The following is a 64,066-nucleotide window of genomic DNA, read 5'->3' on the forward strand; positions in this document are numbered from 1 at the left end:
AGAGCAACTAAGATTTCTGGTGTCTTTTTGATCTGACTATAAGTTGGAAGCTAAAGATAGTTTAATTATGGTTCTACTTTGGAAAATATCATTTGCTGTTTCTAGTAGAAACCACACATTACCCATCTGTGTCCTGAGAGACAGTATAACCTCGTGGGTGAGAACATGGGCTGTGCATGTTCTGGTGGTGCCCGCTGGGTACATAGCTTTCTCATCTGTAAAGTGGGCGCCATAAAATCACGTGCCTTTTAGAGTTTTTGTAAGACAAAATAAACCGGTGCACATGCACATAGTAAGCAGTTAATATATAAATGTTAGCATTTTTTAAATTCGTAATAGTTGGTACGTACTCTTTTTTAGAGGGAGAGTTTATTTCATATGTGACTCAGTCAACAAATAGCTAAATCTTGTTTCCATGTTAAGATAGCCAAAATAACTAGTTCAGTTGTGCCATAGTCTGGTTATTGCTGGTAGCTTAGTGGCCAAATTGGATTGATTGTATAAAAATATGATATTACTACAAACTGTTTGCAAAACATATATGATGAATTAGCTCATATATTCCTAGCTAACATGATTTCCTTCACCCTTTATTTATTTGTGTATGAGTGCATGTGGTCATTCAAAAAACATCAAACACTTACTAGGGGGGACAAAGACTCATAAGATCTGGTCTGGGAAAGTCCTTGACTAGGAAAAAGGTAACACACTTGTGAGAAGGGCCAGTGTGCCTCAGGTGCTGAAGGAGCCCCTTCCAGTGGGAGTAGATGAGTTGAGGCTTATTAGAGAAGGCGGGAAATAGCCAGGAAAGGAAGAGCGTTTCCAATGGAGGGAGAAGCAGGCACTACCAGTATGGAAACAGAGTCTGGATGGGCAAGGAGCTTAGGATGGCTGCAGCAGGGTATGTGCAGGGTAGAGGGGCAGGGAATGGCTGCCAGGCTCCAGCTCCTGCAAGGCCTCCTATGTCCTGAAGAGTTTGGACTTTCTCCTCTAGGTCAGAGAGTTTGGGAGTGGGGGAGAAGGGGAGGTTGGCAGGAAGGGGAGAAGAAGCTAACTCAGAATGTACTAGAAGCCTTCCCAAGCCCCCTTCAAACTCACAACATACCGGGGCAAGAGGGAGGCAGGGCAGTTATTGCAGAAATGGTGCAGAGTATAAAAGTTTCCTGGGGAGTGGCACCTGGTTGGCTCAGATGGTTAAACATCCGACTCTTGATTTCAGCTCAGGTCATGATCTCCAGTTCATTGATTTGAGTCCTGCATTGGGCTCTGCACTGCCAATGTGGAGCCTGCTTGGGATTCTCTCTCCCTCACTCTCTTTGCCCCTCCCCTGCTCATACTCTGTCTCTCTCTCTCTCTCAAAATAAATAAATAAACATGGAAAAATATTGTTAAAAATTTCCTGGGGAGATCTGGGTAAATTCTTTTCCATCCATCCATCCCTTGACCCTTGAGAACCACCTTTCCCTGCTAAGGCAGACATGGGAGGGTTTCAGCAGGCCCGGGGCTCACTCAGAGGTGTGTTCAGGGTATCATCAGGGTTGCAGTGTGGATGATGGACTGACATATAGATTAGGGACAGATTAGCATGTGATTGCACAAATTCAGGCAGAGGGGCTCACGGATGAACTAAATAAGGAAGCATTTAGAAAATGGTTACTCTTGGGCGCCTGGGTGGCTCAGTTGGTTAAGCGTCTGACTTCGGCTCAGGTCATGATCTCACGGTTCGTGGGTGCGAGCCCTGCATCCGGCTCTGTGCTGACAGCTCAGAGCCTGGAGCCTGCTTTGAATTCTGTCTCTCCCTCTCTCTCTGACCCTCCCCTGCTCGCACTGTCTCTCTCTGACTCTCAAAAATAAATTTAAAAAATTAAAAAAAAGAAGAAGAAAGTGGTTACTCTTTATGGTCCCTCAGACATGGCATGTGGGAAGAGGAGGTTCCTTCTAACAAAGGAAGAACTACAGGAGAGGAAGCAGATTACTTTTTATTTGGAGATTCCAGTAAGACTTCCCCATGGAGACATTTTGATATCTGTTAAAAGAAATAAGTATATAGTTAAGGAGAGAGTTCTGTTTTCAAATTAGAAGCTTTATTTTGTAATGCTAACTAACCTATCAGAATATCAGAGATGACATCATTAAAAAAAAATCTGTCCTGTAACTCTTTCTTTAGCATTTATAAGACTGATGATGTATAGGGCAGGATGAATAGATTTTCCTTTCCGATATAGAGCATATTTTATGTCTTTTCATACCTTGTAAATTGAATATTTCCCTCCACATATCAGACTACTCTTCTTGAGCCTACTCCTTTCTCTTTCAAATTCATCTTGTTCACATTCTGGAAGTTGACTTTGTTCAGTTTTACCAGTGAGGGATTCATGGGTAAAGAGAGCTCAAGAAAATAAGGACTTTGTGGAAGTAGATGACAAGATTAAATGTGGGTAGAGGGAAGAGAAAAAGATAATAATTAGCAATCCAAATTAAATTAAACATAAAATAGAGACTCCCAGGCCAAGAAGGGTCTTGGGAAAGGGGAAGAGAAGAGAGACTAAGTGTGTTCGTGTTGATGTGCTTTGCTTGTATAAATTTTAAATCATATTTGGCTTTGGATTTCTGGCAATGCAGACTCTGCAGAATGAGCTGGAAAATGGAGACTTCTTGCTTGCTACTTTTAGCTCTCGTCATTCTGCTGGTTCAGACTACTTCTCACTGGGTTCAGTGTATGGCAATGAAATGCAAATCATAAACCATGAGAGCTGGCCTCCGGGGAAAAGGGGGCTCTGGATGCGGTCCAAGGTCTGTAACACAGAGAAAAGACATATTTCTTTGTCACACACAGTAGATTCTCCCCGAGGGTTTCAGCGATGGGAATAAAATGATTGGGAGGGGGTGGGTGAGCGGTAGTGGAAATCTTTACAACGTTCTTCTCTCATATGAAAAACCAAACAAAAACAAACCCTGTGTGAGTGGGAACACAGACAAGCCTGAGGCCTCGCCGCCTGTCTTCACGGCACACTCCATATACCATAGTTATTACTCTGGGCGGCAGAGCTGTGAACGTCTCTGTGACCATGCACGGTACCTATATACAGACATTTATTACTTGGCTTGACCTGGTGTGGGGAAGCTGTCAAGTAAGTCTGAGATTATTTTTCAGACATTTTGGGTTCAGGAAAATTCAGAATACGTTTTCCCAAGCACTTTCCTCTGAGTATTGAAGCCCATGTGTATTCTGAGGGAAATCTAATACACATGTTTCTGATTCATTTACACTTAATTCATCAAATTGTTGTTTCGTAAGAGTCATTTGATGTCCATGGAGCTTTATGAGGGTTTTATTATTTTTTTAAATAAACCTTCTTATTTGAAACAGGATGTTCCTCATGCCAACACCAGCCTAACAGAATCAGAAGAATGTCAGTCTGAATCTGGCCTTGGCAACCTGACAGGTTTAAGGTGGTGGGAGATGAGGGCAGGCGGAGGGCTCAAGAAGGATGTCGAACTGGCAGAACGTAAGGAACGTTCTCTCTTCTTTAACTGGAATGCCAGGGATGGAGTCTTTTCAGTTGACTTCCCAAAGAAAAATAAGTACAAAGAGCACCTTTTCATGGGGAGTCCTGGCTATCTACTTGGGATTCCCAGTGGAGCCTGTTTTGTTTTTTTTGTTTTTATTTTTTTATTGTCTAAGTATGAGGCTTTAGTGCTTCAGCTTGTCTTCAGGAGAATCAGCCCTTGGCAGGAAGATTATAGTTGATTTTTGAAAAACCAGCTTGAAGTACGGGGGCCAAACAAGAATGATTTTTAACAATGCCTATCATCTTTAATGCCTACCAGGCTGGTATCATGTGTACATTAGATGCTGGCCTCCCAGCAGTCCAAGGGCGAGGACTTAGATTTCTCTGGTGATCTGGACCTTGTGACGTGGAAATTAAGCATTGCCTTAAGGACCAGATTGCCTTGACTCTGTACAACCAGTCCAAGAACTGATTCTTACTTGTCCTTTCAGGGAAGAAGGCCAAGTCTAGGCAACTTCTCTAAGATAAGTTTCTTGGAATTAGACTCCATCCTATTTTTGATCCCCAGACACACTCCTCCCCCTGACCCGCCCCCCGTCCCTGGCATTGGTGTCACTGTTTTAGTTTTGGACAGGGTGAGCTTTCAATGAGACAGACTGTCAGAGGAATTAAGCAAGAACATAAGGTGCAAAGGGTGGTGACCACAGCCTAGAGAAAGTCTTCCCCTTTAACATAAAACCTTGGGATCCTGACAATTGTCACTAATTTTGGTAAAGGAAAAAAAGAAAGACTTTATCCTCAAACACATTTATAAATAAGATAAAGGTAATTTCTTGGTTGGTTAACTTTAAAGAAGAGATTTTTACACTGTATAAAATCTGATCCATGTTGCTGAATCATTTATATTTAATACGTACATTTTACACATAAGTATAAGTTGGCTTAGATGTTTTTAGAAAACAGTGCTTTAAGCCCAGGATAGCACTTTGATTGAGACTTGCCATAGTCGAAAATAAAATAATTACAGAGTAAATTCAGTGTTCTGGCTTTGAGTTCATGCTTGTAACTCCCATCCAGGTTCTCCAATCACCGTGCAATATTCATTTCACTGTGATGACCTTGGTTGATTGTGTCTGAACCAGTGCAGTGGAGTTATAAGAAATCAGCCAAGAAGTGTCCCCATGGAGAAGTTATGGAGAATTTTGTTTGTATTTTTACTGCCAGTACAGGGCTTAAGTGGAAACTAAGAATATGAAGCACTTGTGCTTTGCTTTCTGATGGTTAATTTGTACTCCAGACTTTTGAAACCCTGGTTTCCAAGCCTTGCACTGATATGAGGTGTGTGAGTGCTTTGGGAAAAGTGGATTCAATTACTTTTGTCCTTCAACATCCCTATTGGTAAAATGGACTTGTGTTAATGTTATTCACTTTCTTGAGGAAATGGAAGAGCAGATCAAGAAAATGGTTAAAGACAGAAACCTGCCATAGACTAGGATAGGGCACCTTGGGAAAAAATAAAGAGGAGTCTTAAAATAAAATAAAAGAGAAGTTTGGCTCCATTGGAAGTTATTTCATAGAAGGGTTTACATTAGAGCATAAGCTCCATGAAGATGGGATTTTTGCTTATGTTGCTCACTGTAATCTCCCAAGTCCCTGAAATCATGCCTAGCATCCAGAAGGCATTCAATACATACTTAACTGAATGATAGAATGGGTGGAAAAACATGAGTCCACCTCAGCACAGCAGAGGAGAGATGGCCTTAGGCAAAACAGTAGACTGACATGTGGGGAACATGCCAGATGGGCAGACACCCATAGAGTGGGTATCCTGCAGTAGTACAGAATTCCGGATCCTGGTGCCCTGGTGCCATGCTTCCACCATATGTCTGGGAATGCTGCTGGCTGAGAGGCACGTCACCATTCCCTAAGGACAAAATGGAGGGGCCTTGGTATGGACTGGGCATTTCCCTGTCCCTCGGCCTGTGGCCAAGTCTCCAGGGCTGGGATATAAGAAAGAGTTCTGGGCCCATCAAATCTTTTACCCCTGAAATTGCTGTGAGGATAGAGGAAAGAAATGAGATGATGATAGGAGATTTCAGAAATTTTGCTTCAATCCTTAAACTCTGGAATAATAAAAACAAGTTGCCCTGATTTAGTTGATGAATAAAAATGGGAATTATTTTAGGGGTTTCACAGTGTTGGTTTTAGGGAATGTGTTACTCTGCTTAGGGCTGCCATAACAAAGTGCCACCGACTGGGTGGCTGAAACTACAGGAATTTATACTCTTGCAGTTCTGGAGGCTGAAGTCCAAAACCAAGGTGTTGGCTGGGCTGATTTCCCCTGAGGCCTCCCTTCCTGACTTGCAGAGGGCTACCTAGCTGTGTCCAGAGAAAGACCTCTCCCGCTTCTTCCTCTTTAAAGAACACTAGTTCTATCGGATTAGGGCTCCATCCTAATAGACCTCATTTAACCCTGATTACCTCTCTAAAGGACCTATTTCAAATACAGTCACATTAGAAGGTAGGGTTTCAATGTATGAATTTCAGGGGGACAGGCTTTAGTCCATAACAGGGGCCAAAACAGTCCACTCTCAAAGCAAAGATGCCAGCATCCAGGGCCATTTCTGAGGCCCAAACAGGGGGGCATTTTCTGAAGCAGGGGCATTAAAAATTAAGGATTTTCTCATGTGTTAAGGTGGTGGCAATGTAAGGCATGTCTGATCTCCGGCTTCTGTTTAAAGCACTGTTATTACTATTGAACTGTGGCCGTCAGTTATGCCACAAGACATGTATAAAACCTAAGGCCTGCTTTATGGTTGGAAAGCCTAGACAACAGGCATGTTAATTAGGAAGAGGGCCCAACCATTTTCTTTATTCATTTATTTTTAAAGCCAAGTTATATACTGGAAACCTGGTACTTAGACTTTCAAATTCTTATATAAAGTAACAAAAATGCAAATTATTTACCGGGAATGTCAGCATTCTTGGGGAAATTCCTATTCCTTTCAGTGTTGAAAATCTCATTCTAGAAATTTAAAGCTAGAAGGACCCTCAGAGAAATCTGTATCCTCATGTTATTACTAAGGTACTGCAGACCCAGAGAAAAGTATTTTTTTAAACATTTGTTTTTTAGTTTATTTTTGAGAGACAGAGAGACAGCGGCACGAGCCGGGGAGGGTCAGAGAGACAGGGAGACATGGAATCTGAAGCAGGCTCCAGGCTCTGAGCTAGCTGTCAGCACAGAGCCTGTCGCAGGGCTTGAACCCACAAACCCTGAGATCATAACCTGAGCTGAAGTCAGACGCTTAACTGACTGAGCCACCCAGGCACCCCCAAGAGAAAAGTCTAACTGAATGTTTGCAGCCAGCTGGAGGTAGAGGCAAAAGTGCCTGGGTTCCAGTGTGGTCTTATAAATGCCTGGAGCCTTCTCACTGGCTGACTTTGACAGCTGCCTGAAGGCCATGGAGGGCTTCTCGCCAGTTGCCATACACATTTGTTCTGGGGCCTCATTTAATCAATCAGTGAACAAGTGTTCAGCGAATCTGTGCTTTATGTTAACAACAATAGAGATAAGCTTAACATTCTGTCTCGAGATGTCACTCTGGTTTTGGATGGCAGGCTAAAGTTCAAGAACAAACCACAATATCACAGAAGTAGCTAACGTCCTAGTGGGCTTTTAAAGACTGCTTGGTTTTCTTGGAATCTTTCAAGGAGCTTTGGGGTTGGATATAGATGAGCTCAACTGTGTTACTAACTGGGTGACCATGATCCATGATGGGGTTCACTGAACCTCAGTTTCCCTGCTTGTAAGGGAGAAACTGCAGGGGTGGGGACAGAGACATCGGAGCTGTTGGGGTGGTCGTTGTGTTGTTATTGCCACCTGACTCTGACCCCAGCTGCTATTACTATACCTGCCACTGATATTCCCATCATGTCCAGTGCCAGATTTTTTTAAATGTTTACTTATTATGAGGGAAAGAGAGATAGAATGTGAGCAGGGGAGGGGCAGAGAGAGAGAGGGAGACACAGAATCCGAAACAAGCTCCAGCACAGAGCCTGATGCAGGACTCGAACTCATGAACCATGAGATCATGATCTGAGCCAAAGTCAGATGCTTAACTGACTGAGCCACCCAGGCGCCCTACCATCATCTCCAGTTCTAGAATGGAAGGTTTAATCAGAGATTAGCCTCCAGCTGGCACTGCAGATAGCCCCTGGAGGCTGCTTCATTTTTATGAATAAATAACATTTCTAATATTTTTTATAGTGCTCTTTTTTTTCCCCTAGAAACTGACAGGTGGCTTTTTGTGAGACCTCTTTGTAGTGCTTCTGTGATCCTCTTTACATTGTACCATAGATATCTAAGTCTTCCCTCTCCTCCTTGGTGAATTGGAGAAAAATTCATACTTTGTTTTTCTACTTCTATTGCTGTGAACCTTTTCCATGTTTGAATAGACATATGAGCATACTATAATATAGGAACTAAGAGAATTTGGGGTACAAATAGTCTGAGCTCTGCATCCACCTGTTGTGTGTGAACTTGAGCAAGTTATTTAACTTCCATGTGCCTTGATTGCCTGATTTGTAAAATGGAGATAATCATATATTCATATAATATGTCTGTGATAATTGAACAAGGTAGTCTGGTAAGAATACCAGTGTGGTATTAGTGTGGAGCCTGGCACATAGTAGGCATTCAATAAATATTAGTTACTATTATCATTACTAGTATTATCAAGACTTTTAAGATTACTCTGTGTAATTTCATGAGGGGAAAAAAATTACGTTGAATACTGAAAGGACGCTAGGGACTCCTGGGTGGCTCAGTCAGTTGGGCATCCGACTTCAGCTCAGGTCATGATCTCAGGGCTCGTGAGTTCAAGACCCGTATTGGGCCCTGTGCTGACAGCTCAGAACCTGGAGCCTGTTTCAGATTCCATGTCTCCTCCATCTCTGTCCCTCCCCCACTCATGCTCTGTCTCTCAAAAATAAATAAACATCAAAAAATTATTTAAAAAAAGAAAAAAGAAAGGACGTTAAATAAAGAAGGAAATCCCAGAACAAATTCACCAGGCAAGGACCCATCAGCTTCCAGGTACCGTAAGTCCTTTGAGACCTTGGAAGAGCCAGTAGGGAAACAGGAAAAAATACACACTGATGTGGTAAGTGGAGAGAAGTACCCATAAAGGTCCAGAAACAGAGGGAGCAGTGTCTAAATCTTCCTAGGGGAAGTTAAGGAAGGAAGAGTCTTCAGAGAGGAGAGAGCTGACTTGAGACTTGAAAGAATGGTTAGGAGCTGGCCAGGTGGAAAAGGAAGTCCAAAGATGCTCCAGGCAGAAGGACGGGCATTTTTAAAGACATGCAGGCATGAGAGAACAAGATGAAGTCAGGAAACAGGAAATAGTTGGGTTCATGGCCAGGCACGTGGAGGGGACTGAGGGAAATGAAGTTGGAGTTGGTGCCCAAGTATTGGTTTATGAAAGGTGTATGTGCTGAACTGAAGAGCCTAGATTTTATCTGGAAAGCCAGTGCTCCCTAAACTGCATTTCCTGGATTCCTTGATATGTTAGTAGATAATCTGTTAATAAAATTCTGTGGCCCAGTTAGTTTGAGAAATGTTTGGTACAAGAAAATTAAATAGTTTTTCTTACCGTAGGAGTTTTTTTTTAGAGCTGTTAGTATACCAAGAGGAGGATATAAAATGAAACTTTCTCTAAACTAATTTTAGAATACTTTTTATATTGAGCATCTATTAATTTTCAGTTCCAGAGAATAATGAATAATTTTAAGGAGAGGAGTGATATATTATTGTATTTTATTTAGTTAGGGTGAACTTCTATGAAGGAAACATGTTTTTAAAGGAATATAATAATTTGTTCTATAAGTGTAATATTATTATGGGATTGGGCAATGAAAATGTCACATAATCAAAAGGGATTATTAATGAAAAACTAAAATATCAAATTAGTTCTTATTTACAAAACATGGTGGTGCTTTGAAGGTTAGTGCTACTTCTTACAGGGAATTTATCAACAAATTGGGTGAATATTTAATTCTTTGGTTATTCAGCATAGCACATTTCTCTTTCCCTCTCCTCTCTCATCCTTTCAGATAGATAGATAGATAGATAGATAGATAGATAGATAGATAGATAGAGAGGGTGACTTTGAGAAGCAGAGCTATGTCAACTCCAGAGATGTATAAGGTAGGATGAACACAGGGTCTATTCAACCTACAACTGCATGACCATGCACAAGGTATTTAATCATTTTAATTCCAAGGCCATTCCTGCCTCCAGGGGTTGTTGGGTTGATAGAATGGCATTAAAGTACTTTGTGAACCAGATAGAATTACCAAAATGAGTACTCCTTAAACACTGAGTACCAGGAGGACCCTGGTATGGCGTGGGCACTCAGTAACATTTGCTGAACCATTCAGTAAAAGCAGGCCTTGGTGCTGTCTTCTAGCAACAGGGAAATGGGTGTTTCCTCAGTCTGTGAAATTGGACTTTCAAAATCTTGTGTGGTCACTAGTGACCTCTCCCCAGGGCTGTCAGTTCCCTGTCAGATGAATCTGAGCTGTCCTTTACGAGGTCCCTTCAGCAACTGACCCACACGCTTTCCTCACCGAAGAGAGTTTCTGGAAGTTCCATAAAAGGCACTGCCTTTGAGGTGGCAAGGTGAGCAGATGGCTCTTTGTTTCCAGGACTTTCTCCCTTGCAGCTCTTGGAGTTCAGCTCAACAGCAGTTCACCCCAGGAAACAGGAAGGGAGTCGGGATGAGGGCATGGCATGGAGGGTCCTCGTAGTGTTCTAACCCTTCGTAGGGCTCCGTCTCCAGCCCTGAGCACCGCGCTCCCTTCCAGGCAACTCTGTCTGGGTGCTCAGTTAAGGGGAAAAGGTATGGGCAGAAAATAAGGTGATTCAGATGTGTTGTGACTTCTCTGAGCATGGTAATTTAGCTTGAGTTCTCTCTCTAGCTTTTGGTAGTGTAGCTGGCTACAGTCGAATTATCAACCATCAAAACCTTTTGCAGAGTTTTCTCTTTTCCATGTCTTGCTCTATTTCAAAAGCTCCCAACCACCCCAGTTACCACAGCCGCTGCCTTTGTTTTTCTTATCCTTTCATTTGGGTGATTCTCTGCCAGTTCATAATAATGGGCTGAGTAACAAGAATAAGATAAACCAAATTGTCTCGAAACGCAATAATGTTTCTCTGAAGTTATAATTCTTCTGAGTTTAGGTGTCAAGTTTAGAACTAAAAAAGATGAAAAAATTAAAATTAATTCCCCAGTTATATACAGTGAGTCTTTTCACTTTCCCAAATGTAGCTCTTTGGAGGTAATGTGGCCTCTTCCCAGCAGGGGGCAGTGTTCATCTTTAAATGACATGAATCTGCCTGGCCCAACTTGGAGCCTGCAGGCGCCTGCCAGTGTCCAAGAAACCCAGACCCTCCAGAGCAAACATTCGAGGTTCTTCCTAAACACGAATTTCCTGAATACAAATCTATGGGGTGGTAAGTCTAGATTTGCTCTAAGTTGTGACATTAAAACAAAGCACTTTCATAAAACAGAACATTGGTGGCTTTATGGCAACATGCAGTCTTATCATCGTGACTAATGTTTTAATAGTTCGGCGTTATTGGGATGATCACAGAGTAAGTGAAAGTCACTGTGGTATTATCATAGCAACTGGCTTTTTTGTTTGGGTTTGATTTTGCTTTTTGTAGTCTCTCTAAGGCTGTCCAAACAAGCGAGAGGCAAAAGAGAGACAACTGGGTTATCATTCAATCAAACGAAGCTTTTTTATTCTTTCAAATGAGCACTCTGTAGCCTCCCAGAACAGAAGTGAGTCGGTCACAAGTGCTGAGTTGGGTTTTGAGTGAAAGGACTAGATTCAGGATCTGTCGCAAGTCAGCTTGTAACCAACTGTGTAATGCACGACGGACTCAATATCCTCGAAGTCTGGTCCATGAGCCTTTTCTGAAACGAAAGACATGGCAGCCTGCACGTGTGCATCTGCGCAGCTCCGGCCCCCTGTTGCTAACCAGGCTCCCCCTGCACAGCAGCAGGGGTGGGGGGAAGAGGGAGGGTTATCTGCTCTTCAGTGGCCTTGAGGAACCAGCATTTGTTGGGGATTAAAGGAGCCACAACTGCTTCAAACCTTGAAATCTGACTTAAAACACACGGTCTTTATTTTTATTAAAAATGAGAAACACACATTTTAGGGAAACATTTAGGATTATTTTTCTAAGTTCTTCAAGAATTTAGCTTTTTTCTTCCTTCTAAGACATGGTTTCTAGTAATTTTCCCATACAATTTGTGCTTCCTGTGACTGATAGTTTATTGCATGCTTGACACATTTTATGGTGCTATTACAAAATTTAAACTGAAATATATGAGAATGGTGTGTTTACAAAGATTGTGCAATCCTCTAAGTTAATAGAAACAAAGTTCCTTTGGAAGAATTAAGTGGGTCTTAAGCTGTAGTGCCCAAAGAGAGCGCGAGAGAGCAAGAACATGGCCTTTAAATTCTTCACTTTTGCTTTTTTCAATTGCCATCATTTATAGTTGAATTCAGTGTTCACACTATGGCAGCTGTGTGTTGAAACTGACTTCGATAAGAATTGAGGAATTTAAAGCCCTAGATTTTGGACTTTGAGAAACACAAAATGAATCATTTGACCTTGACTTGTATATCACAGCCCCCCTGTTTCAGCATAAAAGCTGCATATGTACATGTTTAATGAATAAGACCCCTAAGGTTTGCAAAAAAACACAACACCCTAGATTTATATATTCCATTAAACATGATCTTCACAGGCTAATTAGTTAGTAATTTCACCCTTGCTTGTAATATAAACCATTTTATGCTCAATAATAATAAAATCTATGTAAACCAGGCTCTTTATTAATAAACATTATGTGCTTCTGGCTTTCAAATAAAACAATGCTTTGCGTGCTTTTCTCTCTGTCATGCCTAGACTAATCACATAGTAAAAATCAAACAACTAAAACAGCAGTTTGTCTCATGCTGTAGAAAAACAATCCAGAGATCATGTCAGGAGTTGAAGAATGATATGTGAACTAAGGAAGGCTGGATGAAGGACAGAGAATCGAAATCTTTATTCTGGTGTTTGGTATGAGACACCTTTAGGTTCTTGAGAGTATTCAACATACATTTTTGAATAATGAACTGACCCGAGTGGAATCACACATGAGGGAAATGACTCCAAATCAGTCCTGCTCATCAGCATCCCTGGTCTGAGAACCCAGCGAAGTGCTTCATGGAGACACACTGTGGCCCTGTCTGGTGAGGCTGTAATGAGAGGCCATCATGGTCATCTGAAGTAGCTCCTTTGCAGATAATACCCACAGGAAAACTTATATTTCAGCTACAAGTGTCATACCAGCTGAGCTAATCAATATTTTATTAAAATCTTCTAACAGAAAGGCTGTGATCTGTGGAGGTACATCTCTAGAATCTTAGTTGTCAATAATAGGTCACACCCAATGATTTGCAGGGCTTTTTGTTCAAAAGTTATTAAGAATCTCAAGATGAGAACAGCAGCACTTTACACCAAGTGCAGGGACTTCTTAGTGTGCCACGCCATGAAACCTTACAGGCTGCACTGAAGTCACCTCTGCACCTAGGACACAATGGCCCCAGCCCTCTACTCAACATGTATTTTTCCCACATATTTCACCTTCCTAAAAGATGATACGTTTTAGTGAGTACAAGAAGATTTCTGGTTGTCTTGGAGCCGATATGGAAGTTTTCCACAGGAAAATTCCAAGAAACCTTTCGGTTGGTATTATACCTAGTATAAACTACGAGTACCTAAAGAAGTCTGGAAAAATAAGATAATTACTGACAAATGAAAATGTCTTTGCTGGGAGATATATTATTTCAAGTTTAGAAGCATCCAAGTCACTGGGAAATTCTAGTCATACAATGAAGGCTCCGTCTGATCTGAAGTTTCTTTCTGTTAAATAATAAGAACAAAAACAATGGCAAACTTACTAAGTGCTTTATGTTGCCTCATTGACCCATCAAGCCTTTGACCCACCCCAACCCTTTAAGATAAAGTCATATTATGTTCAGATTATAGGTTGGAAGCAGAGACCGGTTATGTATGTGCAGGTCACAAAGGTACTGAGTGACCGAGCTGGGATTTCACCCCAGGCAGTCTTGATTCCAGAGTTTATACTCTTTCCCTGTACATCACGCCCCTTGCAGAGGTTACTGGTTTGGAAGTTTATTCCGTGACCGTTCGGGTACTCTGGCCAAGCAGTCTGGCAGCCCGTCACCTTCTGCCAGACAGTCCTATATTTCTCTCTGTCCTCTGTGGTCAGCACTCACTCCACCATGAGGCAGGTATGGGCAACACGGGGGCCCCAGGATGACTGCTTTGAACTGAATTAATCAGTTCAGTCAAACAACCGTTCAACTCAGTTAAATCGCCAGTTTTCCTGACTGCTTATTTGACTTGGCTGATTGATTGGTTGTCTGAACTGAGGGAATGGGCATCTGGATCTTTTGCAGCAGTGTAGACACAGCCTTCAATTGAAGTGATGTGCCACCACTGTGATGCTAAGTGACATTAGCCCAATTTTTCTTTATCAGAATCAAGATCATCAGGCTTGACTCTGTGGGAAGGGCATTTGCTTCTTCCCTAGCTGAATCTAAGCAAGTTTAAATGTTGTTATTCCTCTGTGAAGGCAGCTAAATTGTTTAAATAATGGACTGAATTTGTAATAGAGTGGTAAAGACAAAATAAAGGACAAAGGCATACTGTTATTTCTGCGTTTAAGGGGAGAATGCTGCTGACAGTACTTGAGAAGATTTTCCTCTACCCAGAAAGTCAAGGTTAGCGCCCATATTTGTGAGTTCTAAAGCCAATAAGCCAGTCAGGTATCCTCCATGGTTCTGGAAGAACAAGCTGGAGGCCAGAGGACAAGCCAGTATTTATTTAAGGTTGGTTAAGGCAGGTCAATGGTCCAAGGAGGCTCATAGAAGCACTGAAAAGCAGCAGACTCAAAACCCGAGGAATGTGTTTAAGAGTCAGGTGGGCAGTCTCTTTGCTCTGTAAAGATCAGCAGGACGATTCCACATATCTCTTTATCACTGTTAAATATTTACAGATCAATGTTTAAGGGCCTCGGGGCTTGGGGAGCTTTACTTTATCAGAAAGCACTTTTTAAAGGCAGTTGCCGCTGTAGCTGGTTGACTGATAAAAATGCCCTCTGTCCCACTTGCTTCCCAATAGTCTCGAAGCTATTCAGGGTTGGCACTGGCTCTTCTAACAACTTCACTGGGCAGGAAATCTTGGAACATTCTGAATGAATTCAGTGCCGTGAAAGGAAAGGCTATTAGAAGATCGTATACATACTCAGATGATGGCTTTGTCCACTGTCATATGTGAGTCTCTGAGAGAAAAATAGATGCGAATTATTCTGGGTCTGCTTTATTCATTCATAAATATTCAACAGATAGTTACTGACTGCCTTCTTTCTGCCTAGGGCTATGCTAAGAGTGACAGTAGAGCGGTGAAAGGGGCAGATGAGAATGCCGCCTTCAAAAAGCTACAATTTTCAGTGAGAGAGGAACCCGCAAATAGGGTATCTGGATACATACACTTGCACTACCAAACATGAGAAGACAAACAAGAACTCTTCTGTTTCCTTTGCCCATTTCTGCAAAAGAAGCTCTTACCTGAGGGGCAGATACAAATGCTTCCTGCCCATCCCTAAAGATATGTCTAGGGAAAAACCAAGGAAGCATGGAATAGGACCTGATAATAATTTAAGCTGTAAACTTTAATTTGTTAGACACATGTAAAAAAACCCTAATACAACAGAGTAGTATTCACTGTTGGGTAAATCAAACCAACCGTTTCCTCTGTAAAATACTTTATGCGCAGTGGATCTCATAAAGCCGAACACTTAGTCTGTGTCGCCGGTGTTGGGGTACTTGTACGGAGGGACAGCGTCAGTGGTGTGGCACGTAGCTGTCCTCCATACCTTGACCAAAATCTGATTAGTTCCAGAGTCAAAATTAGGATTAGGTTATTCAGCCCTACCGTCAATTTCCCTTTAAAAAATCAAGTCTCAGAGTTTCTGTGTTGCTAATCATTAGGCTAATTTCATATTTAGGACCAATTTCCCTGAAAAATGATGTTTTCCTAAAGTTGATGGGGTTTGTTTGCCTAGTGAATTAGCTTAAGAACATTCTAGTCTCCTGTAGCCTAAGACACCTTTGTGGTTAGTGCCTAGAGGGAAGGAATGACCAGCCAGAGATTTTGTATTGGCCTCATTTCTCCAACTGTCTGTCAAACATTTGGGGTTTGGCATATTTAGCACATTTGCCAGGCACTTTCGGTAATTTTTAAAAAACCATGTGTGTTTCAAAAGAAATTTAATCTACATATCCCTAGTTCATTTACACTTAGCTCATCAGAATGTTATTTTGCTGGAATTCTTTCATTGTCTAGGAGCTTGGTGAATCCTTCAGCAAGCTATCCTTTTTCTGTCACTGTTTCTGAGAGTAAACAAAATTTGAACTTTACGATCCTATATTTTCAGGAACCAGTCATTCTTGTGCTATTTGAAATACCAATGTGTTCACAGCCTTTGATGATGGTGTGTCATTTAAATTTGTTGGACACAGAGCAAAAATAAGAAAAATAATTTGATTTAAAGATAGCCTTTAAGTTAAATATTAATGCTAAGAGATTTCCCGAAAATGGGATATTTGGAGAAGTTTGATCATCTCCAAATGTCCCACCTACTATATAATCATTAGTAATTCATTAAAATATTTTTTGATACCTGACTAGCTATTTGAGATTCATTTGAAATCCTTGAGTTAAACGAAAAGTAAAAAAGTGGAAACTTTTTGCCTCTATCCAATGGTATCTTAAATTTGCTTCTGAGAACCCTGCAGTGCAAGGTGCACGTTTTATAAAGCAAAATGGTTCATTTGTCTTCTAAAAAGCAATTTTGGTCTATACCATACTGGAGATTCTGGAAACCTGGAATACTGGAAATTCTTTGGCTCATAGTTGAAACTCAGCTTTCTAGACCTGCTCCCCACCCCTCCCCAAACTGCCCCCCCTGCATTTTTGTGTGATTTCATGATAATTTATAAAACCTGTCCAAGACTGGGCCTTTCCTTATGTAAAATTGGAGAAAACAGGCATGTAGTACTTATTTGAATATATTTTTCAGAATAAAATGAAGTAACAAAAAGAACTATAAAATCTTTAAGTGTGAAGCATATCTATAATGATACTTCTCAAGCTATTTTTGGTGAATGAGTTTTTTTCCCCTTCAATCTTTTGTGGGTTGAAACTTTTATAGGATACAACAATGAATTGCCAGAATAATGAAATTTAAAATGAATACAAAAGTATAAGTGCAATTTTAAGAATTATTAGAGCCAATAAGCAAAATTAATCCATTAAATTGGTATAAAAGTTTCCAAGTACTTTCTCTTAATTTCAATTCTTATAGCCTTACACAAGGCTAGCAAATAGTTCACGGACATGCACTGGTCCACGGACTACACTTTGAATAGCTGTGCTTTGGCAGACAGAGCAGAAAGAGACAACAACTTATTATCCTACAGATGTTCTGTTTCCAGCTCCCGACAGTGATGGTTTCTAACTTTTGTCATGTGTGGTTTTCAACTGCCATCTTTCTGCTTTCCTAGATAGAGTAGCTCCATTTATACATATTTCTGAATATTTCACATTTAAATGTTCAGTGATGCTCTTTTGGGCTTCCTGCCTTGGCATCATCTTAGATTCTGCCATTTCCCTTACCGAGATCCCATAACTTGTACTCCTCAGGGAACTCTCTTCTCTCTCTCCTGTTGCTGCATTTCTGAGGGTACTCTTGCTTGGCCACTCCAGCCTCAGTTCAGTCGAGGCCCCTCCCACTGCCGCAGAATTAACATTCCTCAGCTGTACCCCTAATTAGATCACCCCTTGCTCACAGACTTCCTAAGGTTCCCTGCTGTCTGTCAAATTAAGCACTGCCTGCCTTCCTCTTTACTGTCCATTAGCTTCTTCTCCTGCTGTCCTTTTAGCTTAAAATGCCCCTCAGCTCCAGTATCCTGACATTTGTCTCCTCATCTTTCAAGCTTATGTCTCGCACCATCTTCCCAGAGACGTCATTGTTGGGTGATGTGCTCTGGCCTTTCTATAACAAACTGGACTCCTCACCTGCCCCAGATACTTATTCTGCCCAGCGTAGCTTTGTGGATTAGATTGAACAGCTTTCCTCTGCTTTTCCTCGCCACTGCCGCAACTTAATTATGGCCAATTTGAAGTGAAGGGCTGTGACTTTAACTAATCCTTTAAATAAAAGTTATTAATTACTGAGTAAATACGTAAATTCCCTTGGTCGTAAAAAACAATCAAGCAACATGGAGAAAGATGATTTTCTCTTGATCACTTCTCCTAATCTCAGTCTCCTGGGTAACCATAATTATGTGTTTGGTTGTTTGGGATACATTTTTTGAGACCTTTTCCTTTTTTTATGTATTTACATGTATGACTGTTGACGTAGTATTGGTTTTTCTGTGCACACTCCAAGACCTGTATTAGCATTAACTATTATTACTTTCGTTTCTGCAATTTATCTATGTTATTCAGCAATCTGTCTTGGAAACATGATCATACCAATACTCCTAGATCTGCCTCACTTTGTAACTGGCCCACAGCATTCCAAGAATGGAGGCAGCAGAAGTCACTTAACCGTTGCATATGAGGATTGTTTTTGCTTTTGAGTTATTACAAATACCTGTTTCTCCCTTATCTCAAACCTAGCACAGTGCCTTGCGCATATGAATACTTGATAAATGTGGAATTTACTAAGCCAAGGATTTCCCAAGTTCTTCTGACTTTTTAACTTTTTGTTTAGGACATAAGTAATGTGAACCACTTGTGGTGGCCTGAAGAAATTTCCTGGAAGACGACTCATATTTGGTATTCACAGTTAGGGTGAAACATGAAAACATAACTGGGGATTCAAGGAGGCTAAAAAGATTAGAGAAGTAAAAAATAGGGGCTAGGCAGAAAGACTACAATGGAGCTGAAAGTGAACATGATAATATTCTAACTGTGACAATCACTGTTGTCTGTTTACAGAGAGAAGTGTGAACGTAAGAGGAGTCAGCATGAGAATTGTTCCATCCAGGACAACTACGAATCCCCCTTTTGAGACTTCTAAGAGCAAATTTGTTTCTCCTCTCTAAGAGTGTAACTGTGCTCTTATCAAAGGAGCTGACATAGATGACTTCTCAGGGATGTTTCCTGGTGGAGAACTTATTAGCTTGCAATTATCCGTAAGCCTTTAGCTTATGCTATTGTAACTGATTCAGCAAACTCAAAATTCCTAGGGGCACTATTTTTATGTTAACGAATGGGTGAAATGTGAGAGTCCATATCATCTATTTAATTGCATTGTTCTTCTTTTTCTTCATCCTTTAAAAAAATTATTTTTATTTTGTATATATGTATTTTTAAAGTTTATGTATTTTTTTTGAGAGAGAGAAAGAGATCACAACCAGAAAAGGGACAGAGAGGGAGAGAGAGAGAATCCCAAGAGAGATCATGACAGACGCTTAACTGATTGAGCCACCCAGGTTCCCCTCTCTTCATCTTTTAACTATGGTTCTCTGGACATAAATTCTTTCAGGTAGATTGGCTGTTGAAGTCTGCCATTTCATTCCTTAATCTCCATTTAGGCTACAATTCCACCAGCATCAAATGAGCTATGAACTGAGCAATGGATGGACCTTGATACTACCCTTGATCTTAGCCAAAAGGCTGAGAAGTGATTGGATGGAATTTGAAATCATGCCTAATCCCAGAAATAGACATTCACGTTTCAGACCTGTGCCTCTAAAAGGATTATTTAAGTTATCGTTTCTATACATTCCGGTTTTTATTTTCCAAACATGAGCTGTTCTATCATTTCATCCCAAAGTAGTTGACTGAGGAAGTGAAGGTTCTTTTCTTGATGGCCTTGACTGTTTGCCTTGGCCCTCAGTATTGTATGTCTATCCACATTTTTGGCAACAGCTACTTCTTCACACTCTTCTCTTTTTAGTCCCTCTCTCTGGGTGTCTGGAGGGACAAATCCATGCTGGGGTTTGCACTTTTAGCACTTGGTAGTCTAGGGCTGTAGGAAACCTGGAAAATCAGCACATATTAATCAATCATGTCCTGCTGCTCATTTATTGTCACTCTGAGTATTGCCGCTCATAAGCTTTGGTAGAGACTCACATTTCTCTGAAGAAAGGAAGAAAGCGACCTGTGGCTTCATATTGTTAAATGAGGGAATCAGTACAGCCTCATTGTGATTAAATTGTAGATCAGATTCGATAAGATGATGGCGGCAACTCCTCTAGTCATTAATACAGACTCTTCTTTTTTTATTGTCTAAATAGAAGCCCTGGAATAAATTTTATAATTAAAGGTAGTAAGGTTACTTCATAATTTTCCTGTGGAAACAGTGTTAGCACAGAGGTTTTGATCTTGAAGATCTTTTCTTTCTCGTTTTAATATAGCTTACTGTCAAATTGGCTTACATACAACAGCCAGTGCTCATCCCAACAAGTGCCCTCCTCAATGCCCATATTGAAGATCTTTTCTAATAAATATTGAATGATTTGTAGTAGGCAGGGAAGAGAGGATTAGAATCTTGATAGCTTATACCAGAATTCTTCTCAGGTTGAGACTGTTCCTAAAAGGAAACTAATTTAATAAGATTCCAGAGTAAAAGGTAAGCCTCTAAGGGCAAGTCCTACCGACAGGGAAAGAAGGTAGATAATGAAGCTGCCCTACTAAGAAATAAATAGGAAAGAGAAAGTAGGAAAGAAAGAGGAGAGGGATGATGGCTGAACGAAATGTGGCTGAAGAATTTAAGAACAGGAATTTCTTATATTCAAGTTAAAGGGACTTGCCTTTCTGTGTTCAACCCCCTATTATTTATAATCCACTAAAACCTGTTATTTATGTAAGAGCCTTGTGAGAATGCCTGTTTTTAATTGAAGAACTAGATCAAATTTTGTTTTTGTGTCTACAAGGTGAGGGAAAGAAATAATAGACATGGAGACAATTCATAAACTGAATGAATTCATGGAGGTTATTGCCCATCTCTCTCACTGAATTCTAGGAATTTGCAGAAGCCCCAGAAGGGGTTAGGCTTCCCCAGGGCATGGAATTGGGATTCTAGCAAATTATGTCTATATCTTAAAGAACAGGAAGACCTCAACTAGCATCCAGTACAAAGCTTTCCAAAGTGGATACAGTCTAATTAAAAGAATTACATAGTACAGTGGGTTGAATGGTGGCCCCCCAAAGACCTGTCTGTCTGGAACTATGGATATCACCTTATTTGGATCAAGGATCTTTGCAGAGATATAATTTAAGTTAAGGATCTCAGGATGAAATCATCTTAGTTGAGATCAGATTTTAAATACAATGGCAAATGTCCTTAGATGAGAAGAGAATGGGAAAGGGTACATAGAGGAAGACCATGTGAAGACAGAAAGAGAGATTAGAGTTATACCACTGCAAGTCAACCAACACCTGGAGCCACTAGAAGCTGGAAGAGGCAAAGGAGGACTCTCCCCTAGAGACTTGGAAGGGGTTGCAGCCCTCCAGCACCTTGGCTTTGGACGTCAGCCCTCCAGAACAATGCTGTTTTAAGCTGTTTATTACCAGTTTGTGGCAATTTTTGAGGGCAGCTCTAGGAAACTAATGTGCATAGTAACTTACCAGCCAAATCCAATTTTATATTATGCTATGAAGTTCTTCTCTTCATCATTCTTGCCCAATTTTTATTGCAGGAAATTAAGAGCTCCAAGGAGAGCTTCACTGGCATCATACAATTCAAAAGTTCTTTGGAAACATTTAGTTAGGCCATTTTTGCAGGAGACTTAGAGAGTGTTTTGAGCAGTGAATCCAGGGATGATGATATTGCTACAGCCTTTGCCACTGGCCTATTTCCCATGGCTGGCAGAGTAGCAAGATAGAGGAGTCTGTTGTAGATTGCCTGGCCACGCCTGTAATCAGGATTTTGTTCTTTGAAAACGACCGGGCAGGGATGCTCAGGCACTGCGGACGTGATGAAGCGGGTTCGTTTGTCCCCGCCCCGGAAGTAAGCTTTGCTCCTTGAAGTGCTCTGCGGTCCTGCCCCCGCTCACCTCCTGACTGCACACAAGCCAGCTTGTGCGAATCCATCGTGTGGCTCACCACTGAAATGTTTCCTGTTAGTAGAAAGGTGCTTTTATAAAGACCTGGAGACAGTCCTTGGTGACTGTAATATTTTTTCTGTGAAATGAAAGTGAAAATATCCTTTGCCATGTCTGAGGAAGCAAAAAATAATCTCCTTGTCATGTGCCCATTTGCTGCTGTGAGATCTCTCTCTTCTGAGCAGTTCTAAGGAAATATTGGAGAAAGTTGGAGAACAGTTTTAGAAAGGAAACACAAAGATGGAGATTTGGGAGGCAAAGGTAAAGAGAAGGATGAACATTAGAATCGCCGAAGTAAGTACTGAACCAATATGCAAAGGTAAAAACAAAATTTTTAAAAACACCCTTCTGTCGGTGGGAAGCTGAAATATTAGTGATAACGGTCCTCTCCTTGATGACTGAATAGCAATATCTTCTATAGTTTCTAAATCTTTTTGTGTCCCACAGCCCCTAGACAAACACCAACAAAAGGGAGGCACTTGAATGAGTGAATGAATGAATGAATGAATGAGTGGATGAATAAATGAATGAATGAGTGAAGGAAATTATAGTAAGGAGACAAACTAAATTTATATTCTCTTGGATTCCTGAAAGGGTTCCCCCCCTCCATCTTGCATATTACTGGATGCCTGGCAGAGTGCCACATGAAGGAGATTACACACGAAGAGATTTGTCACTCTGACACTTAACACTGCAAGAAAAGAAACAGAACGGCTCCAAGGTGAGGCAAACTACAGGAGCCAGAACTTCGCCAAGCCCTTAATAGGGTCCGAGGAACCCTTCCCATTTCCCTTTCTGCCTCTTTTGAACTATAGCTACCGCCTTGTTGCTTTCTTTTCAACAGGATTTTATACTTACATTTATCCAGGAATTATTCAGGAAACTGCTAATTTTATTTGTCCTTTCAGCCTGTTATTTCAGGTTAAATCTATAAAGGCAAATTATTAGGGCTGTAACTCTAATCCCACCAATTTTCTCAGGCCTCATGGTAAATGGTATTATAATAAAGTCTTATTTAAGCAGCTCCTAAATAATCAGGACCCTCCATCAATCTCGTGTTTTTACTGCGCGCTGCTGTTTCAGGGTGCGGGAGGCCAGGGACCAGGGTTAGTTAAACAACTTCCTCACAGGGAATTATGAAGGAAAAAAAACCTTCTGGAATACGCCTTCTACTTTTTCCTCCTTAATACGTGATATAATTCTATTCAGAATCACTGACAATTAGGACTAGAAAGGCCTTAGAAAATATGATCTAGCTCAACCATTTTTATTAATAAGTGAGGAACCAGAGAGCCAGGATGTCAGTGGCAAGGTCTGAAATCAGGAGCTCATTGGTGGCCGCCGCGGACCTGGAACACAGGCCTCTGAATTCCCAAGGTGACTGTTTTCTCCCGTGTAACGGCTTGGAGCAATTTCTAGATCATCGTTTGTCAAATAACACTAACAGTATCCTCATTATACTTAGTAAAGCAGGAAAACCAATCGATAAAGTTTTGAAAGGAGAGTGAAAATAATGTTCTGTGCCCAATCTTGAGTTAAAAGGGAACCGTCAATTATCCAGAGTGTCTGTCCGAAAGCTACTACTTCTCTGCTCTAAAATCTGTTATATGTGCCTCTCGCTTTTTTCTTCTGTACAGGCTGTGGAGATGAGGATCCCATTTTACCTGTGGTAGTCAATTTCTAAAGACTTCAGACAATTCAAGACTAATATTCCTGTGGACAAAATGTGACATAGAAAGGACACGTTTTGGGGAGGATTAATCTGCTGGCTTGGGGACCCATTCCTGTGCCCTCACCCTTATAACCCCTCTTGTCAGCGCTTTTCTACTCTGCCATTATCCGTGCCCCGTTGGCAATACCATTTACCACTGATGTTACCTCAGACAAGAAAGTTAACCTCTCTGTGCCTCAGTTTGCTCATCTGCAGAGTAAAGGTAATCATACTACATATCTCCTAGAGTTGCTGAGGTGATTAAATGAGATGATTTGCTGTACAGGATTAGTTTGGGCTGTGTATAATACAACACAAAATAACAGCGACTCAAACAAAGTAGAGATGTGTTTCTCACTTAGGCAAAAAGAAGGTTGAAGGCAGGTATCCAGGGCAGGTGTGATGCCTTCAGTGGGTTCAGGCATCTGTTTCTGTTCTGCTATCTTTGTAGGAGCAGAGGCTGCCCATTCCCCTATCTGTGACCCTTCCTGTCTCCCAGGGGTCCTGCGCTCCACAACGCCGCAGGCCTCCCCACTCAGCCTTCCCAGCACTCCTCAGCCAGGCTTGCTCTCACCTGGAGACTTTCCTACCACTATCACCTTTAAATTTGTCTACTTGGAAAGAGGGAGAATTCAATCCGCACTTAGGTATGGATGGTTGATAGGCTTATTGGATTTGCCTTTTTACTGCTCAGTCATAAGAATATTGCTCCCACAGGGAGATCTGGAAACCAGCAGCGGGTGTATTTGGGGAGGAAGGATCTTCTGCGTCCCCTTCAATGCCAGGACACAAAGACTGCCTACAATGACAGTCAGGCTGCTCAGCAGAGTTTACTTGTGCTTTTTACAGAGGATTTCTGTTTTGGAGATTGAGCATCAAATATTTGGGAAGTTTGCAGTTAAAATTTTCCATGATCTGTGTAATAACATATACATGTTTAGAGGATGTTGTTTCCATTTTTTTGTCTAGGAAATGCGAGGTCTGGGAAAGAGAATAAATTTATTTATAATAAAGTGCCTACTTGAGATTATTTAACATTTTCAAACATAATATATTTGAAAAAATTTAAGTCAAAACAATTAAGGAATTTTGAGGGAAACTTTTACCCAGGAGTATTTGAACTAATTTATTTTCTGATAAAATTACTGAATAAAGACATGATTTGGTATCATGAGCTATTCAGGACTGAGAGGGCTTTCATGTTGCTGCAGATGAACCTAGGTGTCAAAGACCTCTTTTGTAACTAAAATATGGCAGACCTCCAGATTACAGATGCCAAAAGAAGTGTGGAGACACAGTTCTAGAAGTTATGTGCTCAAATCAGACAAAAGACCACATTTTCAAAATATTTATTTTCTTCTGATTATAAATTGAATGTAATGTCACTAGAACATTGATAACCAAAAGTATGAAAAATATTTATACTTTGTGTTAATAAACTTGGTAATATATACAGGTTTTTATCTTATTCATCATATTTTGAGGAGGAAAGACATTTTAAAAATTCTTACTTTCAAACCATGATAAAAAAAGTTAAATGTACATATGACCATGAAAATTCAGACAGTATTGAAGGATATAAAATGAAAAAACAAATGTGTCTCTTTGTGTTCCCAACCTGCAGTTTAACTCTTAAAGAAGTAACTTTTTTTGACTCTTTATTTTCTCAGTTTTTTGTTTGTTACCTCCGTAATTTAAAAAAATGTGTATGCTTTTCTTTCTTTATTAACTTTAGTCATATCTATTGTTTTCTAGCTCTGAGAGATGAGAACTTTGGCTTACTTAGTCCATCTCTTCCCATTGCCTTTCAATTTGTTAGTTTAAACTTACCTTTTGGTTCTTCTATTATTTACATTACTATTTAAAATAAAATACTTAAGGCTCTTTCTTGATCTATCAAATTTCAATTTGTTATAATTTTCTTAAGAAATTAACTTCTCACACTTGGCTTCATCTTTCCTCTCCCTTCTTCTCTTAGTTATATCATTACTTTTGCCCTACCGTAAATTGTAACATTTATACGTTATTCTGTTACTATAGTTGGGTTTAATATTTTATTCGTGTCTGATATTAATAGAAGACAAGTAGTAGTTAATTTGGGGCATATTGGGTTTTTTAACCATTCTTTTTTCTTTTAATGTTTATTCTTTTTTGAGAAAGAGACAGAGCACGAGTGGGGAAGGAGCAGACAGAGAGGGAGACACAGAATCGGAAGCCGGCTCCAGGCGCTGAGCTGTCAGCACAGAGCCCGACACTGGGCTCGAACCCATGAACCATGAGATCATGACCTGAGCTGAAGTCTGATGCTTAACTGACTGAGCCCCCCACATGCCGCTGGACATACTATTTTTTGAGCCAGATACACAGTTTATTTTATGATTGGTTATTTTTCCTTTGAACCTTGAGTTGTTTTATTGTTTCTTAACTCTTACGGTTTTATCTTTTCTTTGGATTTCTTCTTTGCATTCCTGGAGCACACCCTTAATGTTCTGAGGAAGTGGGTATGAGAAGTGAACCATCTGAATCATTGCGTATATGAACATGTCTTCATGTTTTATTCTTAACATTATTAGTCTGAATTTTGTAGAATTCTAAATTCAAAAACAGTTTTCCTTCAGACTTCTTAAAATATGATTCCATTGACTTCTGGAATTCAATTATTTTGATTCCCGAAGTCAATATGATTCTCATTCCCTTGTTAGGATATACCATACTTTTATTTAGTCCTGGTATTTGGCCCAGTTCCACTGTGAGGTTTGGTTTCAGCCACTGAAAGTCAAAATAGATGAGATTTCAGTGTCATTTCTGGCATCCCTGAACTTATGCATGATCAATAATCATGTGCTTAGATAAGTTTCTTTACTCAGTCTAATAATAATATTACAAGTAAGGTATGTCATTCAGATTATTGCTACTATCTTAGTCCTTTTAAATATAGATGAGCATTTTAGGTCTAACTTTTAGTGAGAAAAATATTTTCTTATATTTTAAAATTCCATCAGTCAAAGTATAAATGTGTAAAATTATTACAAGACTAAAATGTCACACTTACGATGAATAGTGATATTAAGAATAAGTATTACAATGTTAAAAATGATTACCAAGTACTTTCAAATATTTAAACAAGGAGGCAAAGAGATTGAGAGTTAACAGGACTATTAGGAGACAGAGTGTGATAGGTAACTCCCGGCCCTGTCTCCTCTCCTCTGGAAGAACTCTGAGCACTGCCTGGCCTCTCTTTCCCTGTGCTCTGTCTTGGAAGCTCTCCCCAGGCTGGAACCTGGGTCAGTCAGAAGGCTCACTCCATTTGTTTCCCATGTATTAAGAATCATTCTCTTTTATTGCTTGATGCCCAATGTCCCAAAGAACGTTTTATATGTTTTGTCTGGTGTTCCAGGTATTTTCAGCAGACGGATAAATATGGTCCCTATATTCTGTCTTGACTAAAGAGGAAAGTACTGTAAACTTAAATTTTTACAAGAAGGAAAATCTAAACCAAGTGGGATAGTGCCCACAATAGTTTAAAGATCCAGACATAATAAAGAATTTTTTAAATGTGACAAAATGAAGAAAAATTAGTGAAAAATGGGGAACTCCAAACACATTTCTTTCATTAAGCTACAAAACTTCATTAAAGAATGCTTTAAGGGGAGTCTGGGTGGCTCAGCTGGTTAAGCCTCCAACTCTTGATTTTCCCTCAGGTCATGATCTCATTGTTTGTGACCTTGAGCCCCACATCTGGCCCTGTGCTCACAGCACAGAATCTTCTTGGGATCCTCTCTCTCCTTCTCTCTATGTCCTTCTCCCACTTGTGCTTTCTCTTTCTCTCAAAAATAAATACACTTATGGGGCACCTGGGTGGCTCAGTCAGTTAAGCATCTGATGTCAGCTCAGGTCATGATCTCACAGCTCATGAGTTCAAGCCCTGCATTGGACTCTGTGCTGACAGTTCAGAGCCTAGAGCCTGCTTCAGACTCTGTGTTTCCCTCTCTCTGCCCCTCCCCCACTCATGTTCTCTCTCTCTCTCTCTCTCTCTCTCTCTCTCTCTCTCTCTCTTCTTCAAAAATAAATAAACATTAAAAAAATAAACACACTTTAAAAAAGAAGTTTTTAAAAAGAATTAAGAAGCAATTGCCTGTTATTTTGAGTTCATGACACTATTATGGGTTGAGTTGTATCTCCCAAAAAGAAATTTTCAGACTGGAATATTGCCATTTGCAACATGGGTGGACCTAGAGGTATTATACAAAGTGAAATAAGTCAAACAGAGAAAGACAGATACCATACGATTTCACATACATGTGGAATATAAAAAACAAGTCAAGCAAACAAAAACAGAAGCACATCGAGGCACCTGGGTAGCTCAGTTGGTTAAGTATCTAACTTTGGTTCAGGTCATGATCTCCCAGTTCATGGATTCAAGCCTCAAGTCAGGCTCTGTGCTGACAGCTCAGAGCCTGGAGCCTGCTTCAGATTCTGTCTCTTCCTCTTTCTGCTCCTCCTCTGATGTTATTCTGTCTCTGTCTCTCTCTCAAAAACAAATAAAAACATTAAAAAAAAAAAAAAACCCAACCAGAAACATAGTCATACATACAGAGAACAAATTGGTGGTTGCAGAGGGGAGGGGGTGGGGGGATGGGTGAAATAGGTGAAAGGTATTTAGAGGTGCATACCTTTTGTGTTGAGCAGTGGGTGTTACATGTAAGTGAAGAATCACTAAATTCTACATCTGAAACCAATTTTATCACATATGTTAACTAACTAGAATTTAAATAAAAACTTGAAATAAAAAAACAAAACAAAGAGGTGAAAACTTCCAGTTTTTTTTTAAAGGTGTTTTGAAATCCTAATTCCCATGATCTTATTTGGAAATCGCATTGTTGCAGATGTAATTAGTTAAGACAGTGTCATACTGCAGTAAGGTGAGCCCTTAATCCAGGATGACAGGTGTCTTTGGGGGGGCGGGATTTTGAAAAACTTTATTGAGCTTTATTGAGCTGTAATTTAGACAGCATACAATTTACCCATGTAAGGGTACCATTCAATAGTTTTTAGTAAATGTGTACATTTTTATAGCCACCACTACAATGCAGATTTAAACATTTTTTAAAAATTTAAATCCAAGTTAGTTAACATACAGCATACTAATGATTTCAGAAGTAGAATTTAGTGATGGACCACTCGCATGTAACCCCCAGTGCTCATGCCAGCCAGTGTCCTCCTTAATGCCCCTGTCCTTTTAGCCCATCCCCCCCAACACCCTCCATCCATCCTCAGTTTGTTTTCTATATTTAAGAGTCTCTTATGGTTTATCTCCCTCTCTGTTTTTATATATTATTTTTGCTTCGCTTCCCTTATGTTCATCTGTTTTGTATCTTAAATTCTACATGTGAGTGAAGTCTGACTTACTTTACTTAGCATAATACACTCTAGTTCCATCCCCGTTGTTGCAAATGGCAAGATTTCATTCTTTTTGATCGCCAAGTAATATTTTATTCTATAACACACACACACACACACACACACACACACACACACACACCACATCTTCTTTATCCATTTATCAGTCAGTGGACATTTGGGCTTTCTCCATACTTTGGCTATTGTCGATAGCATCGCTATAAACATTGGGGTGCATGTGCCCCTTTGAATCAGCACTCTTGTATCCTTTGGATAAATACCTAGTAGTGCAGTTGCTGGGTTTTAGGGTAGTTCTATTTTTAATTTTTTGAGGAACTTCCATACTGTGTTCCAGAGTGGCTGCAGCAGTTTGCATTCCCTGACTAGTGTCTTTATAAGATCATAGGAAAATGGAGTCACAGGAGGGAAGGGGAGAAGGCCTGTATGACAAAGGTAGAGATTGGAGGGATGTAGCTGTAAGACAAGGAACACGAAGGACTGCCCACCACACCAGAAGAGGGGAAGAGGGAAGGAAGGAATCTACACAGAGATTCGGCATGGCCCTGCCTTGATTCCCCGGGCTCAACCCCCAGAACCAGGAGACTATAAATCAGTGTTTTTAGAGCCACTTCATCTGTAGTGCTTGGCTCTGGCAGCCCTGAAATGGAGACTACACTTTTAAAAAGTTGCTTGAATAATTTATGTAGTTTGCTAACCATTTTTAAGTTTTTGAAGATAAGGGACAACAATGCATTGTAGGTATAGGGTTTATTCTAGACAGCACACTACTCAAAATATTCTTCTGAACTATATATTTTTGCATATAAAAGATTAGTGTCATTACTATAGTGCCAGTTGAAGTGAATTCCAAATTAATATCCAAATGTTACAGTCACTGCAGGAACAGGTTAGGAGCTAACAGTTCTGAATAATGGCTTCTCTTGTCCTATTAAAATTTAACTAAATTTTTTTTTGAAAATTAAACAATTCTGAAAAAAATTCAGATTTATTCTTGCATCTCTAAGGCTCATTCAGTGATGATGATTTTTAGCTTTGGCTGGATATAGATTTTCACTTTGTTTTTTTTGTTTTTTCTTGACCAAAATATGTATTCAGACTACTTCTACCTTGGAAGCAATCTGCTGCTTGTGCCTGGAGTTGTTTTGGATTCTCCTGGCTGGACCACGTCATCAGAACCTCTTACTCTGGCTTCTGGGTGTGCCGTGAGCAACAGAGGCGAGCCATCTGGGGGTGGGAGGTGTCATATATGTTCTAGATTGTAGAGTTCCTTTTCTGGAGACTTGTCTTGGGCTGGGTGATGACTGACCAGTTCTCACTGCTCCTCCCAAGGTCTCCGCATGACTTATGCCAGTGTCTGGCAATGCCGAATCTGGAGTCCCATCTTTCCCTGGTCTGTTCTAGAGAGAGGTAGCCACAGTTTCACTCTTACTAGTCTTAGGAGACTGCCCTATTCTTTGTGGTTTCTCCACACCATTTTTTAAATGGTCCATTAAAAAACTCTCTTAAAACTACCCCAGTTTGATTTTTGCCATCGATTTCCTTATAGCATTTCTTTTTTTTTTTAATGTTTTATTTTATTTTTGATAGAGAGAGAGAGACAGAGCTGAGAGGGGGAGGGGCAGAGAGAGGAGGAGACACAGAACCAGAAGCAGGCTCTAGGCTCTGAGCTAGCTGTCAACACAGAACCTGATGTGGGGCTCGAACCCATTAACGTGAGATCTGACCTGAGCGGAAGTCGAAGGCTTAACCGACTGAGCCACCCAGGCGCCTCCCTGATAGCATTTCTGACCCACGCAGACCAGCCGGCAAACTTCACTTCCAGTGTTGTAAGGCAGCATAATCCTGTACACCCAAGGACCCATGATAGAATGTAGGCCCCCAACAACCCTGTGTCGAGGTCCATACGAGGCGCCAAAGACTACTCACGGAAAATCTCTATTAAAAAATTTCTATTCCTGATTTTTTTCAAGTTACTGTTATAAATGTTTTTCTAATAAAGAAAAAAAAGCCAAATTATGCAGAGAATTATTTTCATTTTTCAATCCCGTCCCTGCCCCCTCACATCCCCCGTAAGATATTCACCTTCTGTCATTACACATATGGGCCTGTATTCTTAACACTTAGAGCCTCATCCTTTAGCAAAGAGTTCCAAATGGCTTTCTTGCTTCTGATATTAAAAACCCTGCGTGTGAATTCAGGTTGCCACCTTAACGTACTCTTTGTATTCCTTATATTTTTAGCAATGTGCCCAGACCTCACTCAGTCTGGCTGCATTTTGTCACTCTGTGTTCAAAGCTGTCATCAGAAGGCTGCACCCTAGTTAAACCTACTGTGGCTGTTTTCTTTTAAAATCCCTCATTAATATCTATTTCTTAATGTGACATGTACTGTTAACATGTGGGGGTTATTTTGATATGACTTCCAAAGACATAAGCAACTCTTTTCCTGGGAAGACTTCCCAGTTTTAAAAATCAGTGTATTTTATTTTATATCTATGGCACTCTCTAGAACATGGTGCTCATTTGTCTTATTGTAAGATCATTATTTAAGGGCACCCAAATGGCTCAGTCAGTTGAGTGTCCGACTTCAGCACAAATCATGATATCACCGTTCGTGAGTTTGAGCTCTGTGTAGAGCTCTGTGCCGACAGCTAAGAGTTTGGAGCTGCTTGGGATTGTGTGTCTTCCTCCCTCTCTCTGTCCTTTCCCCACTCATGCTCTGTCTCTCTCTCTCTCTCTCTCTCTCAAAAATAAATAAACATTAAAAGAAATTAAAAAAAATATTGTTATTCCCTCTTGCACCCCTCTTAAGGAGTGAGGTGGTTTGATCTAAAGCAGGAGAGACTTTCTTGGGAAGTGACTATTGTTGGGAGTTTCCCTTCCTGATGAGTCAAGGTCATATAATGCTAGGGCTTTCAGGGGCCTTAGCAAAATCTAATTCAAAGAGTTCCATTCATAGAGGAAGAAATCAAGTGAGGCCAGAGTATTCACTGAAGGATATACAGCTAGTTATTGGAAGAATTAGAACTAGAACCAAAGTCCTAAAATTCTTGGCCTAGTACTTTTTGTACTATACCGTATTTTTTTTTAAAGAAAAAGATAGGGGCACCTGAGTGGCTCAGTCAGTTGGACTTCTGGGTTTGACTCAGGTTATGACCTCACAGTTCATGGGTTTGAGCCCCGGGTCAGGCCCTGTGCTGAAAGCTCAGAGCCTGGAGCCTGCTTTAGATTCTTTGTCTTCCTCTCTCTGTCCTTCCCCTGTTTGTGCTCTTTCTCTCTCAAACATAAATTAAAAAAAATCAACATTAAAAAATAAAGAGGGGGCACCTGAGTGGCTCAGTCGGTTAAGTATCCGTCTTTAGCTCAGGTCATGATCTCACAGCTTGTGAATTCGAGCCTGTTTGGGATTCTGTGTGTGTGTCTCTCTCTGCCCCTCCTCAACTCACTCTTTCTTGTCTCTCAAAAATGAATAAATGTTAAAAAAATTTTTAAATATGAAGAAAAACGTATACAGTCAATTCTCATTAATTCACAACAGACAAGTTCTATAAGGTGGCAGCTAATTAGCAACCACTGAATCACTGCTCTTGGTGGGAATACAGGAGGAGGGTCCTGTGAGTCCCTGTTGTCAGCTGGCCGGTGCATAACGTTGTTGTATGGTGTGTTTGACATTTTATGTGAAATACATTATTGGTTCATTCACTTTGAATTCATGGCCAACAGAATTATAACTCAGGCCTGAAGGAAACTTATCTAATGCACAGACTTTCTCCATAAGGTACATATCAGCCTGCTTTCCCTTAGGAACACTAGATAGCATGTCAGCACTACACTTGAGGGACATTTTGAACAATGAACTCGCCAACAAAAGGCACAAAAGCATGAGAAATGTGGCACTATGTAGGCTGTGAAGGGACATGTATTTATAGCCTCAGAGCTGAAACAGGACATGTCAGCCAGCAATGCACACCTTGGGCCACTCCAAATTGTCACCATTCCGCACATCTGCAAATGACCATGAAAATGCCCGAGTCCTGATTTTGGCATTTGAAAATAAGAAATCCACAAATAATAAGGATCAATTGTATATGGAAAAGGCGATTTAAAAAAAATATCTATGAATGGGACAAACGAGAGGTACAAAAGGTTTTGTGACATCACTGGGATCTTTTATTATAGAAATAAATGGGACTTCTCTTAAAGAACACTTGTCTTTAAAAAAATTTATCCTACTTTCTTTATTCTTTTTTTTAAGTTTTTATTTTAATTCTAGTTAGTTTACATAGAGTGTTATATGTTTCAGGTGTACAGGATAGACATTCAGCACTTCCACACCTCACCCAGTACTCATGGCGACAGGCATGCTCCTTGATCCCCGATCACCTATTTCACCCCCCTCCCCTTTTCTAGGTGCCTTCTCTGCTCCTCTTCAGGACAACTTGTCTGCTTCCTTCCCTCCCTCCTCTCACCATTTCACTGAAAATACTACTCTTGCTGGATTACCAACTCTCCATTTTGCCTAATCTGGTGTTCACTTCTTCATCTTACTTAACCTCTAACACCGTTTTATCACCGTAGCCTTATTAAAACATCTTAGTCACTTGGCCTTTCATGTACTGTGCTCTCCTGGTTTCCTCCTACTACATGAGTAGTTCTTAGTTCCCTGGATAGATTTTCTCTTTTTTCCCCAATCTCTAAATATTAGAATCCCCATGGCTTTACTCTTTGCTCTATTCATCACATAACTCTCTAGTACCATAGGTAAAAATAATATATATTAAAATTTTTTTTGTATTGGAGCTATTGGCTGAGTCCAGCTGACAGTTCTCACCCAGCTGCCTTGAGGGTTGAAAGGAGCACCGTCTTCATACAATGTAATCAATTGTGGAGGAACACTTATGCCACATGACTCTCAGATTTATAGCTTCAGACTAGACTTCTTCTCTGAGCTCTAGAGTCACACTCAAATATTCAAATGCTCAACATGTGGAACACAGGCAATCCTCCAGGGCACCCTCTGGTACTCTTTTACCTGTTGTAACTGTGAATGTGCAGCAATCTCTGCCCGAGAAAGGTATTACTGCCAAGACTTCAGACCCATCAAGTATGAAGGTTGGGTTCATATCACTTAGTTACCCACCAGTGCTTCCTCCTCTCCTTTCACAGGTGTCAGACCTGCAGACAGACCTTTCACAGGTGCAGACGTAAGTTGGAAAACAGGTCAGTGGTATACCTCACTTCCCACTGCCTTCATCCTTCCCAGTAAATCTCTTGCACATCTCATCAGGTCTTGGCATCTACTTCTTTGAGGAACCAAATGACACAGAAGAGAATTTGATCAACCTGATAAAGGGCATCTATATGGAATCTACAATATCCCACTGAGTGTTTCTGCCTTAAGATAGAGAACAGAGCAGATACATGTACATTCAAAGTACTCCAATTCAACATTGTATTAGCAGTCCTAGCCAGAGCAACAAGGCAAGAAAAAGAAATAAAAAGTGTACATACTAAGCTAGACAAAATAAAACTGCTTTTAGTTATAGATGACATGATTATCAATATTGAAAATCCTAAGTTATTTATTAAAAAATCTTACTAGAAAAAGTGAGTTTAGCAAAGTAGCAGGACACAAGTCTAATGTATAAAAATGCAGTATGATTTTATATTCTGGAACTAAACAATTAGAAATCAAAATTAAAAGAATAATACAATCTATAATAGCATCAAAACCCATAAAGTTTATAAATATGTATTAGAAGCCACTTAAACTTAACATGACCAAATTCTTGATTCTCATTCTCTTCCCGCAGTACTGTCTCAGCCCCTAATACCTACATTCTGCCAGATGTCCAGACAAAAGCCATAGGATATATTTAGTTTTCCCCCTCTTCATCTCATGTCCAGGTACCTCAACAATTTTGGTGCTACTTTTAAAATACATCTTGAATCCTACTACTTATCATCACCTCTCCTAGAGCATTTCAACATTGTCTTCCTTTCATGATCTCCTAACTTGCCTCTGTGCTTTCATCTGCTGTTTCAGGGCCCATGAACTCATAGGCAAACATTTATCTGAGCAAGTATCTTAGTAGGACAGTTCTGACTCCCGAGTGGAGGCCTCCAAGGAACCTCAGTTCCCTGACTTGCTGGGTAGTGGATGGTGGTGTGTGTGTGTGTGTGTGTGTGTGTGTGTGTGTGTGTGTGTGTGTAAGGGGGAGGCAGTACATTTCATCAGCAGAATTGTTTTAATCTTCATTTTATAATATTTTTCTCCTAAATATTTCTTTTTTTAAGGTTTATTCATTTGTTTTTGAGAAGGAGAGTGAGTATGTGTGAGTGAGTGAGTGTGAGTGGGGAACGGGCAGAGAGGGAGAGAGAGAGAGAGAGCTTCCCAGTGCAAAGCCTGATATAGGGCTTGATTTCCCGAACCCAGGAGATCATGACCTGAGCCAAAATCATGAGTCAAAAGTTCAGCTGACTAAGCCACCCAGGTGCCCCTTTCCCAGTCTAACCAGAACTTATTCATGTAATATGAATAATGTAGCTGTAACTCATCAGAATTGTCTACATTCTACATGTTTTTTAAATAATCTTTTGTCTTTAACTTCCTCACTATTGCTTTCTCCCCCATCACTATGGAGTTTTGTAAGGCATTTACCTCTCCCTTCCCACTTACTGCTTCCCCTCCCTCTTTTCTGGAAAAGTTGCTTTTCTAAGATACCACGTCTAGTCCTGCACACACGAAACCTCTTCCCTGGTTCTGCTCTGATTGACCGGGATGTAGCATGGACTTTCTCTCTCTGTGATTTTAGATTTTAGGCAAAAAGTCTATGGCTTTTGCCCTATTCTCGCTTCCCTGAGGTCTTCCCCAGACTGCCCTTCTCCTCTTGTAGGCTTGGAGCAATAGGACCATGAAAGTAGCTTGCTGGGATTTGATGTAAACTTTTGTACCTGAAATAGTTTGAAGTTTGGATATTCAGAGTTTAATTCACATTGAGGGCATGTGTTTATGTAGTTTTCTTTGTTATTACTTTTCTTTCTTTTTTGAGGAATATGTTGAGAGATTTGAATTGATGTAGCAATTTTTAGCTTGGTTATAGAATTCTTCAGTTCCTCACCATTTAGCATCTGGGTAAGTGTATATGGGGTCCTTTTTAGTCAGAGCCATATTCTGCTAGAGATGTGGTGCAGTTGACCTCTGAGGGGCCATTAGAAAAAGAGTCCTATGATATCAGGACTGATTTGGGAACATTTCAGATTCCACGCCAGGGGTTATTTGGTAATATTCATTCACCAAAAATTGAAATAAGCATTTGGGAAAATATTTATTGAGTATGCTGGGGATTTCCATTACTGTTTCTTATTACATGAAGGCTATTTTGTTTTTACATCCTTATTATGCTTGAAGATGATGGTACCTTACCGGGTGTCTATAACTAGAAATAACACCATATAGTCCCCCCAGCCCCCAGCACATTGAACAAATAAAACATTCTACATGTCTCCTCAAACAAGCTAACAAATCTATAGCAAGCAATGGCTCAGTTCAGAATGAAAACCTTCAGCCAGTGAGTATGATTTCTTTCAGCCAGTAGTTGCCATCTTGTTTATAAGGAAACGCAGCCATTTTCTTTACTGTGTATATAAGCTCTGTAGAGCTGTTTGTTTGGTTTTTGACAAAGACAATACAAAAATAAGTTAGGCCTCGATTTGGTTTAGGTAAGCAATCTTTTGAGCCACAGCTGTATTACTAACTGATCCATAATTGCTCTGCATTTATGAGGTACATAGTTTATTCTCTTGCTTGCCACACAATAGACCCTGCAAGTTAAAGAGCTCCAAGTTTCAAGGACTGGAGTTTTTGGGTGCCTGCCAGGACTGATCTGTTTAGCAAACAAGCTGGAGGGTGCTTATTAGTAGGTTGTGGCTTGCAGACCATGAAGCCCCTGGGGCCAGATGCACTGATCAAATGGTGGATCTCTATACCAGCAAGGCCATTGTATGAAAAGGAGAACAGCACCACATTACTGAATATGCCTCTCATAGGCCTTAATTAAGCCACTGTAAATGACTTCTTTTGTAACTCTTTCTGTTGGTCCAGAAAACAGGCTATTAAAGATCAACATAGGAACTATTTCTCAAATTAGAATGTAGACAATTCTGATGAGTTACAGCTATATTATTCATATTACAAGAATAAGCTCTGGTTAGATTGGGAAAGTGAAGAGTCATATTTCTAGTGGAACAAAACACATCTTATTTTCTCTAGTTGCATTTCTTTAAAAAAAAAATTGCTGGTCTCCTCTGCCCCCTGCTTAGATTTTTGTTTCTATTGAGTGACTCAAGGTGGCTTGAGGCTTTAAAATTAATGCCTGGTAGAGTATTATTGAGGGCTTGGAAGAACGAAGCTAGTCTGATCTATGTTACATCAAAAAAAAATCTGGATAATGTCATTTTTTGCCATTCTTGGTCTTACACACTTCTTTCTGCTGCCTTCACTAGTTTGCTCTAAATTTTTAGTTAATAGCATAGAATATACCTTATAAGTGTTGTTACATTTTAATAGAAGCTATTTCAGGAATATAGATGCATGAGTGGAGAAATTTCTGAGAGTCATCTCGGTATGTAATTTCAATGAATCTATCATTAAAACATTTTGTGTCTCTTGCCCTGCTGTTATTGGTCAATAATTTGTTCTTTTAAAGTTAGAAGACAATTGCACATTAAATACCAATCTCATAAAGTTAGGTACATGCAGGAGATAGAGGAAGAGAAACTTAGAATACACAAAGCTATAATACTTTCTAAAATTAATAATGAATGACGTTCAGTAGGATTTGCACGTAAGGCAGAATCATCCATAGTATGATGATGTGACAAAAGAACAGCATGAAACAGTTTTAAAAATGCTAATGAGGGGCAATTGAGTGGCTCAGTTGGTTGGGTGTCCGACTTCCGCTCAGGTCGTGGTCTTGGAGTCTGTGAGTTCAAGTCCTGTATGGGGCTCTGTGCTGACAGTTTGAAGCTTGAAGCCTGCTTCAGATTCTGTATCTCCCTCTCTGTCTGCCCCTCCGCCACTCACACTCTGTCTCTCATTGTCTCTCAAAAATGAATAAATGTTAATTTTTTAAAAATGCTAATGATATTTTACTTTCAAAATTGAGAAATTCTGGTAAAACAATCAAACTAAAAATATTTTGTATTTCCAATTTTATGATTTTATTGGACTTACACTTTACCATTTATAACATTGGCATAACTAAAGTAATTTTGGGTTTTCTTGGAGGAAAATATTTACATAGAAAAATGTAATTCTACCAAGTGTGGCTATTACCTCAACAGTTATTTAGTGTTGATAAAAATTGGCCATATTTATTCTCACCAAAACACTTAACCAAAATCAATGCACCGTAACAAGTACCACATTCTTCTTCTTGGACCTCAAAACCATTTTACTCATAGCAGTGATACTGTTCTTCATTTTTTATTTAACAACTTTAGCTGTATTTGTATATGTGGGTCATTTTACTATTTTAATGAGTTTATTGACAGAAATTGGCTATTTTGAAAGATGCTTAAGCTTATATACTTTGGGCATGCAAATTTCACTGGGTCCAAAAGTTTAGAACCTGGAGTAAATTAATGTAGAGGAAGTGGGCTGTGAACTTGAAGCCTCACTACCAAAAATGCAGAGGAAGCAAAAATTCCTCCTTCAATTTCTGTCACTTGTCTCAATCTAACATGTACTTTTTGAATCTCTGAAAAATCTTTCACCTCAGTGCTTAATTCTAGTGAGACCCAGACCTGGCCCCTGCTTTTGCAGAGCGCACGGTGTTGTAGGGAAAACAGAAAAGTTAATGTAGAACTGTAGTGGCAGGGGGTGGCTGTCCACATGGGGACCCTGGGAGGTAGCACAAAGGAAGCGGGGACCATCTCTCAGGCCTGTGGCAGGAGAGGAAGGGAAAGCGTCTCTGCCTCTGAGGAGAGCCTCTCTGAGGTGGTCTCTGCAGGGTCAGTTACAACTTGCCAGTCACAGAAAGGCAGAGGGGCTTCCAGGGAGAGGGCCCGTGTGGTGAACTGGGAAGCAGGTCTGATAGCGCCGGAGAGTAAAATGAATGGGAGGGAGCAGGAGGACATGAGGTTGGGCAGGAGTTAGGCAGGAGTTGGGTCGGGAGGACTCTTAGGCGCCATGTTAGGACTTTGCTTTTTGAGATAATTGATCACTGGAGGAGTCGACATAATTGGATTTGTGTGGTTGCGTTTTAATAATATAATTTATATTATAAAATAAAACACATTAAATGCATCTAATGGAAACCTTGACATGCTAATACTCCAACAACTTAGGTGATGACTATTGTTAATATTTTGGTATAGATTTTTCTGATCACTTCTATATATGTGCATTCTGTAGTATGTATCTGTCTGTGTGTGTGTCTTTACTTGTTTTTTCACTTCACAGTGAGTGTATTTTGAACATTTTCCCATATCAATTTTCTTCTACAAAATGATATTTTAAAAATTTTTTTAAATTTATTTTTTCAAATGTTTATTTTTGAGAAAGGCAGATAGACAGACGAGTCTGAGCAGGGGTAGTACAGAGAGGAGGAGACAGAATCCAAAGCTGGCTTCAGGCTCTGAGCGTCAGCACAGAGCCATTTGCAGGGCTTGAACCAACGAACTGTGAGATCATAACCTGAGCTGAAGTTGGATGCTTAACTGACTGAGTCACCCAGGCGCCCCTACAAAAATTTTTTTAAACAATTGCATAGCATTCCATCATGTAGCAGAATTTGAACTGAGAAACAATTATTGAATATGTGTGTTATTTTCATATGTTTTTGCTATCATGAACAACAGTCCATGGGACATCATTGTGCATATACATCTTTGTGCCCATATATGATTAGGTTCTTAAGGTATATTCCTAAAAGTTTAATTGCCAGTTGAAGGATTAGGAACAATAACAATGACTTTGATACATTTTGCCAGATCACCTTCCAGAAAAACATGAAAATTGTTCTGGAGAAAGGTAGGGTTATAGGGCAAGAGACGTATTAGGAGAATGTTTCTGTTGATCAAGTGAGAATGATCAGTGACTTTTTGAATGTGATATATAAGAAAAGGAAGCCATCTGCAAAAGATCTTTGTTTTGTTTTTGTTTTTGCCTGTAGCCCAGACACACTACCTGGTACATAATATGAGCTAAATAAATGTTTGATATATGAATGATTTTTTTAAAAAGAGAAGACAGCTGAAATGACGTCCAGCTACCTCTCTCGGATGGTAGGAAACAAGGACAAACCTAAATGACAAAGATCGCACAGGAGTCCTATATTATGTGCCCTAAGTGTTCTTAGGAATGAGTGTTCTGCCTGACTCTCTATTTCCTTCCATCACCAACCTTGTAACTTCTTTTTTTATTTTAATTTTTTTAAATGTTTATTTATTTTTTAAAGAGACAGTGGGGAAGGGGCAGAGAAAGAGGGAGACACAGAGTCCCAAGCAGGCTTCAGGCTCTGTGCTGTCAGCACAGAGCCCAACACAGGGCTCCAACTCACCAGCCATGAGATATGACCTGAGCCAAAGTTGGACGCCCAACCGACTGAGCCACCCAGGCACCCCTAACTTCTTTTTATCTAAATGCTGAGACTTTAATCATTTGAAAAATTCTTTTTTTATTAATTCTCTTTTATTAAAAATTCTTTTATTTTATTTTCTATTTACTAAGGTAAATAAAATGACACCACTTAATTCTAGTGAACATTTGCCGAGTAGTTTCTTCATGTGAAGCTCTTTACATGGTGCTTATAAAAGGGGTGACAAAAAACCTGGAGGATGTGTTCTTGGAAGGGCTTGGGGCAGGCATTTCATCATCATGGCCCTGGATAAAGAAATTCAGTATCAACCAAAGGCAGAATGGCCCTGATGTTACTTCCAAGCCAGGCATGTGCTTTTTCTGATATAGAGTTTTAGAACCAGGAAATGTCTTTTTGTCTAACCTTCCTCCTTTTGTAGATGAAAAACTGAGCCTGAATGCATGAAATGATGTTTTCAGTGTTACAGGCGAATAGAACTCAGGTCTTGTGGTTCTATACCTTACATCCTTCCCCTCCCGCCATGCTGTCTCTCCCATCCTGAGCCAGGAGCCTACAACTTAAAGACAACACCTCTTTCTTAAAGTGAACACAGAGGCTTGACTTGAGAGCACTGCCTAGGTCTTGGTTAAATAAGAAGGGAGTCCTAATTAGGACATTTCTTGTTTCAAATAGGGAAGGTTGGCAGAGTTAAATCTCTCATTCAACAAACAATTATCAGTCACTGCTACAGGCCAGCCACTGTGTTCTGTGTCGGGGAGATAACAAACATAAAGACAAGATCGTTGCTTTATAGCATTTTTAGTACCAGAAGTTTCATCTAGACAAGGAAGCAAGCGATTACAATGCAGGGCAGTGGGTGTTAAGATACTGGATGTACAGGAGGCTGGGAAAGCTGCAGGAGGACACCGAGCCAGGCTGTAGCATCAGAGGTGGTCTTTACAAAGGAATCTTTGAGAGAGAGTTAGCCAGAAGAGAAGGAGATGAAAAAATAGAGTGTTCTAGGCTGAGGGAACATGGAGAGAGAGAGAACAAAGAGGCATTAGTGGAGTTTTTGGTCTGTTTTTTTTGAAGTATAGTTGACATAAAGTGTTGGAACATCTGGGTAGCTCAGTCAGTTAAGCATCTGACTCTTGATTTCGGCTCAGGTCATGGTTCATGAGTTCGAGCCTGCTAACAATACGCAGCCTACTGAAGATATTCTTTCTCTCTCTCTGCTCCTCCCCTGTATGCACTCTGTCTCTCAAAATAAACAAATAAATAAACTGAAAAAAATGTTATATTAGTTTCAGGTGTACTGCATAGTGATTCAACAGTTACATACCCTAGGAAATGCTCATTAGGTTAAGTGTAGTCATTATACAATGTTACTAGAACATTATTGACTATGTTCTTTCTCCATGCTGTATTTTTTAAAAATCTTTGTGACTTATTTGTTTTTTAACTGTAAGTTTGTACCTCTTAACCCCCTTCATCTATTTTACCTGTCATCCATTGTGTATATATATATGCATATATATATATATATATACATGATATATCATATCTTCTTTATCCATTCACCTATCAGAGGGCATATATGGGCTATTATAAATAATGCTGGAGTAGTGGAACTGAATAACTTCCAGCATGTCTAGGCAGGAGGAATCATGGTTACTCCCAGATTAACAGCTTGGGCGCTTCGTGGATGGTGGTATGGCTAGGGTGTGTGCTGGGGCCAGAGTGCCCTTCATTATTCAGAGCATACGTGACCAGCCACAGTTAGTTGCTCACAGCATGATCCTAGCGATACAGAAAGGTTGGGCGGGGTGGGGGTGGGGGAATCCTTCACCTGTGTCACTGTGTAGGCTATCATTCATTCGCAATGAATGTGGTTGGGATAATAAGCCCAGTGTTTAAAGGAGGCTTGCTGTGCAACATACTATCTCATTTAGTCTTCACAGGAGGTGTGTATGATCAGGTTAAGGAGGTCATAAAGCTGGTGAGTGACCAAGTCAGAATGCAAACCCAGATTTAAAAATCTATGAGCATGGTTGCCTGGGTGGCTCAGTTGGTTAAATGTCCGACTTCGGCTCAGGTCATGATCTCATGATTTGTGAGTTCGAGCCCTGCATTAGGTTCTGTGCTGATAGGGCAGAGCCTAGAGCCTGCTTTGGATTCTGTCTCCCTCTCTCTGCCAATTCCCCACTCATGATCTGTCTCTCTCTTTCTCAAAAATAAAAATTAAAAATTTTTTTAATAAAAAATAAAAATCTACGAGCAAAGCTGCATGAAGAGTGCCTTTAGGTAGGCCCTTGCCCTACCCTACTTATATATTACAGAGAAGTTCAAAGAAACCCATCCATCTGTTGAATATTTGCTAGCTTATGGGCTAATTCTTTATTATCAAGATTAGAAAAATCACCTTCATGAAACAACTGATAAAAAATTATCTCCCTTCTTTTCTCCAACCTTCTACTTCTAAGCCTGAGCGCCTTAGGTTTTGTTCGAGAGGTAATTTGCTTCTGAGCTAAGACTGAGACCAATGAGTAATACACCTCTTAGTACAACAGCCTTTCCTGAGAGTAGGTTACAGGCTTGGAAATCGTGAAGCCATTTCAGACGTTTGGTTCTTTTGGTTTCTCATACAAGTGTTTCTCTCTATGATGGTATCAAACCACTAAGCAGTGTAGGACTCCCACAGCCTGGCTTACGGTGTTAGATGGGGGAGTCCTAACTGAGGCGACACCTATCCCACTAGTGTTCTTGGACTGGCTTACCTGTGTGCTGGAATTTTGGCCCCTCAGACCTGGGTAGGATCAGTGCTGGCTAGATCCAGACCCATCACTTCTGTCTGGGAGCAGTTTTATTTACTATTCTCTGTAAACCATACAGATGGCTTCATTATTAATGTGGCTTGATGAGGACAAGATTGGGAGGCCCTGGTTAAAGCAATGGTTTCCAAGTCTGGATCAGGGTCAGGATCCCCTAGAGCACAGTTAAAAAAAACACAAAAAACAAAGGAGACACCAAACTCCCATGCTGCCCCTTGATTCACAGAAATCAAATTCCTTGACTCTTGCAGCCAGGAAATACACATATAAGAAACTTCTTACGTGACTCTGATCTTCTTGGCCTATAGATCAAGGTTTGAAAGCCTCTGGATGGTAACCATGGGCTTTGGGCTGAGGCATGCCTGCTTTAAATCATGGGTCCATCACTGCATAAATTATATACTGCACAAATGATATAGATTCTTTGAGCCTCTGTAAAATGTAGACAAAACACATCATGCAGAGGGAGGAAGTATATAGCACAATGCCCGATCTTAAGGAACACTAAAGAAATCACAGTTATTATTATTGTTGCTGTTTACACTGACTGGTACTTAATGACTAGCATTAATGTAGTCTCCCACAGCCCACTCATTCCCGTGTGTCTGTATCACTTGAGGTTAAGGCTGCTCTCCCTGGGCCATATATATTCAGCGATTCAGGCTTCTCTGGAGATGGATCTGCACTTACCACTAGACGTTCACCTCCAGGGGCACAGAGGCACAGAGTTTCAAGGTTAGGGTACAGCTAGAGATGACAGAGAAGAGAATAATGCTAACTGGCCCATCAGGAGCTGACTGCAGCTTTACTCATGACCCGAGCCAACCCAGCCGGGGCTAATTTTGAGAAAGGGAGAAACAGTGCCCAATATATTCCACAAGTAGGAAAGAAATAAGAACTTTCCTTTCCTTTGCTAACCTAGATAAACATTTGTATGTTGTAAGGATAAATTCTTATGTTTAAACATTTTGTTTTGCATTAAATTCTGCCTTTTACCAAAACTTCCTAGAATATCAGTAAGACCTTGAGCTTCTGCGAAGTGAACAAAATCTTTCTTGGTCAAAATTAAGAACAGTACCGTCTTCTGTAAGGTTGGACTACAGCAAATGATTAAAAGGAGCAGCACTTTTAAAGATAAAAGTTTATAATTAGCATGGAAGTTCTGTAATTTAAAATGGAAAGTTTGTGAAGCTGTAGGAAAGCAGGATAAACCTCAGCTACAAAATAACAGGTTTCGTATGTTGAAAATATCAGTCATTTAACCCAAAGTGAACCAATTATAACACATTTCCTCTAAAGTAAGGGTCTGAAACTCAGAGGTAGACCCACTGACTTGAAGGAAATAAGTCATATCCTTGATACTGCTTACCAAACTTTCGCCATATATTGCTCTCCAAATTCATAATTCCAAATTTATATCCCACTTATGTTCCTGGGTTCAGTGTTGTCTTTTTTTTTTTTAATAGGGTAGAAGCACTTACACAGTATACTGCATTGAAGTTTGTCATCTATGTAATAACTGTGTGTCACTTATCTAATTATTATTCTCTAGACAAATAAGTTTTTCAAAGTCATCTGGGATCTATTTGGAATAGCATGACTCCTGCTTTAAATTCGAGTTAGTTTTATTTCAATATTATTTTGCTTCTTCATATCAAAAGCATATTTTACAGCCTGATAGGTAATAAATTAGTATTGTCAAAGAAGTGCCAATCATTTCAGAAAATATTCTTCTAATCACCTGGAATGGACTCAATACATGGTAGATAGCTTATCATATGTCTGTTTGTATTCTTTCATTTGGAGTGTGTTAACTGAACCTATGGAATGATGAAACTCAATCTCAAGCTAAAGTAATAGAATTTTTGTACCTAAAATATAAAGAGTTTTTTCTTTTTTTCCTCTCTTTTTTAGGGGGTAGGGATAAAGGGAGCTTAGGTGATGAAATGCTTCACTGTGCAATGCCAACTCCTTTTGCCCCTCACCCCTGAGAATTACTTTAAAATTGCTTTAAAATCACCGAGTTCCAAAGCTCAGCGGCACTCCAGGAAATAATCTGAACCATGCAGTGATATGAGTATTATTTTATTCATAGCGCATGACAAAGAAAAATAAATCTGACTACCAGAGGTTTCCTTTTAGAAAACCAACTGATTTCTTTCTTTTCTTCTCCTTCTTTTTTCTTTTTTGCTAACATGATCCTATCTCTAGTCACACTCATGATGATCGGTGGAGATAGCCCACTGGCTTCCTTCTGGTGTGTGAGTGAGTTTGGGATACTTCCCCAGCTGTTCTGCCATGACCCACATTAGTTTTCAGTTATTAACTGCAATTTTCCCAATGGTCTACTAAGTAAAATGTAGGATTTATGTTCCATAGCTATTCATGCTGCAGATTAAGATTCCAGTCAGATCTCTCTCATGTATGAAGTGAAGAGGAGCCTAGAGCTTTCCATGAACATGTCAGGTCAAGGAGAGCCTTTGATTGCTTCAATTGGTTTATCTTTCACATACTAGCTCTTCCTTCTCTAAACTTCTACTAGCCTATATTTTAATATAAGTTGCTGTATTGCCACTTTTGTGTTTGTGAGGTTGCATGCATCTGGTTGATATTAAAAGCTTTTTTTGGGTAGAGAAATTGGGCTACAAGACTCTAACCCTGATTGGCCACACAGTAAGAATGGAGCTACCTGTAAATTCTGGAAGACATTTGGCTCAGAAAAATCTGTACAGTCAAATGAATATAATATGGAATGGATAGGGAGCCTAAAGTATAGATAGCAAAATGATGGATGTGTGTATTGGAGAGAAGGAATCTTAGGGGGTTCTTGAGGTAGTACAGTATCTGGATAAAGGCATTTTTATCCAGTCTAAGGCTCTATTTCAAAATCCTACCACCTGCATCATATTCTTGCCAAAGGCACAACAATGGTGGTTCATGTTGGCTGAATATTACTTCTCCTTCTAGGCCTCTGGGTTGGTGTTTCTTTTTGTATTAGTGTTTCCATGACAGATTATTGAAGCTGATTAGATCATAATCTGGAATACAAGGTTTTACATCTTTAGGTTATTATTTTGACTGTACATTATTTCAGTCAAATCAAGATCAGTCCAGAGAAAGGGAAAGCAACATCATCACGGAAGAAGCACCAATGCCACAGAGGAAATATAAGTCAGCATGTGGTAAATTTTAATGAAGTGATCATCATAAAAGATTACAAACTCAATGGAAAAAAGAAAACCACAGAAATCTTTGTCTGCTTGTGGAGAAGCTTAAGTACAACTATCCTTTGTAGTTTAAATCTATTCCTAGATATGCCACCTGTCTTATTGCCACATTTGTAAAAAGTATATACATTTTCTCAAGTTACTCTTAACCAAACTAATGATTTTTAGAAAGGAATTATATGTACCTCATGCTTAGAAGTGAAATGTTCCTTAAAGATTGTAAGTGACTTTAGAGGACCTGAGCGGCTCAGTTGGCTATGTTTGAACTTTGGCTCAGGTCATGATCTTGTGGCTCATGGAGTGGAGCCCCCCATCAAGCTTTGCTGTGACAGTGCAGAGCCTGCTTGGGATTCTCTCTCTCTCTCTTCTCTCTCTGCCTCGTCCCTCTTATGTTCTCTCTCTCTCTCTCTCTCAAAATAAATAAACTTAAAAAAAAAATTAGAAGTGATTTCAATATTCTCTAAAACCTGCCTGCCCCCAACTCCTTTCTCCCCTGTCAACTATGTTGACACCTAATCTGAGATTCAATAAAAATGTTCTTATTCAACATTGTGGGTAATTAACTCAAAAAATTTGGAAACTGAGAGTATTAACTGAAAGAGGAGAGTAGGGCTGTGGCCTGCTGAGCATGCCTGAGTCTGTGGCAGCATATCCCTTATCCCAGTCCATACCTTCAGATTCTTTCATTGAAGTTGCACAGAATTCAGTAAAAAATGCTGTTGATATAATGCATGTTTGTGAATACCTTATTTAAGGTTTCATACTTAAGATGATTAACCACGTAACTGCCTTATTGAAAAGATGTGGGACTTTAGGCGCCATGGCTGTGGAAAGCAGGGCAGCTACAAGTGCCATCTGTCTTCAGTAAAAATTGCTGCATCCCACTCCCACTTCCTTCTCAACTGGGCCATGGTCATACCCTCTGCAGACCAAAGGTTTGGTTAGTGAGTTGTAAAAGTTGTTTCTTTTGCATACGGACCTCTGCTCACAGTAGAATAATAGGAATCACTGCTATCATGTGAATCCAGCCTAATGTGGGAATGTTTGGGTCCATATGGGAAGAATTTGGCATAAGAGGTAATTAATGAAAGTATAAATGTAGTCTAATTCTGTTAGCAACACTTACCCATCACCACTTTACCTGATAGTATTTGTTAAACATCCATAGGCCACTGGCCATACACTGTAGATTATACTAACAAAGTGGGCATAGACCTTGCCCTCCAGGCACCTACCCGAGAGAACAGATGGTCATATGCACAAACTGAATACTTCTCAATCCTCTTGGTTTTTCAAGCAACGTGACTGCTGGCTGCCATATATCCCTGGGCAAACTGCTATTAAAATGTAAGCTCTAAGACAAAAGATAGAGAATTATGATTTCCACAAGGAATTGAAAGTCTTAATGCCTCAGTCAGGTATTACCCTAAGGGTCTGTACATACAAAAATGCATCCAGGATCAAAGGGAAATACTGTCAAGAATGTGCATGAGCCACTGTATTCTTCCACCAGGCAATTGCAGACGCCCAGAAGAAAGCTCAAGAGTATTAGATTTGGGTAGGATCTTGCAGGCCTATAAGTGGGTAGGATCTTCCACTTATATGGAAGTGTCAGTCACATGAGATTGTCACCGATAGTGTTCAAAACAAGCCTATTAAAGCCGTAGGAAACTTAAATTTTAATATACCTCTGAGTGATACTTTGGATTTGAACTTGAATTTAATTGGAAGTATGAATATTTGAGTGGCAAAAAAGGACCCTGCCATTTATTGTCTTTCTAGAATATGTAAGCTGTAAGCCAAGTCCTTTCATATGCATTGTGACTCATCATGATCATTTGTTCTTCTCTGCTCTTTATTTTAGGAAATTCATCCAAATACAAACTCTATTTTAATATATTATTCCCAATTCATGTAATGTCATTGTGCTTTTTATGGAATAACATTCTATTGCTGTTTTAATTTGGAAGAAACTGAAAGATAATTCTTCTTGGAAAGAATTATGATGAATCAGATCTAAGTCTTAAGAGCTCATAGTTTTGGATGCAAAACTTCAGACCTAAATGGAGTTGTATAGTGGGAGGAGAGATGAAAAGGACTTTGGTCTTTGAAAAAAATGTGTCCCTTTCTTAAAATTGCAGAATAGGGAACCCAAATGATGTTATTGATTGAATAATCTGTCTTGAATATGAATTCCTGGAGGACAGATTATCTTCTCTATGTTCTGAAGAGAACCTATAAAATGCTTCCTATAGAAGAATTCTCATGTAGCATTTGATGATAAGTAATCCATTTTACATAATTGTTCTCTTAGTGAAAGGGTCTGTGCAGGACAACAAGAAATCTATTATTTGCCACTAGTTCTGTTTTAACTCAAGAATTTACTCATATTTTTTAATAATATACATAATATACATGTGCCTTGATTATCCTCTCTCAACCAAACAGTACCTTCCTGAATATTTTTGCCTAATCTATTTATAAGTAGATTAAGACATTTTCAAAGTTTTGGTGAGTTACAACCCTGTCCATACAAACACTGTGTCTGTTAAATAATGCAGTGTAATTTTATGTGGAATCTGGAGCCTATTAGAATATAAAATCCCAGAGTAGGCTGAGAGTTGTGGGTTCATGTAGTCTGGCCTTTCAAATACAGAGTGACCTTTTGTAGCTCCAATGTATAGCAAACCTGTATTAGCCAAGGTTCTTCACAGAGACAGAACCAATAGGATGTGTGTATATATAGAAAAATATTTAAAGAATTTGCTCACATAATTATGGAGGCTAGCAAGTCCAAAATCTGCAAGGTGGCTGGTGGCCTGGACCAGGGAAGAGCTAATGTTGCAGTTCAAGTTTGAAGGCTGCCTGCTGGCAGAATTCTTTCCTACTTATGGGAGGTCCATCGATCATTCTATTCAGGCCATCAACTAATTAGATGAGGCCCACCCACATTATGGAGAGCAATCTGATTAAATGATTTAAATGTTCATCTCATCCATCCTCACAGAAAAACCCAGAATAATGTTTGCCCTCATATCTGAACACCATGTCCCAGCCACGCTGACACATGAAGTCAACTTCTATGACAGCCAACAGCTGCATTTGAAGGAGAAAGTCACTTTTCTCTTTTTGTCCAATTTGGGCAGCAGAATTTTGATTGTGATAGGAAAGCAATACACTTACACACACACACACACACAGAGTTAATAGATTTTATGAAAGCAGGGAATAGTTAATAGAGAATGAATGAGTTCACATTATGAAATGACAACACTATACATTTTATCACATCATTAATACTAGCCAGTACATATAACCATTTGCATAATATTTAGAGAGGGAGAAGGGATTTTGTTTAAAATTCTGTTTCCTTCTCACTGAGAGTCTTGTGACTTGCCTATGTAAATAAGATCCAGAAACTCTTCTAGATATTTCTCATCTTTTGTTTGTTCCATAAGACTCTTGTCTCAAGCCAGTCTAGGCAGGGAATATTATTTATTTCAGGATGGTATTCTTCTGAACTTGTTCAGATCCTCTTTCTCTTCTCTTCTGCCCATCAATATTTTACAAACATTCAGAGCTTCTCACACTCTAAAACCTGCAAACATTTGGAGAGAAAGCTTGACCATTCTCTCTTTTCTCAACAGCATTCTATCCCTTTAACTTTTTTAAAGTAACTTTTTTAAAGTGATATTAATCACACTTTTCCTAGATTCTCAATAACCAAGTGATTCTAGAAACTAAGCCAGTAAGCAAGAATGTTTCCCACTTTCCTTCCCCTTCTCCAGAACTGATATCTCTATACAACAAGCCCAGGGTTTACCCTGCAAAAGCAGAACTCTCTTTAAAGATGAGTAGGGGGGGGGGCACCTGGATGGCTCAGTAGGTTAAGGGTCTGACTTCAGTTCAGGTCATGATCTCACAGTTCATGAGTTCTGTGTTGACATCTCAGAGCCTGAAGCTGCTTCGGATTCTGTGTCTCCCTCTCTCTCTGCCCCTCCCCCACTAACAGTCTCTCTCTCTCTCTCTCTCTCTCTCTCTCTCTCTCTCTCTCTCTCTCTCTCTCCTCTCTCCTCTCTCCTCTCCTCTCTCTCTGTCTCTCTCTCTCTCTCTGTCTCTCTCTCTGTCTCTCTCTCTCAAAAATAAATAAAACATTAAAAATTAATAAAGATGAATGATGGGAAAGAATGAGCAGGTGAAGGCAAGATTCTCTTTAGCAGAAGTATTGGGAGTGGGGGAGGGGGAAGGTTGTGTAGCAAAGAGGAGAAAGCTGGGAGATCACAGCCAAGAATACATTTGTCCCAAGAACATTTCTAATTAATCATTTATTTGCCTAAATCATATAAGTCATATGCCCTCTTCAGCAGATGTTCTCCACTCTGTAAGGGGATGGCAAGTATGGTAGTGTGTAAGGCAGCACATACCAATTTTGGACAGCTTTAACTGTTGAAAATTTTCTCTTTTGTGTCAAAGTCTTCTCCTCTGCAACTTGACTCATTCTCCTACGTCTGCCTCCAGGAACAATGAGTCTTTATTACCTATCATGGCCCTTTAAATACATGAGTACTACATGCTCCTAAATCTCATTTTTCCCAGTTTAAACCCCCAAGTTCCCTCATTCAATTATTATATGACATGATTTCCAGACTCTTCACTCTCTTAATTGTGCTTCTGGATGATTGCTAAATTTAAATGTTACTATGCCTCAGAAGTGACCTGAGTACACCAGTTTGTAACTAATAAAGTGGATTTACTATCATTTTTTTCCTATGACTTATGCTTATTAGCATGACAACTGTATTTGCATTTGCTTTATTAATCATCATGGTTTGCTCATATTGAGATTGCTTTTTAATATTTATTTATTGTTTTGAGAGAGAGAGAGAGAGAGAGAGAATCCCAAGCTGACAGCACAGAGCCCAACACGGGGTTCAATCTCACGAATCGTGAGATCATGACCTGAGCAAAAATCAAGAGCCAGACGCTTAGGCCACTCAGGTGCCTCTCATGTTGAGATGATAACAACTCAAATCTTCTGGTCTTTCTCAGGACAACTATTGCCAGCCAAGAACCCCTCCATCCTTACTTCCCCATAGTCGTTGTGAAATTTCATCTGGTCAATCTATTCTGGCCTTTCAAAATCTAGTTGTCTGATAATTACATAAAATATCCAGGATTGAGAAACATTAAAGTTCTAATATAAAAGGACTGTTGCTGAGTATGAACAATGAAACCAAGTAAACATTCATTTAAATAAAAATAATCAGTAAGACATGTGAATGAAATTGAATTCAAACATAAAATAATTCCTTTGACAGGAAATATAAAATATTTTAAAAGTTATAAAATGGAAAATTAATAATTGAGCAGTAATGATCTACATCTAAATCCCAGATTATATCAATAAAGGCCAGAATGAATGAAGTAAAATGAATGAGATAGGGAGAATATAAACATACCACATTCCTAATATCATATAAAGAAAATGAAAGGTTTTGTTTCATTCATGAATTTGATATCTTGTGAAATATAGGTTCCCATATGATTTGAAAAACAGCAGCAATCACAAGTAAAATAAAAAAAATGAGATGTCTACATTCCAAATCACCGTGGAAGATAAAAGCAATCAAAACACCAATCATAGAGCAAAACACAGCCGCACACAAAATAAACAGCAAGACATTACTCAGAAACAAAAGGAATAAACACAATACTAGAGGTAAAACTAAATATCAGATATAACAATTGAAGTAAATTTTGTAACCTTTCTAAAAGCATATATTCTTTAGGATGAGCTTAAGAAAAGATAAATAATAGATTTAAATTAAATGACACAAATGTTTACTACAAAAACATAAAAAATTACAATGAATTGAACAAAAAGTGATTAATATCATTGATATATAAAGACCACTTAATAATTGACAAGGAATATAAAAATTTTCCATTAGAAAAATGAATAAAAGACAATAGCAATTTACAGAAGAAACACAAAGAGTAATATTTTTATGAACAAATACTCAACTAGTTAATAAAATTCAAACCAAATTAAAAGTAAATTTGAAACTATTTGTTTGTTTCTTTTTGCCTACCAAGTCAACAAAGAATTTGAAAAGGAAGGATTTTTTTGAATCGTGGTAAAATGGGTTCTTTCTCAAACCAGTCCTGGTGGCACATAAATTGGTACAAGCTTTCGAAGAGTTAGTTCGGTAGTGTGTCTCAGGATCCTTAAGACATATTTTTACTTCATAATTTTCCTTCTAGAAATGTATTTTAAGGAAATAATAAGAAATGCAGGTAAGTATTTTTGAATAATAAATTGCAAATTTATTTACATAAAACAAAAAATTCTCAGAATAATAGAGTAATAACTGAATAAATTATAATGAGTTATGAATTCATTAGAAATTATGTTTATAGAGTTTTAAATGACATGGAGTCAAAGATTATAATCATATGTCAAGTTAATGAAATGTATGATTTCAGTTCTATAAATGTGTGTGTTTCCTCAATTCTAAGGTACATTTTTCATATTTTAGTGCTTCATGCATTAGGATGTATTATACATTCAATGTATTTCCTTTCTCAAACCCAAAAGTTGTTTTTATATTGATCAATTATCTCAAAATGAATTGCATCTTGGGAGTCAGAAAAGTACTGTATGTCCACATGCTTTAAAAAATACTGCTTATATATTTAGAAAATAAATTATTTTTTAAAAAGAAAAAATATGTCAGCATAAAAGTTGCAGACAGGTTGCTTCTCACATTGGTATTTAAAGAGGCTATCTGATAAGTTTCTCTGTGCCATGTTTATTTACTATATTTACTGCACAGGGAATGAAGCCCATTTTGAGTGGATTTTCGTTATGAACACACACCTACTGATCAGCATTTTGTTTCATAAGGTCAATAACCTGCCTGTTTAATTGTCCTCTCTAGGATTTTTCAAGATAACAACATCATGTCTACTTATTTATTAGTTTCTAGAATCTGCTCCCAAACCCTGTATTTACCACCTTCTGAAAATCCAAAGGGAATCTGTTCTGTTCCAGTGTTCTGACATATCTCACCGTCCCCTTGTTTCAGTGACTGCCCTAAGTCACCTCACAATCATGCCTAGAGATTCCCTTAGAATCCTGGGGTGCATGTCTTCTGGAGACGGAGTAGAAGATTCATTTAAGCAGCTTGTCCTTTCTCACAATCTGTGTATCCTTTTAACCTATGTTGGACTTCTTTAGTTTTGAAGATAATTTTCCTTGATTGAAAGGCTCCTTTCATCTACCAGCATTACATTGTCATCTCCAGTATCATACATTTTACTTCTTGTTCACATCTGTGATCTAAATAGAGTTGAAATGATAGCTTTTATTGCCTCTGTCACTTTTGTAAGCTTTGGCTTATCAGTGCATTAACGATTCTGACAACTTTCTTATACATTGCATAATTTGTGTCCTTGGATATGTGACCTTCCTTGGATTTTATATATGTATTCTTTCAAAATCTAAACTCATCAGAGTTTCTGAGCAGTCTTACCAATGTCTGTATCTCTGCATTGATTTATCATAATATATTGGAATTTCATTTCTGGAGCCTCCCATCTCTTTTAAGCCATGTTCTACTTCAAAGCCTCTCTTCACAAAGACATATTTTCTCTAAATTGCTTTAAAATTTTTTTTATTCTTAAGGAGTTGTGTTCATGCTTGATTTTATCTAAAGTCTACATACTAGCTACTAGCAATTTCAAGAGGCATGATCCTTTTTTCCTACAATCTCTATTGCTTTTGTGTTTTCAGAAAATGAAAAATTTTAATGAATAGTATACTTTGTCAAAATAATTAGGCCAAGTAATTGATATCAGTGAGTAGCTATGTGGCAGGGGTCTGCTTGGTCCTGATTGCTCCGTTTTATTCTGTAACACGACAGGAGAGCTGTCAATCTTGGGGTTTGCCCTCAGGGAAATGCAACATGACTGGTCCAGCAACTTCAACTATAGCTTCATTTGAAAACCTTGAAAGTCTACATTCACATTGTATAGAAGCATAGAGTATACACACAGCACATTGAAATCGAGACTCTAAAGTGCCTCAACATGCTTCTCCAGGGCCCTGTAGTTCATGACCACAATGAGCAGAACAGCAGCGTTCCTTGTTTATTCCCTCTGAGTAACCCAATAGTAGTAGAATTTAAACTTCATAAACAAGAAGACATTGAACTCTTTAACAAAGTCAACTATGTTGTGAAAAAGCCCAAATGGGTTTTTCAATGCAGACATTTTGTCGAGACGCTTAATTTGTTTGTCAGACCCCAAATGTGGGAGTTTCAACAGTTGTTATTTCTTTTCCATGTGGGACATAACAATATAACAACATATAGTTAGCATGTTGTCCTAGCCTAGGTTTTGGTTGAATTCTCAGTTGAAATGATGTTATGTGTGATAGCTGAAGAGCATGAGTCAAGATCTTTAAAATCTTTTAGTTTGGTATTTGCCTAAGGAAGTCCATTGGTGTGAGGGAAGAAAATATTAGAACTTTATTTGTGTTCATTCCTTATCTTTTCAATTTTAGCTTTGTGCATGTTTATAATTTATACAATATAATAGTATATTTATAAATATATTAATAGATGAATATAAATATATCATGGGAGCTAATATTTATTGATTGTAGCACATGATCAGAAAAAGTTGGGAACCATGATGTTTTACATAAAAGTGGTCCATTATATACAAATATATAGATCTAATCCTAGAACTTGGAACTGATATTTTTCTACACTAAAAACAGGGTCTCTTAGTATTTAAGTATTTACTGAGAAGCCAAGAGGAATGAATATGCTGGAGCATGGAAAAACAAGTTAAATTAAAACAGGAATTTCCTGACAAGTGAGAGAATTGGTAAATGTTAGAATTAGCTGGCTGTATAAGAAAAAACTTTTAGCTTTCCTTCAATATTTGTTCTCTTTTCCTTCTTAGGAGTGGAACCCATGATTTTTAAAGAGTGCCCATGCATCAGTTTCCTTGCCACTGGCAGTGCACAGTGACTAAGTGGTAACAAATGGGACATAATCGAATGTACTTTGGCTTTTTGGTGCATGAACCGTTCTGACAATTTTGTGTGCAACTTCTAAATTGTGTCCTTCCCCCTTCTTGCTAGCAGGTGTAAGAATGCAATGGCTGAAGATGAAGCATCCATCTTATACCATGACATGTATTGAGGATTCACTGCTGGATCTAATCTAATGATAAATTAATTAGATTATGAAATATTTCCATGAAGTACAATATATTGAAGATTGTATTGTAAAACATCTTACATACTATGGAGTACACACTTATTATTCCACCATTATTTAATATTAATGAGTACATCAGAGGTAAAGATAAAATTTCTTGTAGTTCATGTAAGAAATAATACAGTCAACAACACTAACAAGTAGGGGTAGCAATAAAAGAAATGTTTAGAATAGAAAAAAAAACATGATAAGGAGGAGAGAACATTTGATCTTGGCCTGAGCAATAAGAAGTGACAGGGATTGGGACTTAGGCGTGGCCATGCAGGTGCAAAATATGTTCTGATGTTGAGAAAGGATTGCGTATTCATGACGAAGGGTAAATGATGACAGAGAAAATTGCCCTGAACGTGGTTTGGGATAAAATACTTTTTTGTGTGAGGCAGTTCACAACCAACTTTCTCCTAGGAAGGAATGAGCATTCTTGATAAATGCTTAAGCAATTTTCTGATACACTCTAATGCAATTAAGAGCCCTTCTGGGAAATCAGCTCCTACCCTCTCGGCTGATGTGCTTTAACCAGATTACTTTTTTCCTGAATTCTGCCTAAAATTTTTATCTAAACAGTCTCTTTTTCTTTAACACATCTCTTCCATGATGAATCTCTGAATTAGCTTCTTTGGACTTCTTCCCTGGCATCAAGAGAGAAATAAAAACTTAGGCATGACTTTTTTTTTTAGCATATTCATATTAGGACAAAATAAAGGGTGTATGCAAAGACATAGTGGTTGGTGAACCACGCTTAATGATATTGGAAAGCAATGAATACTGGGCTAAGGGATTTAGTGTCTTTGTGGGGAGTGTACAGCCACTTAAAAAGTGGCTAGGTACACAGTATGTACTCAGATGCATAGCTGTTGAATTGCATTGAGGAGAGCGCTGCCATCTGGATAGACCATAGGGCCCCGTCTGGTGCTGTCACTGTGCTGAGTCATCTGGGGCCATCTCGGCAGCTCTTCGTCACTCGAAGAAGCTATGAAGCTTGACACGAAGTTCACTGATGACCTCCTGGAACTCCTTTGTGCTTTGAGAAGCACCCAATCTTAGCATTCATTCTTCTTGACCCACATAGTTCATTCCAAAGGTTATTGCTTGTCTTCTTATGAAAAGTCTTCCCTCATGGGCTGTCATGGCATTGTGCTGTCTTGGTTCTTCTTTTCCTCTCTACTTTCCTAGCTCTGACTGCCAGTCTCTAATCCTCAGTGACTCCCTTCCTTCTTACAGCCTCTGAGTGTAGCCTGAGGTGCTGTCCTGTGTCCTCCTCTTACTGCTCATGCTTCCTCATAGGGTGTTCATACCTCATGGTACATCAGGGTCCCCTGCAATGTAGGAAATAGCTTTCACCATATGAAATGAAAGAGCTATTTCTATTAGCACCATCTTGAAAACAGTAGGACAGATTTCCATGGATTTGGGCTGGGCTGAGATCTGCTTGGATGCGCGGGGGGTGGACCAAATGACATCTCATTAATATACCTCAGACAAGAATCCTACTCTTAGATCTCCGTGTTTCAACCTCACAAAATCTTTTTCTGGCTTTTTCACTGAAAAACTACCTTTGGGAATACTTTCTAAATTAATATTAACAATGTGGTTCATGGCACATGTAAAACAGGTGCAACCGAAAGTCTCATTTTCCACGTCTGTGAAGTAGAATGAAAATATATGGTGAGATCTATCAAGGTTTTTTTCTTTCCCATATCTATTTCATCTCTATGCCTTGTTTATGTTTCTAATGTTGCAGTTGTCACAAGGAATTACAATTGTGACTGTGAACTCCTTGAAAGCATGGGCTGTATAAATTTGCAGCTGAATCTCAATTAGCACATGGCTAGCGTCTAGTAGGTACAAAATGAGGTTTAATCATTTAAATTAAAAATAAAATTGAGAAAAAATAGATATATTCACAGAAAATTAGAAACTAGGCAAAAATGATACTGGCAAATTTTTTAAAGTCTGAATTGATTCATGACAAATTTCAAAGAAGTGTCTGAAATTCTGATGATTAGCTTTTATATTTTTATATATATCTGTCATTTTCAGTTGACACTCCCCTCTTCCTTTGTGATTGTTTTAAAACGAAACCGCAGATTCTCTGACCCTCTGCAATACAAAGGTAGAGTCTAATTCCCCTTCCCGTAAGCATGCCCCAACTCAGTGAGTCATTGCTGTCAAATGGAATGAGGGGAAGTAGTCCCTGGCATACTTCTGCCGCTAGAGTGGGAGCAATGACACAGCGTCCCCCTCACTCTGTAACTTAGGAGATATGCCTGAGCTGCCATGTGAGAAGTCCAGATGCCCTGACGCTGCCATGGCACAGAGAAAAGCAGAGATCCCATCCAGAGGAGCCCTGCTTGCCCGAGCTGGCAGCTGTTTGGGTCTTCCTAGCTGGGGCACCAGGCTTGTGTGTGAAAACGCCTAAAACAACCCCAGGCCCAGACGCCGTTTGCTCATAACCCCACGAGACCCCAAATCACCTAGTTGAGCCATTCTCAAATTTTTGAATCACAGAAGCATGGAAGAGAAGTGGTTATTATTATTTGACACTATGAAGTGTTGGGGTGATTTGCTATACAGCAATAGGTTACACATATACACTCTCATTAAAGCAACCTCTGCCAGATTCACCCACTAAGTGCATGATGCTTTTCAAAACATGTTACCATTTATAAGTAATCAATCTATGGATGGGCTTCTAAATTTTATTTCCATTTCTCCTGTTAAATAGCAAAAGCAAAGGACCTCTCACACCAGCTTGAGAGGTATGAATATGAAAAATCACAATTCCCTGAAGCCTTCTCAGAGTTACCAAGAATGTCACTTCATTCACTGCCTGGCTGAGGAGGAAGAGAGATGAAGAGGGACACGGCCTCCCATGTGACTATGAAAGTCGATTTGCAGGTGATTGGAGAGCACTGGCATCCCTGACACAAATAGAATATGTTTTTATTTTTTAGGGAAAGACATGTAAGCCTTTAAAGGAGGTAGTGAATCAACTTTCCAGTGACCCAGATCATGGGAGATGACACTGTGACCCTACTGGTATTAAGCCTTTCAGATTCTGCTTAACTGGCTGAGCCACTCAGGCACCCAAGCCTTTCAGATTCTGAAGCAGGAATGATTATGAGCAGGTACAGTCAACCTTAAAAAGAAGAATTCTCTTATTTTTAGAACTTTGAGTTTTGTTCTAGGAGCTATATTCTTTGGCCTGACTGGAGGGTTTTTTATGCTTCTTTTAGGGTATATAAGGTACTTGGGTTATTTCTAGGAAAAAAAAAAAAAAAACCCAGGCCAAAAGATAAGAAAGCCAACTAGCAAGGGCAGTTTAGCTAATATCGCCCAAGCTCAGTGACCAATTGATATCCTTATCAACCAGGCCACTCAGGAGAAAGGGACAAATGACATTTGAGGAGCAATTCATGACTCTAGAGGGCTCTAAAAGTATCTTCACTTTTGAAGATTGCTTGATTGTTCATGGAGTTTTTGGAGACTGTGATACACTATTGGACTTTAGTGTCTTATGATTCAACTCCTCTGGAATGTGTAAAACTGTGGGGGAGGGTTATTTCTTTCAAACTTTCTTCAGCTTGGCTGTTAATTAGGGTTCCTGCCTACATGTGGTTCCCTCTGCCTGGAATGCCCTTCCTTCAGCCTGCACCCATACCCTGCCTTCCCATAAGCATATATGTCTTGGAAAGGCTTCCAAGAACTCTCCCTCCTGCCACGAGGTGATCACCACATCATTTGTAGTTATCACTGATGGTGCCCATACCTGTATAAAGTCATTTTCCATATTGTGAGATCATTATTTGTTCTGAGATAATTCATTAGACTATGAACTGCAAGCCTTCAGTTGGTCTACCTCCCCTGCCATAGGTCAAATACAGACGTTGTATCTTTCTTGATTTCCTCATCCTAGTCCCTGGGCAAGTAGTAGTTATTCTCCTAATAGGTTTCAATAGCTAACCAATTGTGGAGAGACCAGGAGGGTTGTCCAGTGAATCTCTCTAGGTTGCCTGGCAAAAGCTGGCTGGTATTAGTTAATACCTCTTACCTCATCAGGAAAGTAAGTGGCTGGTCTCAACTTGCTGTGAGATCTCCAGGGGCTATTGGTACTGGACAGTTGGTATGTACTTCTCCTGAGCAGCTAGTAGCAAATCTTCTGTTATTTGCACCCCGCCCCCTTACCACAAGGTTGCTTTTGTGAGAACTGTATAAAAAGACTGGCTGGGCTAGGTGCCTCTCCTGCAGTGCATGCATGGTATGCGCCCCTCTTCCCGGGAAGCTCGAGAAAAGGGAACTACATGCATGCCTACTGACTCTCTGCCTGTGTCTCAGTCTCTTCTGGGTGCTGATTATACCATGTTTGACTGGGTTCTTTGACTGATACCAGGCCACTGCTTGGAGATCAAGTGATCAAAAGAAAATCCATACACACACACACACACACACTCTCGCGTGCGCACACACAGTTTATGAGCTTGGGAAACAAGTGCTTCAGGTAAAAAGCTGATTTTCAAAGGTCTTCATCAACCCTACGATCACTCTCTTCTTTTCTAGATGCCTTCCTGAAACAAAAAGACAGGCGAATCCTGTTAGTTTGCCTGAAGTTGTTTCCTGCAACTTTCTTGTCATTTTGATTGAGAACTCCCTTGATTTCTGTTCTTGACCCCAGCCAAAATGGATCCTTGAATATCCTCTTTTGCCCTCGGTAGGCTTGGTAAACTATCATGGTGCCACGAGAGAACCCAGAGACCAGCAAACTAACTGCAGGATAATGAACCTAGTGGAAAGCTGGAATTAATGAATGAAAATAAATTATTTTATTGTTGGTGCCTGCTAAATTTGTTGCCATTCCATTTAGAGGAAGTTTAACTTCAGTATTCCATGCCCCAAATAAAACATTAGGAGAATTTCTGCCATTGAGTCAAAACCAGGAACATCTCTCTATGGCAAATATCTACTTCTTAACTTTCTGCAAATCCTTAAACGGATTGGCAGTGTGATTGTTAGCTCAAAAAGGAAACCAGTAGGAAATCTAGAACTCTCCCAGTGTATAAATTCCTGTAAGAATTATGCTTTCAGGTGGAAACATTACATTTTGTCTAATTACCATTTAAAATCTTGATGTTGAGTTGTACTTGGCCAGGAAAACTAGTATAACAGCCTCAATACTAGGCAAAAACTCATTCTTTCAACTTGAGAGCTATTTTGGTATTGGTTTCTAACATGCCTTACTCTTAACAAAGACTCTCCAAAATTATATTTTATTACAAAATTCTCAACACCTACCATAAAACATTGTTATCGCTCCCCAGAAAACACAGATATCTAGGAAAGTGATTCATCTTTGTATGAAAGGACAGAGGTAGGAGAGTTTGTTCCTGGGTCTCCTAATTCTGTTCTTTTGTTATAAACTGCATGTTGCTCTACTGGCTATATGATTTAATGAACAAAAGGCTCACAGAATCTTTGGACATCAAATGGCCTTCATGAAACAATGTCTTGATGAGTTAAGTAAAAATGAATCAGAAACACATGGACCCAACTTCCCTTGAAATATAAGAGGGCATACAAATCAAGGCAAAGAGCACTTAACAAACACTGGGTTTGGGTTTCCTGAACCTGAAATGTTAAAATAATTAGCAAGGACTTATTGAGGCTGAAAAGTGATCAGTTCCAGTATTTCTAACTCAAAACTTAAATGAAGAGAGGCGGAAAGGTCCTAGAAGAGAAGGGAGTGGCCATGGGGTGGATGGAGATCTTTGAAAATTAGCTTTTCCCCCAAATCACTTGTTTCCCAAAGCTCACAAACTTTGTTTTTTATATATTTATTTTTCTTTTCTTTTGCTTTGATTTCCAGGTTTCAGCTGAAGACATATCTAAAATGCTCTGAAATGGTTCAGCACAAGTCTTTCTAGTCTCTTCTCCAAAGCAGGAAATTATGACATTTGGTAAGACAATGCTCTGTTCATTTTTAAATTGGAGATAAATTCATATATTGGCCATTCAGGAAGTTTGGTTAAGTAATTAGGTTTAATTTATTTCCTAGTGAGCTAGGAAAATAAACCCAGAAAATAAACTCTTTCAGAAAGCACTGTGAAAAAGTCGTAAGAAAGAATTATGTAGTGGAGTCCACATTTTTAAATAGATTGTAAGCCTGGAGAAGATAATCCACAAAACTTGTATTGCTAAAATATGAGAGACAGCAGTTCCCTTGCTTGGGATGCCTGGAATATCTTCTCTGGCCTAGTGGTCTCCTTTCCTCCTCACAGAGCCCTCTGGACCCAGCCCTACTTCTTCTATTTTCCCACACATGCTTTCTTCCATCCTTTGTGATTTTCCTCTCCACATTCAAGTTTGGCTGCAGAGTGTGAAGCAGTTTCCCACTACTATTCCAGAATGCACATTGATTTTTAAAATTACTATAGAGCTTTTATTGGTAATCATCATAGGAAACTGACCAGGGCAACAAAAATAATAATGGAGGGGCAGTCACAGAGCTGACGGAGTAATCCTGGGTGGCTTGGTTCCTGACTTCTGCTAACTGAAAGCTCAGATGCAATGGTCCTGCCTGATCTCAGCAACCCAGAGCTACTCTTCCGAAGTCCAAGTCCTTTTTTTCAGGATGGCCCTTGGTCAAGGCTGAAGATAATACTCAGGCTACATTACCAACATGTCCTTAAATCAAGGGGGAACTGTCCATCTGTAAGGTTTTGATTAGAGGGTGTTTGTTTACTATTGCTATGCACAGCTTAGAAGTAGCCTCTTTGAGCATATTCTCATGTACTCCTGCCTGCTTATAAAAAATTAATTTTTTAGCCTTTTCATTTAGACTTAGCAGGAGCAAACTTAAAAAAAATTTTAACCATTTAAGTATGAAACATATCACTTATTCATCAATGTATGTTTATGTCCATTAGTCCCCAGATGCCTGGTACTATGACTACAATGGTCAGTTGTATGATATAATTTGACTCTACACATTGTGAAAGTATTCAGCAATGCCCAAGAGTCCTGGCTGAAGAGAGCAATTTTATGAATTCATTCAACCAACACTGCCACATATCTTCCTCCGGGGTCTCTACTGATAATATTTTAGCACATGACAAAAAATGACAACAATCTTTTGGATTTGGGGACCATTATTCATGTGCATAATGCAGTCTGACACTCCCTTAGACGAAAGACCTTCAGGATTGAATCTATTATTTCTTTTCCTGCAACAACAATAATGGCTCTCTTTTGGTAAAACCAATCAAATTACAATCAAAAGAGGGGCACCTGGGTGGCTCAGTCGGTTGAACATCTGACTTTAGCTCAGGTCATGATCTCATGGTCCATGGGTTTGAGCCTTGCTTCAGGCTCTGTGCTGACAGCTAGCTCATGAGTCTTGAGCCTGTCTTCAGATTCTGTGTCTCCCTCTCTCTCTGACTCTCCCCTGCTTATTCTCTCTCTCTCTCTCTCTCTCTTTCAAAAATAAATAAAACATAAAAAGAAAAAAATTAAAAAAATTACAATCAAAAGAGAAACATTTCACCAAGAAAAGACTCAGAAATCATCTTACTCCCATGTCTAAGGTCATTGTCAAAGTAACCATTTCTTAAACTAGAAATTCTGAGTAGGCTCTTGAATTGGGTTCCAGTGGTTGTCCAGTCTTTGAATAAACTATTATTTTTAACAGCTGGAGGTCAAGATAGAAGAAGATAGGGTTACAGTGTTTCAAAGGCCACAGGTACTCAGGATATGGGCACTTGTTATAGTAGCATCCATTGAGTCTTTGTTTTGTGTTGGAGTATATAGTTGGGTTTAGAATCCCAATTTAATAAATTTATAATAGCTTGGACTCAGAGCCAAGACTCCAAGCTCCTTTTTACTCCTAAATAATCTTCTTATATTTTCTTTTTCTGTTTGCCACAAGTCCTAGGATTTCAGCCTGTTTTCCTATTTCAGTGTAAAGAAAAAAGTAACAGTGCACCCCATTATTTTTATTGAGGCCTCATTATTTGCAAACACTGTCCTAAGTGCTTTACATGTATTCTTTCATGAATCTTTATGAAGTAGGTGCTGCTATTATTTCCATTTTATAGATGAGGAAACTGAGATGAAGAGAGAAGTTAACATACCAAGGTTAAACAATTCGTGATTGAGATGCTCTGCACCATATAATCTAAGATCCTCCAATTCTCTTTGTCCCCAAAGGCATATACATATTATATGCTTTCTCCC

The 64,066-nt window shown here is 39.3% G+C and overlaps 1 long non-coding RNA gene across 1 annotated transcript; it reads right to left on the reverse strand.

The window, feature by feature from the left end:
* Positions 1-49,745: 49,745 nt before the first annotated feature.
* LOC115286596 lies at positions 49,746-50,440 on the reverse strand. The gene is made up of 2 exons (XR_003906153.1): positions 50,371-50,440; positions 49,746-50,145 (listed from the first exon to the last, which is right to left on the reverse strand). It is a non-coding gene; the product is annotated as an uncharacterized LOC115286596 (long non-coding RNA).
* Positions 50,441-64,066: the final 13,626 nt, after the last annotated feature.

The sequence above is a fragment of the Suricata suricatta genome, chromosome 3, assembly GCF_006229205.1.
Source record: "Suricata suricatta isolate VVHF042 chromosome 3, meerkat_22Aug2017_6uvM2_HiC, whole genome shotgun sequence".
NCBI lineage: Eukaryota > Metazoa > Chordata > Mammalia > Carnivora > Herpestidae > Suricata > Suricata suricatta.